This window comes from Brachycentrus maculatus, unplaced genomic scaffold (assembly GCF_059751285.1).
Source record: "Brachycentrus maculatus isolate JH-2025_06_01 unplaced genomic scaffold, ASM5975128v1 h1tg000811l, whole genome shotgun sequence".
In the NCBI taxonomy this organism is placed as follows: domain Eukaryota; kingdom Metazoa; phylum Arthropoda; class Insecta; order Trichoptera; family Brachycentridae; genus Brachycentrus; species Brachycentrus maculatus.
This window is the reverse complement of record NW_028281539.1, coordinates 65145-127381: the sequence shown is the minus strand read 5'-3', so window position 1 is coordinate 127381 and position 62237 is coordinate 65145. Positions and strand designations below refer to the sequence as shown.

The following is a 62237-nucleotide window of genomic DNA, read 5'->3' as shown; positions in this document are numbered from 1 at the left end:
GTGGCACATTTTAAATTTTTTTATAAATTAAACAACTTTGTTTTAATCACTTTTTATTGGTACACCTGATCTAACCGGTTTTGACAAGAACCTTGTCATTATCATCAGGGTTTATGTACTAATTCTAAAACATTGAAATACTCAAGAAGTGAACGTTTTTCGGATTGTAAGGGAAGGGTAACTAACTATAGTTAGGTAACTATGAGTATTTAAATGTTTTAGAATTAGTACATAAACCCTGAGGATGACAAGGTTCTTGTCGAAACCAGTTGGAAAAAAGTACCAAAAAAAGTGGTTAAAACATAGTTGTTTTATTTTATATACATACCCGGTTATATAGACTCCTAACCTGACCGCTTTCAAGTATTTGACATACCTGATGGTGCTAAGTTACTCTCGGTTTTCTTCTGATTCTTTTACCAACTTTATTCGCCTCATAAATTTGTTATGCCGTTCTTTCCTCATTCATTCGTTCCACATTCCCAAACCATCTCAACACACCTTTCTTAATTTTATCTATAATGCTTATCTAAGCTCATATCAACAGTACAGTATAATATGAAATAATATTAATGAAAGTGGTATTTTCTGGCGTTTCTCATGTGTGTGATTGTAATCCAGGATTCGGACCTCACATACTAATAAAGGAGTTTCTGCTTAATAAAAAGCTTCTTTACATCTCGCGAATAGATGTCTGTAGTGAAGTTCTAGTGATTCAAGAACAAGGTTTCTAAATTAGTTCATATATACAGAACTCCCAAGAATTTGAGTAGTGTGGTTGTCAATAACGGGTAGAATTGGTGAATGTTACACGTGTGTAAAGTGATCACACAAACCAGCCTAATCACTTAAGTCAGCCCCGTAAATGCCCAGACTTCCATATTCTTCTTCATCTTTGATGAGATGTGAAAAAATAATGGTACAGTATGAATTCAATTGAAATAAAAACAAAAAATCCTTATAAAATATTTATTTTTTTAATTTACATTTTACTGCCTTATACCATTCTATAAAAAATACTTAAATATATACAATAAAATTAAAGTATAATACAGGAATTAAATCCATCGTTTAAAATCAACATACATTTTGAGCAAATTTATTTAATATTATCGTAAATTGCATCTGACCATTATATGGAAAAAAATTATAACTAGAACAAAATATATTAATCACTTATTAAAATAATAATCAAAATTTACAGGCAAGAACGTCAGATAGTTCAAATCACAGGTTCCCAAAATTTTTATGTCCAGCCCCTTGTGTCAATTTTATCTTGGTCATTTTACAAACCAAATTAGATTTATATATAAACAGGGCTTATTTCTCTATTTTAATTTATGTATTAATTTTAAATCAAACACAGATTTTTTGAGTCTACTTAGTTGTATTTTATTAACAAAAACACATAAAAAATTATATTGTGACAATTGTTTCGCCTTGTTAGGGCATTATCAAACGAATGTGAAGATCAAATGGGCTTATTTTTTTATGTAAACGCGGTGGAACGGCGATTTTTTTCATTATTAATATCAATTAGACTAAACAATCTAAAAAAACGAGGACTGCATCCACCCTGATGTGGCTCTACTAACAAATGAGTTATAAATCAAATTTATAAATGACTTTCGTGATATCAGAGCTGTGTAACAAAATCTGTGCATAAATCATAAATCAGTTTTTTTTTATTTTCGGCATTCACTTTGTAGAATTGACATGATAGAATTGTAAAAGGAAAACACTTGTTTTTTACCACTTGAGTTATATTTATTTAATTATAACAAGTAGTTTGGGCAGCTATGCTTCCATCTTCAGGTGTAAATACAAATTCAGTTTATAGTTAGACCTGAAAATGGAAGTATAGTTTCTGAAACTGGTCATTATAATAAAAAAAAATACTTCTTCTTCTTCTTCTTCTTCTTCTTCTTTTTCTATATCCTAAGGATTTGTGTGTGCCTCCGCTTGTAGCTCTTGGGATGTCGACTCCCAGCTGTCTTTCCACCCTTATGGAGGTCTGATTGGGGTCTGCGTCCTTCTGGGATTCCTTGAAGGGCGATACGTGGAAGTCTGTCATCTGACATTCTGTTTACATGATCGTTCCAGTATCGCCTTCGTTGTCGTCCCCACCTCACGATATCCTCCATCTTACATATGCTCCGGATGTCGGTATTCCTTACTCGGTCTCGCAATGTGTTTCCGGTTATGGATCGGAGAGTCTTCATCTCGGAGGTTCGAAATCGAGATTTTGTTCTGGAAGTATCTGCTCTTGCCTCAATCCCATAAGTGGCTATTGGTCCAACACATGTTTTGTTTATTTTCATTTTACTTTGTATGCTCATGTGTTTATTCCTTTACTCCGAGTTTCACCTTCGTTGTCGTCCCCACCTCACATTATTTGTAACTCAAGTGGTAAAAAACATGTGTTTTTCTTTTACAATTTTCTAACGTTCATATCTCTTGACTGTGGACGTTGACGGAGCCTATATCTATTGTGTTCAAAGCATTATATTATATTTCAATCACTGGAAGGGCACTGTGTGTTGGCGCAAATGACGTCGTGGTCTGCCCTTTGAAGATGTAGTCGTACAGCATCCACATCCAATCGCTCATCAGCCAAATTATGAGTAGGAAGAAAGCCAACTTCGTCAGCTTGTCTACGTAGTACATCCTGAAAAGATAAAAAATGTAAGGAAAAATGCAAATTTTACATTATTGAATGAGTCCAGTCGTCCTTCGTAGAGGAAGGTAAGGAGATGGCAAGACTCGACTATTGAACAAGTGGAGTATTTTATTCATTCAACACGGTTATCGTCGTATACCTGGATGCCTCAGAAACTTGGTGTGGAGGAACAAACACATGAGAATAGAAAGTAAAATGAAAATATACAAAACATGTGTTCGACCAATAGCCACTTATGGGATCGAGGCAAGACCAGATACTTCCAGAACAAAATCTCGACTTCGAACCTCCGAGATGAAGACTCTACGATCCATAACACATTGCCAGACCGAGTAAGAAATACCGACATCCGGAGCATGTGTAAGACGGAGGATATCGTGAGGTGGGGACGACAACGAAGGCGATACTAGAATGAACATATAAACAGAATGTCAGAAGACAGACTTCCACGTATCGCCCTTCAAGGTAAACCTGAAGGACCTAGACCCCCAGGCAGACCTCCGAAAAGACGGAAAGACAGATGGCAGTCAACATCTCAAGAGCGACATGCGGAGGCACAAACAGATCCCTAGGATCTACAAAAAAAAGAAGAAGAAGGTTATCATAGCAGCAAGTTGCTTGGAAGCCCTCTGATTTAAACGGGTTGGAACGGTGATGTTGTCGACGAAGGTGAGAATGTGAGGTGATGTTTGAGGACACACAGGTGACACAGTGAGAACCAAATCATTGAGGACATTGAGGTGCATAACCGGAAACACGTTAAGAAACCGAATAAGAAACACGGAAATTGGAAAATTTATTTAAAATATTTTATACTGATGATATTAATATGATCGTCAAATATTTTTTTTTTCCAAACACCATTTATTTTTTATTATTTTACAAACATATTTTTAAAAGTACAATATTTGTGGATAGTTTAAGAAGATCAATCGAAAGTATAAAAGGTATTATCTGAGTATGGAGAAAGGTGAAAACATATCCGATGCATTGAGTCATGTAAGAGGCTAGCAGTATATGGATCAATTCCAATCTTCGTTCAGCATCCCCAAAGGTGTAAAATAGGGATGTGTAATGTCACCGAGGCTGTTTAATGTACGGATATTCTACAAGTAAATATCAAATTGTAAGAATGGAAAACTGCAAAAATTTTAAATACGTAAATTGGAAACAGCCCTTGAGGTATGATAGATGTTCGAATGGTGATACGAGAAAAGAATACAAGGCTAAGATAAGCATTATCCGAGAGTGGTGTGAAGAAATTGATTGATTTTACACGTTAATAGACTGAATAAGGAACTGTGAAGTACGAGGGGTATAGTCGGATGGGGAAGACAGCGAAGACGATTCTGGAATGCCCATGTCGATAGAATGCAACAAAATAGACTGGCCCGAATTGCTCTTCAAGGGAACTTAGACGGAAGAAGGCCACCTGGAAGACCTCCAAAGCCATGACGTGACAGCTGCCAGTCCACGTCACAAGAGACAGATAACGGAACAGGAAGGTCCGAGGATCTATAAGAAGGAAAAATATTATGAAGAAGAATAAATAAATACACTTACATTCGCATGTGCCTTCTCGCAGATGGCAGAGTGCTTTCAGGTTCCTTTAGGATGTACAGACGCGCAGACAAGATACAGCTCTCAAAATACTTGTTGATATCCAAACCTGGAAGAAAGTTAGACTGGTCTGATGATGTCTGTAACGACGAAACCCGGTCGCTGGTCAAATAAAAATAAAGTGGAAAAGCTAAGAATATTGGTTTCAATCTAATAATATATTAAAAATGCAATTTCATCACGAAGTGTCAGTGGATAATATAAATCTACTGGAAGAAAGTATTTGGTTAAAAAATCAATTTTATAAAATTGAACAAATTTTGACTTTATGATGCGATATTAAAAAGTTTTCAACGTTCTACAAACTGTTGGGTAATATATCCAAAATAAAACAAGGTTTGTTGGATTGAATTCTACATTTATTTATGTATAATATGTTAGTACGTGACGCGTTTCGTCTTCTTAGGACATTATCAAACACATTGCTTACCCCTTTCAAGAACGTCATAAATCAAAAAACTTGATTTTTCAGGAGAACGTTTTTAAAGTTTAAAAATATGATACAACTTTTTTACTGTGCAACAGATCTTTTAAGGTAAAACCTGAAGGTTTTTACTATATTTAAAAATATTTATTTTATTTAAAAAAAATTAATTAAATAATACCTTTTCTTCAAAATGCAAAAACAACACTTTCTGCCCTGTAGCGGGTAAATATTAAGTTAAAAATATGCCTCTTTTGCTGGGATATAGTACATTTTTTGGGCATTCCGAAAACATGCCTAACTGAAAATTGTCGATTTTTGATTTAAGACGTTCTTGAAAGGAGTGAGCGACATGTGTTTGATAATGTCCTAAGAAGACGAAACGCGTCACGTATTAACATATACATAAATGTAGAATTCAATCCAACAAACCTTGTTGTATTTAGGATATATTACCTAACAATTCAATATGGAATTCTACCAACTGTCTGCAGTTACAATAATTAAGTTCCACAAACTGCCAAAATATACTAAGTAGTTTGAAACGTCATATTTATGTGGTTTTAAAAGTAAATTCAACTTTATGTTAAATAACAGGTATTTTATTCAGGCTAAAAGCTAAAGCTATAACAGGAATAATTCAAAGAGCGATTTTAGAGCTAATGTTTTTTGCCAGTAAACACGATATATACACTTTATATAATTAAACAACTTTGTTTTAACCACTTTTTTATTATTAGTACACTTTAACCTACCGGTTACGACAAGAACCTTGTCATCATCAGGGTTTATTTAATTCCAAAACATTAAAATACTCATAATTGATTGAATTCCCTTTTCAAAAACTTCCACACACTCCGTAAAAAATCCTAAATGTATTCATTTTTACGGAGTGTGGAAGTTTTTGATAAGGGAATGTAATTAATTATAAGTATTTTAATTTTTTTAATTTTTAATTTTATTTATTTATTGACTTGGCGTTTTTATTTATTGTTTCGGAATTAACTTTGTGGTAAGACATGTTACAATGATTAAAGAAAACACTTCGTTTTTTACCACTTGAGTTTTATTATAGACTACATGTTTCAGAAGTTAAACTTCCATCATTCAGGTCTGTATAATAAATACATATATATAGTACTACATGTTAAGTTATTATACAGACCTGAATGATGGAAGTTTAACTTCTGAAACATGTAGTATATAATAAAACTCAAGTGGTAAAAAACGAAGTGTTTTCTTTAATCATTGTGACTTGGCGTTTAATTTGTAGAACTCCATTTTAATTTATGTATTAATTTTAAATCAAACACAGACTTTTTGAGTCTACTAAGTTGTATTTTATTAACAAAAACACATAAAATATTACATTGTGACAGTTGTTTCGCCTTGTTAGGGCATCATCAAACGAATGTGAAGATCAAATGGACTACGGTCCTTATGTAGCCATACAATTCTAAGTGACAGTTTTAACACGTATTTTAATGTTTTCAATATTTTATAATTAAATAAACCCTGATGATGACAAGGTTCTTGTCGCAACCGGTAGGTTAAAGTGTACTTATAATAAAAAAAAGTGGTTAAAACAAAGTTGTTTAATTTTATAAAGTTTATAAAATGTGCCACAAAGCATTTGCGAAAAATATTGAAGAAAAAATCAATTATTTTCACAATAATTCAAGTGTGACCAAATGTAGTTTGTATTTTGTACATTAAAAGCATTGTTAACTTTGTGGTATGGTTATATAATACTCTCCTTATCATTCATCATTCACTTTGTGTAATACTTGTGTAAGTTGTATTACACAACGATGAATGATAAGGAGAGAGTTAAATCTAGTCTAGCCTTTGATCGGTCGTGAGCCCTGTAAAATCCATACTTCCATATTCGTCTTTTTCTATGTTGAGATGTTAAAATATTAACATGGATATTCTTTACATTTAAGTATGTTTTTTTTAACATCTAGAGCTGTCTTCTTTACAAATTTAAAATATGATTGACGTACAGCGCCATTTGAAAAAAATATAACATCTTCCAAAAGGGTGATTATTTTAGCGCCGCCCTGTATAAAAATGTGTGTATTTTAAACAAATAAATAAAAGCGAGTGTTTTTGCCTACAATTTACACTCATAAATTATATGAAATTATAGTACCTTTAAACATAAAGAGTAAATCCACTCACGAGTAGGCATAGGCTATGAAACTTAAAAAGTTGAAGACTGAGTAGGGTCATGATAAGCGGTGTTTCATAAGCCGTAGCTAGATTTCAGAGTCACTTGGACGTTAATAATTTAAAAAAAAATTATGATATTCTAAATAACAAAACATAAACAAAAGTTAAATAATAATAATAATGAAACCCTTATCCGCACCTCAATGGTGCATAGGATACTGCGTCAAATAAACGCAGTGTTATCTTGATCGTTTACACATGAAGGAAAGGTGATCAGCCCTCCGCTTCAGGTACCAGTCCAGGGTAATATTGAATAAAAATGACAGTGAAAAAATCACTAATATTAATTTTACCCCCCCTGGGAATCGAACCCGGGACCTCCAGAACGGTAGCCGAGCATGCTGACCATTACACTACGGAGGCGGACAAAAGTTTAAAATATAAAATTCAGGATATTTACCAAGTCCGTCGATTTTGTATCTTATTGCCTCTTTTGCGTTTAAGACAGGTCTTAAGCCTTGGATGTTGTCAGAATTGAAGTCCCACTGGTTGTTAGCGTAGTATTCAAATACCTCGAATCCCTTGGTGATACGACGCTGCACTCGCATCAAGCTGAAACACGAAAATGGAGAAGAGGATGAGATCCATTTACCACGTTTTTAGTCCGGCAGAGACTGCAGAAGCCCTGAAAGGGTCTGAACCACCATATGGACTGCGAGAATTGATGAAACTTCAGTCATCTACAACGTTCCAGTCATGCAGAGACTGCAGAAGCCCTGGAGGGGTCCAATTCATCATACCACCAGGATTCGGAGCTCACATACTAATAAAAGAGTTTCTGCTCAATAAAAAGCTTCTTTTCATCTCACCAATAAATGTATCTAGTGAACTTCTAGTGATTCAAGAAAAATGTTTGAAAATTGGTTAATAAATATATAGAACTTCCAAGCATTTGAGTAGTGTGGTTGTCAATAATGAGTAGAATTGTAAAATGTTACACGTATGTAAAGTGATCACTTAAACCAGTCTATGACGGTCGTTGTCCCTGTAAATGCCCAGGACTTTCATATTCTTCTTCATCTTTGATGATATGTCAAAAAATAATATCAAATGAAGTAATTTTCTGCTTTCAAAAATGTTTATTGTCATAAGACGTCACGATCGTTGGCAGCGCCTCCTCTCTGAGGTGCCTTTCCTCCTTCTCTCTAGACTTCTTGGCTATTAGGTTAGTAAAAAATGGGTACTTACAATGGCTTGTGTCCGGTCAGGTAACAAAGAGAATCAACGAACATCGCTGGTAGAAGATGGAAGAAAAATACGCAGATGTTGTGGACCGTTCTGGAGTTCTTCATAGATCCTCCAGGGTACCTGTTGATCAAATTTATATAAATAAATAGTGCTGTTTTTAAAGATTAAAGAAGTTCAAATTTCCCACGATAAATTGATGTCGGCGCCCGCCATGTGGCATGTTGAGCCATCTTGTTGAAACCACAGCTCTGTCACATCAATGCCATTCAACTCAGGTACCAAAAAGTCAGTAATCATGGTTCTGTGGGGCTCTGCATTGACCGTAACATTCTGGTCGTTATCGACTTGCCAAAAATATGGGCCAATGATTCCACCTGCCCATAAAGCACACCAAACAGTGACTTTTAATGGGTGTAAGAGCGTCTCGACAACGGTTTCTGGGTTTTCTTCACTCCAAATTCGACAAATCTGCATATTGACATAACCATTTACGCCCCATCGTTGACAATATTTTGAGTTGAAAAAGAGGTGTTTTATTATTTTGAGAAATAAAAAGACTTTATATTTTTATTCGCCTCTGTAGTGTAATGGTCAGCACGCTCGGCTACCGTTCTGGAGGTCCCGGGTTCGATTCCCAAGGGGGGTAAAATAAATATAAGTGATTTTTTCACTGTAATATTTATTCAATATTACCATGGACTGGTCTTGAAGCGGGGGGCTGATCACATTGTAATCATGTGTAAACGATCAAGATAACACTGCGTTTATATAAAGCAGTGCCCTATGCACCATTGGGGTGCGGATAAGGGTTTTATATATTACATATATATTTTATGACTAATAAATTAAATCCTGAATTAAACCCTAAAGAGGGCAACAGGTTGTTGCCGAAACTAGTTGGTTGTTTGTAAAAATGTGAGTGGATCAAAAAACAAAGTCTTTTTATTTCTCAAAATAATACATCAACATGATCCACAAAGTTAATGCTTTCAATATTCAAAACACAAGAGGTTTTTTACTTACCAAGCCACTCCATTTAACGGTATCCTGTTGGTGACAATATTTCTTCCGATGTCAATCAGTTCTTGCCAGGAGACTTTGACTTCAGCTGAGCTCGTGATGTTGTAGATAGACTTCTCTATTTGCCTGTAAAAAAATTAAACTAGTCATTCAGTATCTACATAAAAAATAAAATAAAGAGCAATTTCATAAGTTGAAATATCTTTTGTATGTATTTGTGTGTATTTGGGTAGTATGTTTTCTAGGGATGGAAAGATTGATAAAGACATTGAAAGGAGAGTGAATGCTGGGAACAAAGTGAATGGTGCACTGAAATCAGTTATAGCAAATAAAAACCTATCAGCGGAAGCTAAACTGGCAGTGCACAACGGATTCCTGGTTCCAACTCTAATGTATGGAATTGAAACATGGAGTTGGCAAAAGAAGGATGAAAGTGGACTGAATGCAGTCGAAATGCGATCTCTCAGAAGAATGTGCGACAAAACGATGTATGATAGATGTGCGAATAGTGAAATAAGGAAGGAATGCAAAGCTGAGATAAGCATTATCGATAAAATTAAGAAAGGTGTGTTGAGACGGTTTGGACATGTAGAACGAATGAGTGAGGAAAGAACGGTAAAACAAATTTATGAGGCGAATGTTTGTGGGAAAAGAAGCAGAGGAAGACCGGGAAAAACATGGCAAGAGTAGGTATGCCAAATACTTGAAAGTGGTCAGGTAAGGAGTCGTAACAATCGGCGGGTATGTATGAGGAGATGCATGAACGTGGAAGAGGCGAAGAATGTTTGCAAGGACAGAGTGGTGTGGCGCTCTATTCTCTCTGCCTACCCCTGCGGGAAGCGGCGTGATGGTTAGTTGGTTAGTTTTTTTACATACTTATTGCTGATGTAGTTCCACGTGCAAACAAGCATTGTGTTGACCACAATGTCAACAGGTAGATAGTCAGCATATCCGTTGGAATGGCAGTACATAGTCCTGATGACTCCCTTTCCAGCTCCTGAAATTCAAACAGACAATCGTATGGTTAAAAAAAACATACCCATTGACGATTTTACTGTCTGCAGCGGCTCTAAGTAGGGACTCAGTGTTATAGAGAAGCCAGTATCTCAAGCTGCCAAGCCAGGATATACGCCTTCTTCCTATGCTGCGTTAACCTTCCACGCCGCCTTGTAATATAATACCTATTACTCGCTATTTCTCTCCCCTCATACAACGGCCCGAGTACTCCACGCTGAAGGTTGGCAATCATCGTGTCAGTCTGCAGCCGCTCTGAGCAGCGCCCCAGTGCTGCAGCGGAGCCAGGATATACGCCTTCTTCCTACGCTGCGTTTACCTTCCACGCCGCCTTGTAATATAATACCTATTACTCGCTATTTCTCTCCCCTCATACAACGGCCCGAGTACTCCACGCTGAAGGTTGGCAATCATCGTGTCAGTCTGCAGCCGCTCTGAGCAGCGCCCCAGTGCTGCAGCGGAGCCAGGATATACGCCTTCTTCCTACGCTGCGTTTACCTTCCACGCCGCCTTGTAATATAATACCTATCACTCGCTATTTCTCTCCCCTCATACAACGGCCCGAGTACTCCACGCTGAAGGTTGGCAATCATCGTGTCAGTCTGCAGCCGCTCTGAGCAGCGCCCCAGTGCTGCAGCGGAGCCAGGATATACGCCTTCTTCCTACGCTGCGTTTACCTTCCACGCCGCCTTGTAATATAATACCTATTACTCGCTATTTCTCTCCCCTCATACAACGGCCCGAGTACTCCACGCTGAAGGTTGGCAATCATCGTGTCAGTCTGCAGCCGCTCTGAGCAGCGCCCCAGTGCTGCAGCGGAGCCAGGATATACGCCTTCTTCCTACGCTGCGTTTACCTTCCACGCCGCCTTGTAATATAATACCTATTACTCGCTATTTCTCTCCCCTCATACAACGGCCCGAGTACTCCACGCTGAAGGTTGGCAATCATCGTGTCAGTCTGCAGCCGCTCTGAGCGGCGCTTTAGCTTCACATACCGCTCACTCCTTTCAAGAACGTCATAAATCAAAAATCGACAATTTTCAGCTGTGCATGTTTTCGGAATGCTCAGAAAATGTACTATATCCCAACAAAAGAGGCATATTTTTAACCTAATATTTACCCGCTACAGGGCAGAAAGTTTTGTTTTTGCATTTTGAAGAAAAGGTATTGTTTAATTATTTTTTTAAATATACTTACTAAATATTTTTGAAATGGAGAAAAAACCGCTAGGTTTTTGAAAAATTGACTTTATATTTATTTTTAAAACATTGTATTATATTTTTAAACTTTAAAAACGTATTCCTGAAAAATCAAGTTTTTCGATTTATGACGTTCTTGAAAGGTGTGAGTGATACGGTTTTTAAAAATTCTTCGTAGTAGCTTGGGTGAGAATCCATAAATGGGTTTAGACGATACATTTAATATAATTTATATTTGAAGCAATAACTTTCTGATTTTCCATCAAATCACTATAAAAAATTATAGTGATTTAAAAACAAGGTTTTATTTTAATTATTATATATTAAATCCTTACCAATGAGAAGTCCTACAGGACCATTCACGTTGTCAGTCCATCCTGGAAGGGGTTCTTGCCAGATAGGGATAACTAGAAAAAGGAAAACAATTTGTGACATGCATATAACAATCAGTGGCAGTACTTCCATAGAAGCCCATAAGCCTGGCTTGCCTAACAACTCCGAATAAAAATTACCAAATGAGCATCAAATGATTAAAAATAAATAATTTTGTACGGTTGTTTTTAAATTATCGCGCGCTAGCTCGTTGTATTGGAATAATCTAGCCGAGAAAAGCCGAGATTACAATACATTGTTTATCTTTATAATGTTTTTTTGGGGGCTTACTGTACTGGAAATGGTAAGAAGTGAAGAAATTATAAGTATGTCATGTATTCACGAAAGTGAAAAAAAAATAGGGATTTCCTTACTAGTAAACCCTAGGCACGCCACTGATAACAATGTACTTTTTTATTAATTGATGTTTACATTAATACATTTCCTTACCAATTGATGGACGAAGAATCATGCAAGGAATATCCTTCATCGCTTCGACCACCAGACCTTCAGAAAGAGCTTTTGTGAAAGCATACGTATTTGGGAGGGTGTCCAAAATCCTAAAAAAAGCAAATATCAAAATAGAAATTCAATCTAAACAATACTGTAGTACAATTAGTGACTTGATGTGTAAAACCACTAATGGAACACTAAAATTCTCAATAGAAGATTTTTTTGAAGATGGGAGTTGTATTTATTATTTACTTTGCTTATTATGTACAAGGTTAATATATAATTAAGTTAATTATCGTTTCTTCTAAACTTAAAAAAAAAAACAAGAGGGATAATCTAGTGTGGGCCAATAATCTCAACATTTGCTCATTGCTGGGAGGAAACCACGTTGCATGCCTCAAGAGAAGCCGGACTGCTGACTCTCCTCAACAGGCCTTCCGTTCCACTAGAAGAGGGTTCGGCATTTTGTGTCCTAGCTTGGTTTATGGCACCAATGTTCTTCGCTAGTTTTATCATGTATGATACCATCTCTCGTGAAAGTCCCTTATGAAGATGAATGAATGGAATCAGATGTCATTCAAGGTTCGACCACCAATTTTGATCCCAACCTTATACATAGCACAACACTCTCCTTATCGTTCATCGTTAACAATGTGTAATACTACTTAAAACATTTTACACTTCTTCATGATAACAGGTTTCGGAAAAACTATTCCATCATCAGGTAAAAAATAGACTAAAATGAAATTTCTAAGGTGTCCTATTTATTGTAAATGAAACTAAATTTACTATTACATGATTATATTATTTCTTTAAAAGAGAATTATTAATATTATTAGAGAAAAAAATGTTCATATTGTGATCCAGGCAATCGCCAAAGATCTTTCTCGAAAGACATCTAGAGGAAGACCAAAGAGTTTATGGATGCTGCAGAAAGATAACATGATTCAAAGGCATGGCCTAGGTGACGTTGTCCATGATAGAATGACCTACAACCTGAGGACGAGGAGAGCTGACTCCAACAGTCTACAAAGACGATAAGTTGGGATGGAGCCAGGAAGAAGAAGATTTTAATGACTCGATTAAACAGTTCTGTAAAATTCACAAAAAAATGACAAAGTATTGAATGACAATGAATATTTTTAAATCTTTTTTTACTCACTTGTCTGTCATAGCGTTAACAACAGCATCGTCCAGCCATTCCACGCACTTGATGATCTGATGAGGATCAGATGGCGGAGGGTATGGCTTTTCCAGCAGCAGCTTCTCGTGCAGATGGCAGTAAGACGTTGACACGTGGCAGAAAAGCTGAAACATCAAATACTGCTTTAGAAAAAGAGGAAAACACAGTCAAAATGCGGTGTCGAAATAAGTGAAGCATGGAGTTCGCAGAAGAAAGATGAAAGTAAATTGAATGCAATCTCCCAGTGCGGCAAAACATATATGGTAGATGTTCCAATGGTGATATAAGGAAAGGGTGCAAGGCTGAGATGAGCACTATCCAGCAAACTAAGGAAGGCGGGTTAGGATGGTTTGGGAAGGATAAGAGTAGACTCGATGCAGTCGGGATGCCATCTCTCAGTGCGGCAACACCATGTATAGCAGATGTTCCAATGGTGATATAAGGAAAGGGTGCGAGGCTGAGATGATCACTATTCAGCAAACTAAGGAAGGCGGGTTGGGATGGTTTGGGAAGGATGAGAGTAGACTGGATGCACTCGGGATGCCATCTCTCAGTGCGGCAAGACCATGTATGATAGATGTTCCAATGGTGATATAAGGAAAGGGTGCAAGGCTAAGATAAGCATTATCGATCAAATAAAAAAATGCAATTAGAGATGGTTTGGACATGTGAACCGAATTAGTGAGGAAAGAACGGTAAAACAAATTAATGAATCGAATGTAGTTGGAAATAGGAATGAATGCAGATAATGTAAACAGAATGTCAGAAGACAAACTTCCACGTATCGCTCTTCAAGGAAACCCTGAAGGACGTAGAACCCCAGGCAGACAAATCCTGAGGATCTATAATAAGAAGAGAAAGAAGAATATCCTACCTCCAGATGTTTGCATTCCCTAGCCAACTCAAGCATCAGTTTTGTTCCTCTGGTGTTAAGAAGAACTGCTTTCTTCAGCTCCTCGTCGAACCTGTAATCATAAATAAATACTTTTTCTTGATTGTTTTTCGCAGATACTTTGTGGCACATTTTATAAACTTTATAAAATAAAACAACTTTGCTTTAGCCGCTTTTTATTTGTACACTTTGTACAGCATTCAGCCTCTGTTCCCAGCATTCACTCTCATTTCTATATATTCATCAATCACCTTTGTGACATTAAATTGCTAATATTAGTATTATAGTATTCCTGGTACCTTATGGTGGCAGCAGCATGATAGATGATGTTGACGTTTTCTTTGATCAGTTCTCTGTCCTGTTCGGAGATCGCAAGTCCTGGGCTAGATACATCTCCAGCAATGATCCTCATTTTACTGGTCAATCCCTGCATGCCTCCTTTCATCGTCTTCACCTTATCAAAAATCTGCAACAACAAAAAAATGCTATTATTGTGTAGTTCTGGTAGTGCACAATGGAGTCCTGGTTACAACCGTGTATAATTAAACTCTCCTGCTCCTGTTTTCTTATACGGCTGTGAAACATGGCACCTTTCAAAGACCCAGAGCAGCCGTGTACTGAGCTTCGAGAATGGGTGTCTGCGGAGAATTTTAGGCGTGCGATGGTTTGACTTTGTGAGGAATGAAGAGATAAGGCGTAGCAAATCTTGGTCACAACTGTCGTCAAGAAAAGGCGATTCAGTTGGCTTGGCCATGTACTCCGCATGCCTCCCGAGAGCCGCCATCAAGATTGCCTCTTTCATCAAGGACGACAACTGCTGACATTTCGTCGGCAGTTCTCGTCAGAACTTCGGGAGGCGGATTTGACTTGGGAGAATGCAAGGGAGCTGGCAGCCGACAGAAAAGCCTGGAGATAGTTTGTGGACTCCATATGCTCCACCTAGGGAGCGGATATGGTTTTTAAAAAATAATTAAACTACTGAAGGATATTGGTACCCAACATAAACCAAGCTAGGACACAAAATGCTGAACCCTCTTCTAGTGAAACGGAAGGTCTGTTGACGACAGTCAACAGAAATGTACATATGAACATGAGAAATGCTAGAATATATATTTTTCATTTTTTATTTTACTTTATAAATGTTTGGCTTATAAGTTTGTATATTTTACCCGTGGTTGTAAACCATAGGTAAAATTGGTTAATTTATGCTCCATAGTTTACTTCATCTTTGTTGTGATTTCAAAATATATGTTTATATTGCTCACTCCTTTCAAGATTGTCATAAATCAAAAATCGTCAATTTTCAATTGTGCATGTTTTTGGAATGCCCAGAAATGTACTAAGTATATCCCAATAAAAGAGGCATATTTTTAAGTTAATATTTACCCGCTATAGGGCAGAAAGTATTGTTTTTGCATTTTGAAGAAAAAGTATTGTATAATTATTTTTTAAAAATAAACTAAATATTTTTCTAATGGAGAAAAAACCTTCAGGTTTTACCTAAAAAGACCTGTTACACAGTAAAAAGTTCAAAGGGTGGCTTGATATTTATTTTTAATACATTGTATATTTTTAAACTTTAGTAACGTTCTCGTGAAAAGTCAAGTTTTTTGATTTATGACATTTTTGAAAGGAGTGAACGATATGTAAAAATAACTCCTAATTATAGATCATCCAGATTTGTGGACACGCTCAAAATGTTGTCTTATTTTTTTACTCTTAAAAAACGACCAACGCTAATCAGCTGGCAGACAAGACGCAGAAAAAAACCTATCACGACCTTGAAAGAGGTTTTAAACCTTCGCGTCAAGTTTTCGGTCAACGGATGATAGAATACTAGCGTATAATACTAGTGTATGGCCCCCAGCGCGCCTAAACTGTGTAAAAACCAGTTTTTGAACCGTCTGACAATGAACCATGGATATTTGAAAGTGAGACTGACGCAACGAGCGCTTATGGTTAACTTGACCTTAATGGGTGTTTTTAAACTCTCGGTTTTGAGCTAGTCCACGGCAGCGGTCGTCACACTTTTCTGGTCAAGGGCCACATGGGACAATGTGAGGTATCACTGCGGGCCGCACACTTATGAATTGGGTATTATGTACGATAGCCGACTGTTAGATGCTAGGTTCCAGCTCGAAGCTCCAATACATACTCCTAGCCAACCCCTACCCCTATCTAGGCATTTACAGGGCTTATGATCTGTCATTGGCTGGTTTACATGGCCACTTGATGTTATTTCCTGAAATAAATTGAAAATATTCTTTGTCTCTATCGAGATTTTAATTACTCAAAATATTGTAAAAATAAAGTTAGTCGCAGCGCTAAAACAGTCAAAGATAATCTCTGTCTTAACTCGAAACAAATATTAATATCGGGTCGTGTCAATTGAAAATGTAATTCAGAGTAACATCCGCAACTATCCGAATAATTTTTTATATCGAATTCGGATACGGATTTTTTTTTATTTCGGATATCCGAAAGATTTGGATATGGATAAAGATATCTGTATCATCCCTGATAAAAAAGAAAGAAAAAACAGTTAGTTATTCAAGATTTTTATTAGAACTACAAACATATTTTTTAAGTAATTTTTATACGTAGTTTATAATATTATATTTAATCTACTAAAATTGTTTGCTATATGGCCGCACAAATATCTGCCGCGGGCCGCAGTTTGACGACCAAGGGTCCACGGTGTGTAGTTGGCGTACCAACAGTGTTAGCCTTCACCAGGGCATTGTCGCTCAGAAATAATAAGTCTTGACGTACTCTACATACGTCTAAATGGATTCATGATTTCCTTGGTGAACTTAAAAACAAAAAAAAACCTACTGTAGAACGGGGCTACTTGAACTTTGATGTGCTACTTGAGCCCAGTACAAAAACGAGATTTAAATCTGCATTTGGTCTACAATAATGAACGTATGGTGACAATAAGTGTCACCTGTCAGGAAAACAATGAATCATGTCCATACGTTCATTATTGTAGACCAAATACAGATCTAAATATTTTTTTTTGTACTGGGCTCAAGTAACACATCAAAGTTCTACGGTATTTAATATTTTTTTATATAAACATACATAGGTGAGGATGTATAATCCATTTCCACTTATTTTTGCTAAGAAATTGATCTCTAACCCTTATCCGCACCCAATGGTGCATAGGGCACTGCATCATATAAACGCAGCGTTATATTGATCATAAACACACGAAGGAAAGGTGAACAGCCCTCCGCTTCAGGCACCAGTCCAGGGTAATATTGAATAAATATTAGAATGAAAAAATCACTTATGTTTATCTGACCCCCCCTTTGGAATCGAGCCCGGGACCTCCAGAACGGTAGCCGAGCATGCTGATCATTACACTACGGAAGCGGACATTATTGTGAACTATACACATCCATTTCCTCTAACTAAACTCATATTTAACAGATTCAATGAGTCCTTTGGTTTGGGAAGGAAACTTTGTTTTCTAAGAATATTTTTTTACCGATATCCCATAGTCATTTTGAAAAATCCCATGCTATGAATAATTTGATAAGATGGGCCTCAAAAACATTACGATGAAGACCTTGAATGAACAAAAGAGGCGTCGGAAGACCGCAAAAGAGATGGTCCGACGACGTAGTCGCTGTGGGGGGTAGAAACTGGCAGCTAGAAGTAGGTCAGAGGGCTCATTATAAAAAAGAAGAAGAAGAATTGATACACCTATATAAATAAATAAATAATAAAATAAATCAAATAAAGACTATTTGCTAGATGTTAGTTCCCTAAGTTTGTGTAAATTTTAAAATTTGCTTGGATTATTTACTGAAGAGACAGATTTCAGCTCCTTTTTTTGTAGTACATGCTTGCTAACTTTTTACTTTTTCAACTTTTTTTATGTTTTTAAGTTTTCAAATTTACTAAAAAAAAATTAAAAAAATTGTTTTCTGATAGTCAAGTATTTTTTGTATTTTATATTTAAAAAAAACTAACTAACCATCCCGCCGCTTCCCCGCAGGGGTAGGCAGAGAAAATAGAGTGCCACACCACTCTGTCCTTGCAAACATTCTTCGCCTCTTCCACGTTCATGGATCTCCTCATCCATACCCGCCGATCGTTACGACTCCTAACCTGACCACTTTCGAGTATTTGGCATACCTGATCGTGCCATGTTTTTCTCGGTCTTCCCCTGCTTCTTTTGCCACTAACATTCACGTCATAAATTTGTTTTATTTTATTTTAATACTATTATTCTAGTTCTACTTATAATACCTATACCCTTATACCCTTTGCTATGACTAAATTATAATCTATACCCACACACAGGGCATGCCTTTGTGGGACTTTTTTTTGTATTCATATTAATATTTTATTCATATTTTTTTGTATTTGAATGTATGTCATGTAATGCAAAAGAATTTAAAATAAAGAAAAAAATGAAATCTAAATTTAAACATGCTGTATATTAGAAATATTAGTATACAAACAGAACCACAACAGGTTATCAACGAAAAATAATTATTCACCTTTTGAAACGCCCTTGATAGTGCTTGGCCTACATTACATGCGAAACGTTTGATATAAATTTTTACTTGTAACTGACCTTTCAAATACTTCAAGTTTGCCAACATTTGCAGTGATATAGAGTATTTTTGTAATTTTATTAACGGTGGAAGTCTTGCTAATCGTCCAACGCATTAAGCCATATTAAATTAATACTACTTCGACCTTGAAGTAATATAAATTTACAACATTTTGAGTGTGCGAATGCCCAGACTTCCATATTCTTCTTCATCTTTGATGAGATGTCAATAAATAATATGAAAATAACTCTGTAATAGGAGATAATCCAGATTTTGTGAACAAGTATTTAGATTCACCCTGAATGTTGTATCTAGTGAAATTATAAGCTTAAATGATAAAAAATTAAATAATATTTTGTGGCGTTTCTCATGTGTGTGATTATAATCCAGCATTCGGAGTTAACATACTATTAAAATAGTTTCTGCTCAATAAAAAGCTTCTTTTCATCTCACCAAAAGATGTCTCTAGTGAAGTTCTTGTGATTCAAAAATAATGTTTCAAAATTGGTTCGTATGTATAGAACTTCAAAGAATTTTAGTATTGTGGTTGTCAATAATGGGTAGAATTGGTGAATGTTATACGTGTGTAAAATGATCACTTAAACCAGCAAATGACGGTCGTCGGCCCCGTAAATGCCCAGACTTCCATATTATTCTTCATCTTTGATGAAATGTCAAAAAATAATATGAATATAAATTTAATTTCAACCTAAGAAGGACCACTGCAATTCAAAAACCCCAAAATTTTTCTATACCGTACCGCGAACGGTGATTATTTGTTTGATTGACGTCCAAGTAACTATTATTCTAACATTTTTATATCATGATTCATTACTTGTAACTGACCTTTACAGAATTGTGGGTGCCTCGAATTTGCTAACATAACTAACTAACTAACCATCACGCTGCTTCCCCGCAGAGGTAGGCAGAGAGAATACAACGCAAAACCACTCTGTCTTTGCAAACATTCCTCGCCTGTTCCACGTTCATGCATCTTCTCATACATACCCGCCGATTACTACGACTCCTAAAACCTGACCACTTTCAAGTATTTGGCATACCTGATAGTGCCATGTTTTTCTCGGTCTTCCTCGGGTCCTTTTTCCAATCACATTAGCCTGATAAATTTGTTTTACCGTTCTTTCCTCACTCATTCGTTCCACGTGTCCAAACCATTTAAACACACCATTCTTAATTTTATCGACAATGCTTATCTCAGCTTCACATTTCTTCCTAATTTCGCTATTCGAACATCTATCATACATCGTTTTGTTGCACATTCTTCTGAGAGATCGCATTTCGACTGTATTCAGTCTACTTTCATCCTTATTTTGCCAACTCCATGTTTCACTTCCATACATTAAAGTTGGAACCAGGACTCCGTTGTACACTGCCAGTTTAGCTTCCGCTGATAGGTTTTTATTTGCTATTACTGATTTCAGTGCACCATTTACTTAATTTGCTACCATTCGCACTGATGGTACTATTTTATAATTTTATTAAGTTCGACGAATAAAGCGACATTAAAAGTATACTTTTTCGGCCTTCGCACCTTATCCCGACCTAAAAAAGACCACTGGATTTCAAAGACCCGAAAATTTTCTATTCCGTACCGCTTACGGTGATTGTTTCTTTGTTTAGTGATCACTCAATGTTCAAGTAACTATTATTCTAACATTTTGATACCTAATTTCTGAGGTCTAATTGACCTTCACAATGTTACTGCTGCTTCAAGTAAACCAACATACCTTTAAATAGTATTTTTATAATTTTATTGCGACACAAAGGTGGAGTTGTCATAAATTGTCTGACGAATAAAATTATATTTAATTATATATGCTATTTCGGGCTTCACATATTACCAACCTGAAAAGGACCACTCGAACTCAAAGGAGTTAGAGTGGTCCTTTTTAGGTTTGTAATATGTACCTTTGCTCCAAATATTATTCATTATTATTCAAATTAAGTTTTTGGCAACCTTTTCACATTAGATTATTCGTTCTTCCACATGCCCAAACCATCTCAACACACCTTCCTTAGTTTGATAGATAATGCTCATCTCAGCCTTGCATTCTTTCCTTATATCACCATTGGAACATCTCCCTGTGAGGGCTTCATCTCAACACACCTTCCTTTGTTGAATAATGCTTATCTCAGCCTTGCATTATTTCCTTATAATCACCATTGGAACATCTTCCTATGAGGGCTTCATCTCAAAACACTTTCCTTAGTTTGGTGGATAATGCTCATCTCAGTCTTGCATTCTTTCCTTATATCACCATTGGAACATCTCCCTGTGAGGGCTTCATCTCAACACACCTTTCTTAGTTTGCTGGATAATGCTTATCTCAGCCTTGCATTCTTTCCTTATATCACCATTGGAACATCTCCCTGTGAGGGCTTCATCTCAACACACCTTCCTTTGTTGAATAATGCTTATCTCAGCCTTGCATTATTTCCTTATAATCACCATTGGGACATCTTCCTATGAGGGCTTCATCTCAAAACACTTTCCTTAGTTTGGTGGATAATGCTCATCTCAGTCTTGCATTCTTTCCTTATATCACCATTGGAACATCTCCCTGTGAGGGCTTCATCTCAACACACCTTTCTTAGTTTGCTGGATAATGCTTATCTCAGCCTTGCATTCTTCCTTTTATAATCCATTACAACATCTTCCTATGAGGGCTTCATCTCAACACATCTTCCATAGTTTGCTGGACAATGCTTATCTCAGCCTTGCATTCTTTCCTTATATCACCCATTGCAACATCTTCCTATGAGGGCTTCATCTCAACACACCTTCCTTAGTTTGATGGATAATGCTTATCTCAGCCTTGTATTATCTTCTTTTATCACCCATTGCAACATCTTTCTATGAGGGCTTCATCTCAACACACCTTCCTTAGTTTGTTGGATAATGCTTATCTCAGCCTTGCATTCTTTCCTTATATCAGTCACCATTGGAAAATTTTCCTATGAGGACTTCATCTCAACACACCTTCCTTAGTTTGTTGGATAATGCTCATCTCAGCCTTGCATTCTTTCCTCATATCACCCATTGGAACATCTTCCTATGAGGGCTCCATCTCATCACACCTTCCTTAGTTTGCTGGATAACGCTCATTTCAGCTTTGCATTATTTCCTTATATCACCCATTTCAACATCTTCCTACAGGTTCTTCATGAGAGAGGGTTGGATCACAGCTGAATTTCAAATTGCAAGGTTTTGGCAACCATTTCCACACTGCGTTCATCTCGTTTCGTTTCCCAATACGTCTGCCGTCATACGTGTACCTAGCAGCCGGTAGGTATGTGCAAATATTGTAATAATATTATCGTAAACCTGCTCATATCTGTGTCAAGGTCTGCCGCTACATAACCGTTCTTCCTGGGCCATTAATTATAACTACACTCATACTATCGTGCATGCCCACACGCTAAACCAGGGGCGTACGTTCGGTGCAGCCGCGAAAATATTGCCTACCTTAATATATTAAGAAATTTCTAATATATTAATTTATAATTTCTTCTTAACACTATACGCACCCGATGGTGCATAGGGCACTGCATCGTGTTGACGCAGTGTTATCTTGATCGATACTTTATTGAAGGTAAGGTGAATAATCCTTAGTTTCAGAGACCAGCCCAGGGTAATATTAAATAAATACGAGAGATTAAAATCACTATCGTTTATTTTTAAACAAATTTATACGGCGAATGTAATTGGGAAAAGAAGCAGAGGAAGACTGAGAAAAATATGGCATAATCAGGTATGCCAAATACTTGAAAGTGGTCAGGTTAGGAGTCGTAATAATCGGCGGGTATGTATGGGGAGATGCATGAACGTGGAACAGGCGAAGAATGTTTGCAAATACAGAGTGGTGTGGCGTTCTATTCTCTCTTATAGATGTTCGTATACATATACGTATACACACACATATATATATATATATATATATATATATATATATATATATATATATATATATATATAAATATATATATATTCACTGCTCGCCACTGTTATGCTCCATACATCATTATCTGACCATATCAATTAATTGCGTATACAGACCTAATCTCGAGTTAAGACACGTCAAAATAACGAAACAAGTACCGGATATCCGGAACTCCATACATCATTCCTCTACACGCTTCTATTAGGAAAAACCGTATTACATTCAATGCTCCGAATATCTCGGGAATGAGCTCTCTCAGACGTATGTGCGGTAAAACGGTGTATGACAGATGTTCGAATGGTGAAATTAGGAATTATTGATAACATTAGATGTAACACTCTCCTTTCTTTCATCGTTCACTTTGTGTAATACTATTTTAAAAACACTAATTCGTGACTGCCGGTTTTTCCCGGTATGTAAAAATAATCCAGGGATTGGATCATACATAAAAATAAATGGGTCTCTGCTAAAATAGGGGCTTTGCTCAATCCAACATAGACGACTGTTGTGAACTCATGTATACTTTGTCATAAGATTGATCAATATATCTAAGAGTTTGAGTAGTGTATAAAGTGATCAATTATCTAGCCAATGACAGGTCATGAGCCCTGTAAGTAAATATCTTGCAAACAAAATAATATCTGCTAAAATAAAACCAACCACAGATGGCTCCAGTGAAATCACGTGTGCAGTGTCACGAGATTGATGACATATGTAGGAGTTCCAAAAATTGTGAAGTGTTGTCGTCATGGTGAATGTTACACACGTATATGTAACCAGCCTATGACAGTTCATATGCCCTATAAGCATCCAGACATTCATATTCTTCTCATTTTTGTTGAGATGTTAAAAATGTTATGTGTCGCCTATTTTCAAAATCCGCCAGATCCATGTAAGTCGATTTTACAAAAAATGCGAAATTCTCCGGGTAACATTTATGTACAAAAGATTTGTTCATCTTTAGATAAAATATTATGAAATACAGAATTTCCCATTTTTTATATTTTTTTCAGTATTTAAATAAAACACGAGACGCAAACCGATGATGACGTCATCTTAATTTTTGACCTATCCCCGCTCTCTGATTGACCGATATGGGTCAGAAGTCAAGTTTCATGAATATAACGGAATTCGAAAAAAAACGCTGTTTTTAAGTATTTTTTAGCAGGATTTTCAAGTATATAAATATTTTAAACCCACAATTGGCATTCCGATAGTGTTTATTTTAAAATCTTATAAAATAAGATCTGGCGGATTTTGAAAGTAGGCGACACATCGCTTACTCCTTTCAAGAACGTCATAAATCAAAATACTTGGTTTTTCAGGAGAAAGTTTTTAAAGTTTAAAAATACAATACAATTTATTAAAAATAAATATCAAGCCACTCATTGAATTTTTTACTGTGCAAGAGATCTTTTTAGGTAAAACATGAAGGTTTTTTCTCCATTTGAAAAATATTAAGTATATTTAAAAAAATGATTAAACAATACATTTTCTTCAAAATGTAAAAAAAACACTTGCTGCCCTGTAGCGGGTAAATATTAAGTTAAAAATATGCCTCTTTTGCTGGGATATAGTACATTTTTTGGGCATTAAGAAAACATGCTCAACTGAAAATTGACGATTTTTTATTTATGACGTTCTTGAAAGGAGTGAGCGACATATGACATTTTAAGTGGATTTGAAGAAAGAATTTGGCTACAAAAAAACACCAAATGTAGAATTTTTATTAGTTATTGTACGTATTTATTGGGTAACAGATTATGTTATTCGCACCCATTTATAATTTATATTATATATTTTATGTAGGAGTTTTATGTATAATTTTATGTCCTGAATTTTATTGGATAATTTAATTTTCTCAATGAAAAATATAAATAAATGTCCTCAGCCTATATTTTATTTAAAGACGAACATTATTTTTCATACATACATTCTCACCTAATGGTGCAAAGGGCACTGCAGCAAATCGATTCAATATCAAGTACAATTTTTTTTTTGTGTTTTTTTTACTTCTGTTATATTTTTTGCGTATACATTTTATATTATTTTTTGACATCTCATCAAAGATGAAGAAGAATATTGAAGTCTGGGCATTTACGGGGCTGACGACCGTCATAGGCTGGTTCAAGTGATCACTTTACACACGTGTAACATTCACCAATTCTACCCATTATTGACAACCACACTACTCAAATTCTTGGAAGTTCTATATACATGAACCAATTTAGAAACCTTGTTCTTGAATCACTAGAACTTCTCTAGAGACATCTATTGGTGAGATGTAAAGAATGTAATATGTTCATTTTATACATTTTTTATACCATATGAACTTTATAGGCTTCCATATTTCGATTAATGTTTTGAAATGAATAATTAAAAATTAGTTGGTTTTATTAGAATTTTTAAATATTATCTGTGTGACGATATCGCCAATGCTAGACGATGTATAGCACCTATTCTAGGCAACTAGAAACTGCTGAAATGCGAATATATATATCGCCCACTCCTTTCAACAACGTCATTTATCGAAAAATCGCCAATTTTCAGTTGTGCATGTTTTCAGAATGCCCAGAAAATGTACTATATCCCAGAAAAAGCGGCATATTTTTAACTTAATATTTACCCGCTACAGGGCAGAAAATGTTGTTTTTGAATTTTGAAGAAAAAGCATTGATTAATTATTTTTTTTAAGTATACTAAATATTTTTCAAATGGAGAAAAAACCCTCAGGTTTTACCTAAAAAGATCTGATGCACGGTAAAAAGTTCAGTTAGTGGCTTGATATTTATTTTTAATACATTGTGTTATATTTTTAAACTTTAAAAACGTTCTCCTGAAAAATCACGTCTTTTGATATATTATGACGTCGTTGAAAGGAGTGAGCGATGTATAAATACGGTGTTTGCCCACATTTCCATCCGCGTTTTCTTCGATGCCTAGAATGTTCATTCTGTTCTAAATGAGGTCGGACCAAGTCTTGAAGGTATGAATAGGTATACTTGGGCAATGCACTCCGGGTCTTAGTGGGGTATTTCGTAATACCTGCCTGAGTTCACTTTCCTCGGTGTAATGCAACTCTTCATAGAACTAACTGCTTATTGGTCCGAATCGTAACAAACCCGTTCCAGAAGCTCGTTTGTCAATTGTGGCTGGGCCAGTGGTAACCAAACTCATCAGACAAAGAGCTAAATACATATCGCTAACTCCCTTCAACAACGTCATATATAAAAAAAACATGATTTTTCAGGAGATCGTTTTTAAAATTAAAAATATAATCAAATGTATTTTAAATTAATATCAAGCTACTTATTGAACATTTTACTGTGTAACAGATTTTTTAAGGTAAAACCAGAATGTTTTTTCTCCATTTGAAAAATATTTGGTATATTTAAAAATATAATAAAACAATATTTTTTCTTCAAAATGCAAAAACAACACTTTCTGCCCTGTAGCGGGTAAATATTAAGTTCAAAATGTGCTCTTTTGCTGGGATATAGTACAATTTCTGGGCATTTCGAAAACATACACAACTGTAAATTGACGATTTTTGATTTATGACGTTCTTGAAAGGAGTGAGCAATATGTTTATTAAATCATCGATTACAAAGAATGCTGTGAATAGAGTGAAAATATATATATATATATATATATATTTATAAATATATATATATATATATATATATATAATATATATATATATATATAATATATATATATATATATATATATATATATATATATATATATATATATATATATATATATATATATATATATATATATATATATATATATACATATATACATTTGTCAAATTTAGACTCGGTTTTAAAAACCGGACGATATTTGCAAATTCAACACACTTCATTGTTGGATTTTCCTCGCTTGGTATTTGTCGCTTGAAGTAAGTACATAGGAACTAGAAACGCAACCAGCAGTAGATAGTCTATTGAACAAAGAGATTAAAAGAAACAGAAACAGATTTTATCACGAAATTGGAATTAACCCACTTAGAGCTTTATTTCGGTACAGTGACGATAATTTTATTTTATTTATTTATTTGGGATTTTTACAGCCACTACAAAACAATAAACAATATATTGTATTGTCTGTATATCGTAGTCATACAGGAGAAAGTGACCAAGTGCATTGTTTTACAAAAACGTGATCGTTGACTATTTGATATCTTACTAGCTTAATATTGCCCTGAAAAAATCCCAAAGGATTTTAAACTTGGAAGTATAATATATTGACTTGGTAAAAATGACTAACTGCATTGATGTTTATTTTGTTGCCAAGCAAAAGTGACTTGAATGGCCCTCCTGAACATTTTACGTTTTGGTAGTTGGTCACTTTCTCCTGTACGACTACGATATGTTTTTAGTGTTTGTTAAGTTTATTTTTTAAAAGTATGTGTGTGTTTTTTATAAGTATATTATTATATTTTTAATTTCTAAAGGGAAGCTGTTGACTTTTTTATTCCCGTATACGCTATTTTTTTGGTACTTTTTTTTTTTTTTTTTTTTTTGGAATCTGAGCCCACCATCCACCCGCAGCAGTTATAGAGTCCTGAGGGACTCTCTGTCAGCTGCACATAGAGGAAAATCTTCAAAATATTTCTGAAGAAATAAATATTGCTCTATTCAATTAATGAGGGGGGAGGAGGATGTACGGACAGAGGCCGACACTTCGTCCCCACCCCTCGGGATCCCCTCATTACCTCTTTTAATTTTAATAATTTTTTTGGTACTGTTTTATGTTGCATTTGGGTATTTTAAAATTATTTATATATATATCTTTTTGTTGTTTTATATTGTTTTGTAGTGGGATTTTTACAGCCACTATAAAACAACTTACAACAGCAATCAATAAATCTACAGCCAATTAAAAAAATCCACTGATAATACTATTCTTATGAAAGTAATGTTGGTTGGGGTGAGTGTGTGTGTGTGTGAGTGTGTGTGTGTGTGTGTGTGTGTGTGTGTGTGTGTGTGTGTCAGTGGCGTGCCTAGGGTTTACCAGTAAGGCAAGCCTTTTATTTTTCACATTCGTGAATACATGATGCACCTATAATTTCTTCACCTCATATCATTCCCGTATAGTAAGCACCCTGAAAGTATTATAAATATAAACAATGTATGCTAATCATTGTAAAAATGTGCATACATTTAACTTTAGTAAGGTATAGTCATCACCTTTAAACAAAGAAAATGTTGACCATAATAAAATATCATCCTCAGATATCAACCATCACCAATAAGTACCATCACCATATAGTGGCATGCATAGTGTTTAATAATCATATTATCACGATAATTTAAAAACAGTCACACATAAATTATGTATTTTTAATCATTTGGTCTAGATTTAGTCATTTTTATTTGGAGTTTTAAGGCAGGCCGGGCTTTTAGGCTTCTAGGGAAGTATCGCCACTGGTGTGTGTGTGTGTGTATGTATAGTACCTATTCCATGTCAACATGAATCATCCAACAAACGGGGACTATAAACAGTTGGCTTGTTGAACAAACGCCAACGATCAATCATTCACCTAATTTCATACTTAGTTCTTTTTTTTATGGAATTAGTGTTTTTCCCAAATATATCTGCGTCATTAAACATTTTATTGTGAGTTTATTAAAGTAACATTAAAACAAATCCAAAATCATGGTTTTTGAAAGAGATGAATGTAGATCTGAGTGTGAAATATTGGTAAATGGGGAGATTTTGGAACAGGTAGATGATTTCATATATTTGGGTAGCATGTTTTCTAGGGATGGAAAGATTGATAAAGACAAAGAAAGGAGAATGAATGCTGGGAACAGAGTGAATGCTGCACTAAAATCAGTTTTAGCAAATAAAAATCTATCAGCGGAAGCTAAACTGGCAGTACACAATGGAGTTCTGGTTCCAACCCTTATGTATGGAAGCGAAGCATGGAGTTGGCAAAATAAGGATGAAAGCAGACTGAATGCAGTCGAAATGCGATCCCTCAGACGAATGTGTGGTAAAACGATGTTTGATAGATGTTCGAATGATGAAATAAGGAATGAATGTAAGGCTGAGACAAGCATTATCGATAAAATTAAGAAAGGTGTGTTGAGATGGTTTGGACATGTGGAGCGTATGAGTGAAGAAAGAACGGTTGTAGTAGGAGGCGAATGTAGTTGGAAAAAGAAGCAGAGGACGACCGAGGAAAACTTGGCACAATCAGGTATGTCAAATACTTGAAAGCGACCGGGTCAGGAGTCGTAATAATCGTCGGGTATGTATGAGGAGATGCATGAATGTAGAAGAGGCAAAGAATGTTTGCAAAGACAGAGTAGTGTGGCGTTCGATTCTCTCTGCCTACCCCTGCGGGGAAGCGGCGTGATGGTTAGTTAGTTAGTTAGTTGGTTACATTAAAACAAAAATCAATATTTTCAACACAAACCCCTTGAAAAATTCCCAGTACAAAGAATGTATACAGAGGTCCTTACCAAAACGGTACATTTCCAATATATATGATTTTAAGCTATCAGGAATACTAGCTTGTAAAATTCTCACATTTTTGTGCGATTAAATGGTTTCATGTTGACAACATATTGAGTGTGTCCAAATACTTGTTCACAAATCTGGATTATCTCCAATTAAACGAGTTATTTTTCATATTATTTTTTGTCCGCCTCCGTAGTGTAATGGTCAGCACGCTCGGCTACCGTTCTGGAGGTCCCGGCTTCGATTGCCAAGGGGGGTAAAATAAATGTAAGTGATTTTTTCACTGTAATATTTATTCAATATTACCATGGACTGGTATCTGAAGCGGAGGGCTGATCACCTTTCCTTCATGTGTAAACGATCAAGATAACACTGCGTTTATATGACACAGTGCCCTATGCATCATTGGGGTGCGGATAAGGGTTTTATTATTTAGTATATTTAAAAAAAATAATCAAACAATACCTTTTCTTCAAAATGCAAAAGAACATTTTCTGCCCTGTAGCGGGTAAATATTAAGTTAAAAATATGTCTCTTTTGCTGGGATATAGTACATTTTCTGGGCATTCCGAAAACATGCACAACTGAAAATTGACGATTTTTGATTTAGGACGTTCTTGAAAGGAGTGAGCGAATTCTCTCTGTGCATTAGCTTATCCACAAAGTTGATGCCAAACAATAAAATAATAAAACCCAATCGACAGGTTGAATATTTTAATATTTCACAACCAGTATCCGACATATTCGACTCGAATTGTTGCCAAACGTCGACTGTCATAAAGGATGTCTGTGTCGCGATGTCGACACTGCATGGATCAATATTTCTTGAATTTTAGAGAGTCGGGGTGATTAAGGACGGCTTATATTTAGAGTGACGAAAGAAATATTCGAACAAAAGGGAAAACTGGTGAATTCTCGGCTCAAGGTTTTCGTTTATATGACATTTTTACACATGAGAATTGAGAAATTTGTGAAAAAAAGTGTGCTGCAATTATAGATGCAAAATGATGAAGTTTGTATCGTGTTTACAAGATTTAGAATGTGTCCAAATACTTGTTCACAAATCTGGATTATCTCCAATGGACCTCACATACTACTATAAGAGTTTTTTTACAACATTTTGAGTGTGTCCAAATACTTGTTCAGAAAATCTGGATTATCTTCAATTATATGAGTTATTTACGTATTATTTTTGAAATCTCATCAAAGATGAAGAGTATAGTAATAGTAAGAGTGTGTTAAGTGATCACTTAAACTAGCCTATGACGATCGTCAGCTCCGTAAATGCCCAGACTTCAATATTCTTCTTCATCTTTGATGGGATGTCAAAAAATAATGTATATCGTGTGTTTACTGCCAAAAAACATTAATATTATTATTATGTTTACACACACACACACACACACACATATATATATATATATATTTATATATATATATATATATATATATATATATATATATATATATATATATATATATATATATATATATATATATATATATATATATATATATATATATATATATATATATATATATATATATATATATATATATATATATATATATATATATATATATATATATATATACATATATATAAATATATATATATATATATATATATATATATATATATATATATATATATATATATATATATATATATATATATATATATATATATATATATATATATATATATATATATATATATATATATATATATATATATATATATATATATATATATATATATGTATATAGTTCCAAATCCTGGATTATAATCACACATATCGCTCACTCCTTTCAAAAACGTCATAAATAAAAAAACTTGATTTTTCGGGAGAACGTTTTTAAAGTTTAATGCATTGTATTAAAAAAATATAATACAATGTATTAAAAATAAATATGAAGCCATTTACTGAACTTTTTACTATGCAACAGATATTTTTAGGTAAAACCTAAAGGTTTTTTCTCCATTTGAAAAATATTTATTATATTTAAAAAAAAAAATTAAACATTACCTTTTCATCAAAATGCAAAAACAACATTATCTGCCCTGTAGCGGGTAAATATTAAGTTTTAAATATGCCTCTTTTGCTGGGATATAATACATTTTCTGGGCATTCCGAAAACATGCCCAACTGAAAATTGACAATTTTTGATTTATGACGTTCTTGAAAGGAGTAAGCGATATGAGAAACGCGGGAAAATGTCATTTTCATTTTTATCATTCTAAGCTTATAATTTGACCGGATAATTTATTTCAGCCCCGTAAATGCCCAGACCTCCATATTCTTCTTCATCTTTGATGAGATGTCAAAAAATAACATGAAAATAACTCCTGTAATCGGATGTAATCCATATTTTGTGAACAAGTATTTGGACACACCAAAATGTTGTAAAAAATAAAATCCCTAAATCCCTCTTCTTCCTCGTCATTACTATTGATGCCTGTTACAAACAGGAGCAGACTACACGCACAGGTTACAGACTTCCGCAAATGCGTGAAGTCTTTATTTCATCTCCAAGGGACATTCCAGCAGTCATCTAAGCACTCGCATTTCCTGTACCATTCCTCTACCTTACTACTCTTTAGCGTATATAACAGAAGAGGGCAGCAAATTAAAGGTATCTGAGTGATCTCATCAACTGGGTATACGTCGGGGACAATATTCATTCTGCTTTCGAAATATAATTTTAAAAAAATAATAAAATATTGACTTACGGGAAAACTAAAGACTTCTTCCAGCCTTTGTTTTGGCTCCTTTCCTTTCTTCGGTCTAACCAGCAAGTATATCGTTCCAAAGTCATAACACGACCTGAAAAAAAAAATGAAAAGTTTATAAAATGTTAAACAGGGATGTGTAATGTCACTGTTGCTGTTTTAACCTAACCTAACCTAACCTAACCTAACCAGCAAGTATATCGTTCAGGAGTCATAACACGATCTGAAAATAAAATAAATAAGTTGATAAAATGTTAAACAGGGATGCGTTATGTCACTGTTGCTGTTTTATATACTACCTATTTCTTTCCCCTCTTACTAATCTAAAGTAACTAGATTTTCCTTTCTTCAGAGTGTCCATTACTATTCTGTGTGCGTTTTGAAGCATCTTCATTTATAACTCTCTGAAACCATGATAATTGAGCATTCTTCCATACCACTACATTCAAAATGCTTTAATCTTCTTTGAGGTAGTTTGGGTGAGTCCATAGTTGGCTTTGGACGCAATAAAGAAGCACTGAAGAGATGTTTTCTTTTTCTTCAATCCTTTATCGGCACACTATGGTGCATAGGGCACTTGCATCATATAAACACAGTGTTATATTGATAGTTGACTTGCCTTGTAGTATAATATTTATAATAAATTATAAGCTTAAATAATAAAAATGAAAATGGTATTTTCTGGCGTTTCTCATGTGTGTGATTATAATCCAGGATTCGGACCTCACATACTAATATAAGAGTTTCTAATTAGCAAAAAGCTTCTTTACATCTCACCAATAGATGTCTCTAATGAAGTTCTAGTGATTCAAGAACAAGGTTTCTAAATTGGTTCATATATACAGAACATCCAAGAATTTGAGTAGTGTGATTGTCAATAATTGGTAGAATTGGTGAATGTTACACGTGTGTAAAATGATCACTTAAACCAGCCTATGACGGTCGTCAGCTCCGTAAATGTCCAGACTTCCATATTCAACTTCATCTTTGATGAGATGTCAAAAAATAATATAATATTTATAACTTCGTATTTCTGTCCCATCTTACTAAGTACCTAGATTTTCTTTTCTTCAGTGTCTATAATTTCTCTGTGAATATCATGAAGCAGCTTTGTTTATAACTCTAGCTTTCTTTTCTTATGATTTTCAATAGACTCCTTTTGATTTTTCTATACGACGCACTCAAAATACCCAAACATGAATGGGAAATGCCTTTACTATGACTTACTGAACAATCCTTGGAGTAGACCTTGGTATTAAAATAAAGGTTGTTTTGGTCAATTACGTCTTCAATGAGATATGTAATTACATTTTTAAGCGGACAAAAACGATAATGATTGACAGATATAATAAACCAATATTGGTTTATTTACATATAATAAAAAAGAAGCATGGAGTTGGTAAAAAAAGGACGGAAGTAGACTGAATGCAGTCGGAATACGATCTCTAAATGCGGCAATACCATGTATGGTAGATGTTCCAATGGTGGTAAAAGGAAAGGGTGCAAGGCTGAGATGAGCACTATCCAGCAAACTAAGTAAGGCGGGTTGGGATGGTTTGGGAAGGATGAGAGTAGACTTGGATGCAGTCGGGATGCCATCTCTCAGTGCGGCAAGACCATGTATGGTAGATGTTCCAATGGTGATATAAGGAAAGGGTGCAAGGCTGAGATGAGCACTATCCAGCAAACTAAGGAAGATGTGTTAAGATGGTTCATGACGCCGCTTCCCCGCAGGGGTAGGCAGAGAGAATAGAACGCCACACCACTCTATCTTTGCAAACATTCTTCGCCTCTTCCACGTTCATGCATCTCCTCATATAACCCGCCGATTGTTACGACTCCTTACCTGACCGCCTTCAAGTAATTGGCATACATGATCGTGCCAAGTTTGTCTCGGTCTTCCTCTGCTCCTTTTTCCAATTACATTCGTCTCATAAATTTGTTTTACCGTTCTTTCCTCACTCATTCGTACTACATGTCCAAACCATCTCAACACACCTTCCTTAATTTTATCGATGATGCTTGTCTCAGCTTTGCATTCCTTCCTTATTTCACTATTCGAACATCTATCATACATCGTTTTGTCGCACATTCTTCTGAGAGATTGCATTTCGACGTAGTCTACATTCAGTAGTCTACTTTCATCCTTTCATCCTTGATTTTATATTGATTTTTTAAAATCTGTTCCTCTGCTCCTTTTTTTCAAATTACATTCGCCTCATAAATTTGTTTTAATCATTTTCTTTATTTAAAATAATTAATATAATTTTTAAGACTTTGAAACGACAACTAATTGTGATACATGAAAAATTTCATGTACACAATAATTACCAGTATGTCTTTTTGAGAGTCGTTACGTTTTGTTTGTTAAAATAACCCATGAGCAGTTCAAGGAAAAATATTCCTACCTCAAGAGGTCGTTGAGGTTCAAATTTGCCTGTAACGATGTGCGTCACTGCACGGAAATACCAACGCGAATTATAATTACATTTTTATGGGTAAAAATTCACAGAAGTGATTAGCGATTTTGTTTAAAAACATCGTAAAATTGTCATTAAACGCTTCCTGTTATGTCACTCATCTGTCAATATGCTGTCAGTCTCTTATTACCATCAGAAATGAGGTTTTTAATGTCGACAAACGTACTGCCGAGCTACGCCTCTTTGTATGCCGCGCGCGCGGCTTTAACCAAGATCAAGTTACAACTGTCTTGGAGCAATATTGGAGTATGTTCTCCATACAACGATAACATACTTGATTTCATGTATTTAATGATCAAAGTAAATTGCATCAATAATATGCAATGCCCTTTGCACCATCGAGTGCAGATCTGTGTGTAATTTACACAGATTTGTGAACAAGTATAATTTAATCCAGATTTGAGAACATGTATTTGGAGACACTCAAAATGTTATAAAAAAAACCTAAAACATATCTCTTCTGATCTAAAAAAACTTTGATCGTTATGCAAAAAAGTTGTAGAACCTGATCCTGACCTATTCACAAAGTCATTATAATTTTTTTTAATTAGTCTAATTTTTTTAATTATCCGCCTCCGTTGTGTAATGGTCAGCACGCTCGGCTGCCGTTCTGGAGGTCCCGGGTTCGATTCCCAAGGGGGGTAAAATAAATATAAGTGATTGTTTCACTGTCATATTTATTCAATATATGTAACCCTGGACTGGTACCTGAAGCGGAGGGCTGATCACCTTTCCTTCGTGTGTAAACGATCAAGATAACACTGCGTTTATATGACGCAGTGCCCTATGCACCATTGGGGTGCGGGTAAGGGTTCAAATGTATATATATATGTATGTATATATATATATATATATATATATATATATATATATATATATATATATATATATATATATATATATATATATATATATATATATATATATATATATGTATATATGTATTTATATATATATATATATATATATATATATATATATATATATATATATATATATATATATATATATATATATATATATATATATATATAAATATATATATATAAATATATATATATATATATATATATATATATATATATATATATATATATATATATATATATATATATATATATATATATATATATATATATATATATATATATATATATATATATATATATATATTTATATATGTGTGTGTATACCACATAATATGCTATTTAAAATTTCCAATAAGTGGAAATACCTATGTAACTTGGACCCGGAAATAGTACGTACATATGTACATAAATATATGTTAGTATACACATATGTATAATATATAAGTGCAATTAAAAAATGTTTTTCCACCTTGACCCTGACGATGAGTGCAAAAAATCATTTGAACATCAATTCACTCATACTCATGAGTTTTTTTTTACATAACATATCCAGTGATGAATCCTACACATTTCAAACTAGGGTCACTTCACCAATTACTGGCCGAAGACCATTATGGTCAGGTTGATACATACTGGCAGTGCCAAATCAAATAGAAAAATACTATGAATTCGATTCCAGACATTCAAAAATGAATTTTTGTGATTAATTTTGCGAAATAAAATGAAAAATACCAAAATTGTCAATTTATTTCATAATTTATATTTGTATAAGCGCCCTTGAGGTAGTATTTTACGAAATTGGCGCTATATAAATTATATAAAGAACACTCTCCTTATCAACTTTATAAAATAAAACAACTTTGTTTTAACCACTTTTTATTGGTTCACTTTTTCCAACCGGTTTCAACAAGAACCTTGTCGTCATCAGGGTATATGTACTCATTCTTGAACATTGAAACACTCATATAGCTCACTCCTTTCAAGAACGTCATAAATCAAAAGTCGTCAATTTTCAGTTGTGCATGTTTTCGGAATGCCCAGAATATGTACTATATCCCAGCAAAAGAGGCATATTTTTTACTTAATATTTATCCGCTACAGGGCAAAAAGTGTTGTTTTTGCATTTCGAAGAAAACGTATTGTTTAATTATTTTTTTAAATGTACTAAATATTTTTCAAATGGAGAAAAAACCTTCAGGTTTTACCTAAAAAGATCTGGTGCACAGTAAAAAGTTCAGTAAGTGGGTTGATATTTATTTTTAATACATTGTATTATATTTTTAAACTTAAAACGTTCTCCTGAAAAATGAAGTTTTTTGATTTATGACGTTCTTGAAAGGAGTGAGCGATATGTATTAGGGTTTTAGATAATTACCCTTCCCTTACGATACCAAATACTTCCACGCACTCCGTATACCATATTAAAATGTAATTTTGATTTAAAAAAAAACACATTTAAATTAAAGGAAGGGTAATTATATAACCTAACTGTGAGTATTTAATGTTTTAGAATTAGTACACATACCCTGATGATGACACGGTTCTTGTTGAATCCGGTTGGAAAAAGTGTACAAATAAAAAGTGGTTAAAACAAAGTTGTTTTATTTTATAAATTTTATAAAATGTGCCACAAAGCATATGCGAAAAACAATCAAGAGACTCTCCTTATCATTCATCGTTCACTTTGTGTAATACCACTTTTATAAAGAGTGAACGTGAATGATAAGGAGAGTGTTATATTACCATACCACAATGTTAACAATGTGGTATGGTAATATAACACTCTCCTAGTGTAAAGCAGCCAACTGAAAATGTAAAGCAACCTACAGCAAGTGTAGAGCTACCTACAGCAAGTGTAGAGTAACCTACGGCAAGTGTAGAGCAACCTACTGCAAGTGTAGAGCAACCTACAGCACGTGTAGAGCAACCTACGGAAAGTGTAAAGCAACCTATGGAAAGCGTGTAATAATCTACTGAAAGTGTAAAAAAAACTACGAAAATAGTAAACCTACATACGGAAAGTGTAAAGCAACCTACGGAAAGTGTGAAACAACCTACGAAAAGTGTAAAGAAAACTACGAAAAACATAAATCTAACTACTGATAGTACGAAGCAACTAACGGAAAGTGTATATCTACCTATGGAAAGTGTAAAACAACCTACGGAAAGAGTAAATCTACCTACGGATAGTGCAAAGCAACTAACGGAAAGTGAATATCTACCTACGGATAGTGCGAAGCAACTAACGGAGAGTATATATCTACCTATGGAAAGTGTTAAACAACCTACGGAAAGAGTAAATCAACCTACAGAAAGAGTAGAGCTATCTGTAGAAATGTGGAACAACCATCTAAAAGTGTGTAACAACTAACGGAAAGTTACAACCAATCCACCGAACCATGCTTGAACATACCTTAGAAGCTTCTCGACCAAGACCTTCCCGAGGAAGCCAGTTCCTCCGGTGATGAGGATATTCTTGTTTTCAAACGTCGCAGCGATCCGATCCGGTAATTCTTCCATCCCTGACATCTTGTGGCAGCAACTGAAAATATAATTTAAAAAATATATATTTAAATAACCGAACAACAAAAAAACTGTACACGATGTTAATTAAAAGAAGGGAGAGAAGAGACACTATCAATGTTCGAAAGAACATAGAAAGATATTTGAAAGCATGATAATATATTTTTCATGTTCTCCGTCTTTTACGTCTTGTCCGGCTTCTCCGAATTCCTCATCTTCTTCTTCCTCAACGTATTATCCATATTTAACGTCGTCTGCGTCTTCTATATCTTCAACGTCTTATATGTCTTTTACTTCTTCATCTTACACGTCTTATGTGTCCTCCACATCTTCCACTTTTTCTAGGTCTTCTACGTATTGTAATTATTAAATGTCTGCTACGTCTTTAACTTCTTCAACGTCTTCTACCTCATCTCTGTCTTCACCATATTCTACGTCTCCTACATTTTCTGCGTTTTCTACGTCATCTACAAATCCTCCATCTTTTTACGTTGAACAAATATTACACCAATTTATTTTACATATTTTTTTCCACTTTAAAACTATTTCGATATTGTATTAGGAAAATGCGAGTGTAACAGCATTATACAAGGTGATGTGTAACGGCCTGATATAATTATGGTTACATCTTGCATAACTTAGCACTGACCTTGTAGCGCAATACATTTGGTATACTTCGACGGTGGTTATATACCAGAAACAAACTTTCCCTGTCTCGCGCGAACACATAACGCTCACTCCTTTCAAGAACGTCATAAATAAAAAAAACTTGATTTTTCAGGAGAACGTTTTTAAAGTTTAAAAATATAATACAATGTATTAAAAATAAATATCAAGCCACTTATTGAACTTTTTACTGTGCAACAGATCTTTTCAGGTAAAACCTGAAGGTATTTTCTTCATTTGAAAAATATTTAGTATATTTAAAAAAAATGATTAAACAATACCTTTTCTTCAAAATGCAAAAATTACACTTTCTGGCCTGTAGCGGGTAAATATTAAGTTAAAAATATGCCTCTTTTGCTGGGATATAGTACATTTTTTGGGCATTCCGAAAACATGCACAACTGAAAATTGTCGATTTTTGATTTATGACGTTCTTGAAAGGAGTGAGCGATATATTCATGGGTATCAAAACTGTTTGAATTGTTATTTGTGTTACCATTATTTTATTACGACAATGATAATTTTGAAATAGTTTTCAGAGGTCACTAATTAATTTTTTATTTTTTATTTAAACTTCGTGTACTGAAATGAAATAAGTACATTGGCGGGCTTTTTGTTAAAAAGCAATATCTTCCAACCGACCAAAAACAGACTAGTGATATTGGTACAAACGTTTGATACCATATATAGCTGTTTGCAATCAGAGGGTAGATAGTACTTGAACATTAAAAAAACATAAATTACAAATTGATGATAATAAGGAAGGCAAAGGAAAAGGGAGTATAGGGAAGGAGGAGGTAGAGGGAAAAATAAGGGAGGAGGTTTAATAGACTTGTAGGATTCTAATGATATATGGTATGTCTCAGACGTTTCTTAAAAAATATTGGATAAGGTGCGTTATTATCAAAGGAAGGCAAAGAAAAAAAATACACAAATATATATATATATATATATATATATATATATATATATATATATATATATATATATATATATATATATATATATATATATATATATATATATATATATATATATATATATATATATATATATATATATATATATATATATATATATATATATATATATATATATATATATATATATATATATATATATATATATATATATATATATATATATATATATATATATATATATATATATATATATATATATATATATATATATATATATATATATATATATATATGTATATAAAACGTGTGTAAGGCCCCTTTCCGGATAGGAATTGCATTTACATATTATTTACCATAGGAGTTTTTTATATTATTTTTTGACATCTCATCGAAGATGAAGAAGAATATGGAAGTCTGGACATTTACGGGGCTGACGACCGTCATAGGTCGGTTTAAGTGGTCACTTTACACACGTGTAACATTCACCAATTCTACCCATTTTGGACAACCACACTACTCAATTCTTGGATGTTCTTTATATATACATATATATATGAACCAATTTTGAAACATTGTGCTTAAATCACTAGAAATTCTCCAGAGGCATCTATTGGTGAGATGAAAAGATGCTTTTTATTGAGCAGAAACACTTTATTAGTATGTTAGGTCCGAATCCTCGATTACAATCACACACATGAGAAACGCCAGAAATTATCATTTTCATTTTTATCATTCTTACCTTATAATTTGACAAGATAATTTATGTCAGCCCCGTAAATGCCCAGACCTCCATATTCTTCTTCATCTTTGATGAGATGTCAAAAAATAATATGAAAAAACTCCTATAGTTGGAGATAATCCAGATTTGTGAACAAGTATTTGGACACACTTAAGACCTATAATGATGGTAACATTTTGTGCGTTATACTTATGATCGCGTGAATCCCTTTATCGTGATACAAAGTTGATTGACAAGGTATTATCGCACAATGAATAAGAACATCAGTTTTGCTTTCAACACAACTTTCGTTTCCGTAATTTTCTTTACAACACAAATCCCCAATCTTTCTGTGTCTAGTGCCCTGTCAAAATTCCTCTAGAAAATTCACTTCTTTTAACAACGCTTATATCAAAATACTTGATTTTTCAGGAGATCGTTTTTAAAGTTTAAAAATATGATAAAATGTATTAAAAATAAATATCAAGCCACTTATTGAACTTTTTACTGTGCAACGGATCTTTTTAGGTAAAACCTGAAGGTTTTTTCTCCATTTGAAAAATATTTAGGATACTTAAAAAAATAATAAAACAATACTTTTTCTTCAAAATGCAAAAACAACACTTTCTCCCCTGTAGCGGGTAAATATTAAGATAAAAATATGTCGCTTTTACTGGGATATAGTACATTTCCTTCGAATAACGATGAAGATAACACTGCGTTTATATGATGCAGTGCCTTATGCACCATTGGGGTGCAGGTAAGGGTTTAAATTTTTAAAAAATTAAGTATTCATCTATATATGGCGTTTTCTCCATACAATCGCTTCGACTACCACATCAAACGCATGTATACGACACACTAGTCAAATTATCAACAATTTCACATTTAAATGGTGCGTTGCATTACGCGTCTTGGGCAACAAGGCTTAATGGATTTACAGCACTTGCATTTCACCGAATTTCAATGCAATTAACGAATTATCGAAAGAGTTACTGAAACATATCGAAATCGGTTTTGGCACTCGTGTATATCATATAATTTTATACTGTGCGGTTTGCCTTGGATGTATGGGTATTTTGCAAGAGCGTCCATATACCTACCACAAATGACACACACGGTGAGTGTTAAAATAAAATGTGTCCAATCTCATTTTTCAAAGAGACATATCGCTCACTCCTTTCAAGAACGTCATAAATCAAAAAACGTGATTTTCAGGAGAACGTTTTTAAAGTTTTAAAATATAATACAATGTTTTGATTTATGAGGCGAATTTTATAAGACAAAATTTATGAGGCGAACGTTAGCGGGAAAGAAGCAGAGGAAGACCGAGAAAAACATGGCACGATCAGGTATGCCAAATACTTGAAAGTGGTCAGGTTAGGAGTCGTAACAATCGGCGGGTATGTATGAGGATATGCATGAACGTGGAAGAGGCGAAGAATGTTTGCAAGGACAGAGTGGTGTGGCGCTCTATTCTCTCTGCCTACCCCTGCGGGGAAGCGGCGTGATGGTTAGTTAGTTTTTTTTTTAAATACTCTCACCAAAAACTTCCACACACTCCATAAAAATCTTAAATGTTATTTTTACTAATCATTGCATAGCAACCCCATATAACAACTAATGGAATCACCCAAAAATCATTTTGAAGCTGCGCACGCATTCGTAAAGTGTAGAACACACAAAAAACACAAAAACGTACTGTGCAGAAATTTTAGGAACAGAAATTGGAAAAATATCAAACCGTTACTTAAATTCAATTGATTATAAATATAACATTTAAATTTAGTTTTATGGCGGAAATTTAATTAAATGTTAATTTTTAAATTGACGGAGCTTGGATGGGAAGTTTTGATGCATACACCGTATAGCCGGATCTTTCAGCATCTGATTACAATTTTTTCGGTCTCTGCTAAATTATTTCGATGGTGAAAAATCGGCCGACCGAAGCGCCGTTGAAAATCACTTGGCAATTACAAAATCTTGATTTTTTTTTATTTTTTTTTTAAATATAGTTTTAACGCTTCAAAAATTAATATTTTGTCAGCATTTCGTGATTGTTTGCGATATATTGAACGCGGTGAACGTGTTAACTACCAACATGTGAAAGGAATCCAAGACCACAAGAGCGCACTCACATGATGGAACACAACTCCCTTTCTGTTGGCCAATTCTGGTCAATCTTTCTAGATTACTCCGTTTAAACGGTTGAGTTGTGTACAGTACAGAACCTAATTGATGGTTTCGACAGGTTACAACAACTTCATCTTCTTTTTCTTTCTGTTTGATCTGTTTGTGCCTCCGCATGTCGCTCTTGGGATGTTGACTCCCAGCTGTCTTTCCACCTTTTCGGAGGTCTGCCTGGGGGTCTGCGTCCTTCAGGGTTACCTCGAAGGGCGACACGTGGAAGTCTGTCATCTGATATTCTGTTTATATGTTCATTCCAGTATCGCCTTCGTTATCGTCCCCACCTCACGATATCCTCCGTCTTACACATACAACAAGGTTACAAGTACTCATAATGGATATTTTTTTCAATCCAACCAAACATTCCACATAACATATAATTTATATTTGAAGCACTAACTTTGTGATTTTCCATTTTACAATTAAAATGTAACTTTGTTTTAAAATATTTTATTATAACTTAATTTTAATGTCTACCGGTTTCGAAGCTAACCGCTTCTTTATCAAGACTGATTAATACTTCTTACTAAAGTCTTGATATAGAGCGGTTAGCTTGAAAACCGGTAGACATTATAATTAAGTGATGATAAAATATTTATGGTGATTTTAAAACAAAGTTACATTTTAATTATAATTCCACATAGCCTTGTTTTCCATCAATCCAGGCGTTGAAGTCATTCCTGGAAGATCACCAGTCTTTGACCATGATCGCTTGCGTTAGATATTCTCGTATTTCACCCACTTTTTTTAATCACCTGTAATTATTCTCTTCAAAATGGGTCAATTTCGTTGCATTTCAGCATCATTTCACTGATGGTAATTCAGTCAATCAAACTTCTTCTGAGTTAATCCATGTGACACCCAAACATTGAGCTTCTCTTTGTAGCCTGCTTTGAAAAGTCAAATGATTCCAAACTGTCGTCTGGTTGGTGTTTAGTGCCTCCGGTATTTTCTGACAGCTTGCCTGCTGGTCTTGCTCTACGGCTATGTGATCGGAGAGCACGTATGACTAGATGTATGGATGTGTACGACGCTAGGAGTGTTGTAAGGACAAATGCGTGTGGCGTTCTAGCTTTCTGATTAATCCAGCAGTGAAACAGCATGATAGTAGTAATAGTAGTAGTGGTTGTGGTATCTTTGTTTCACAGTATTAAGATCTTAGATTTAGCGGAAGCTAAACTGGCAGTGCACAACGGAGTCCTGGTTCCAACTCTAATGTATGGAAGTGAAACATGGAGTTGGCAAAAGAAGGATGAAAGTAGACTGAATGCAGTCGAAATGCGATCTCTCAGAAGAATGTGCGACAAAACGATGTATGATAGATGTGCGAATAGTGAAATAAGGAAGGAATGCAAAGCTGAGATAAGCATTATCGATAAAATTCAGAAAGGTGTGTTGAGATGGTTAGGACATGTAGAACGAATGAGTGAGGAAAGAACGGTAAAAAAAATTATGAGGCAAAGTTAGTGGGAAAAGAAGCAGAGGAAGACCGAAAAAAAACATTGCACGATCAGGTATGCCAAATACTTGAAAGCGGTCAGGTTAGGAGTCGTAACAATCGGCGGGTATGTATGAGGAGATGCATGAACGTGGAAGAGGAGAAGAATGTTTGCAAAGACAGAGTGGTGTGGCGCTCTATTCTCTCTGCCTACCCCTGCGGGGAAGCGGCGTGATAGTTAGTTAGTTAGATAGTTGAGATCTTGTTTTTGTATCCACCCAATATCCAATCACAGCTGGAGGCGCGTTGCAGGAGCCTAAGTGACCTATCCGGCATCAGATCCGTGATAGTTCATAACCAACTCTCACGAAAGATGGTATCATGCATGATAAAACTAGTGAAGAACATTGGTACCATGAGCCAAGCTAGGTCACAAAATACCCAACCCTCTTCTAGTGGAACAGAAGGTCTGCTGAGGACAGTCAGCAGTCCGCCTTCTCCTGGGGATTGCAACGTGGTTTCCTCCCAGCAATGAGCAAATGCTGATTGTTCTATGCTGATAGTTCCTGATTGGCCCACACTAGATTATCTCTCTTGTTCCAAATACGGATTAAAATAAAACATACATTTTGAGTGTGTCCAAATACTTGTTCACAAGTCTGGATTATCTCCAATTATAGGAGTTATTTTTCATATTATTTTTCGCATGTGTGTTATTATAATCCAGGATTCGGACCTCACATACTAATATAAGAGTTTCTGCTCAATCAAAAGCTTCTTTTCATCTCACCAATAAATGTCTCTAGTGAAGTTCTAGTGATTCAAGAACTATGTTTCAAAATTGGTTCATATATAAAGAGAGCTTCCAAGAATTTGAGTTGTGTGGTTGTCAATAATGGGTAGAATTGGTGAATGTTACACGTCTGTAAAGTCATTTAAACGGCCTATGACGGTCGTCAGCCCCCTAAATGCAAAGACTTCCATATTCTTCTTCATCTTTGATGAGATGTCATTTTTTTAAGTTAAAAGAAACAAAAATCCACTAAATAATCTATAAACCTTGTACATAATAAGCGAGGTAAATAATAAATGCAATTCACATCTAAATAAAATCCACCCAATTTTGTTGATGGAAATACTAGTGTGATTACCATAGATCATGGTATTCTGATTGCGATTCTGCGGTTTTTACAATGATAATTTCAACTCAATTCAGAATGCGTATTGCAGACCACCACCTTGTGTAATTCTAGATTTTTTAAAATTGATCAAACTACTTAAAATAGTACGCGAAATTACGCAAACGTTGTTGTATGTGCGATATATCGCTCACTCCTTACAAGAACGTCATAAATCAAAAAACTTGATGTTCAGGAGATCGTTTTTAAAGTTTAAAAATACAATTCAATGTATTCAAAATAAATATCAAGCCACTTATTGAACTTTTTATTGTGCAACAGATCTTTTTAGGTAAAACCTGAATGTCTTTTCTCCATTTTAAAAATATTTAGTACATTAAAAAAAAATTAAACAATGCATTTTCTTCAAAATGCAAAAACAACACTTTCAGCCCTGTAGCGGGTAAATATTAAATTAAAAGTATATCGCTTTTGCTGGGATATATTACCGAATATGTTAGACAAGGAGGTAGAGGGAAAAACTAAGGGAGAAGGTTTGATGGACAGTTAGGATGCTACTGATAGATAGTAATGTCTCAGACGTTTCTTAATAGTTATTAGAGAAGGTGCATTTGTTTACGCGGAGAGGTAATTCCTCCCATAGTCTGGCCGCTTGGACAGAGAAGGAATTACTGAAGAATGATGTGTTATGGCGAGGAATGGAAAGTGTCCTTTCTTGGGAAGAACCAAGTGATAGACCATGATCTGTTCCGTGTCTGTCTGCTGTGCTGGTCGGGGTTGTAGGAGTCTGTGTACCGGCCAGCGTCGGGTCGGAGTCGGATCTAGCTGACTAATTGAACTAAACACTAATCCCTTTCACTGCCTACACTGGGGAACTTCTAGAAAATTTGGTGATGGACTTACAATCTTGTATTTATTTAGATTGGCAGTGACAGGTATATTGAAAGCTTTTAAATGTAAATTCATAGCAAAATCGGGATACAATTATATATTGTTTCAAATTTTCAATAAATTTCGTAACTTAGTTCAAACAAAAAAATTGCCTTGCAAGAGCAGATCTGTCAGGAAGCCTAGATGCTTCTGTATCAGATCTGGGCATGTAATGGTACAGCTTAAAAAAGACCATGATATGTAAAAATATGTAAAAATTTTCAGCAAGATATTTAATAATAAAAACCCTTATCCGCATACCAATGGTGCATAGGGCACTGCTTCATATAAACGCAGTGTTATCTAGATCGTTTACACAAGAAGGAGAGGTGATCAGCCCTCCGCTTCAGGTACCAGTCCAAGGTAATATTGAATAAATATTATATTGCAAAAATCACTTTTATTTATTTAACCCCCCCTGGGAATCGCACCCGGACCTCCAGAACGGTAGGCGAGCGTGCTGACCATTACACTACGGAGGTGGACAAAGATATTTAGGTGATTTTTTTCCTTAACTTTTAAAGATATTTTGCCTCTTGTATACTGTGCTGAACGCGCAATTTTTTTGTGTTGACTTTTCACTAGAAGGTCAACAAAGACCTGACGTATTTTCCATGAAGTGGTCATATTGCTACACACATTGTAATACAAGTTAAAATATTACTAGTAGGTATGGTTCAAACGTCATTGAATCTCGTGTCAAGGTCCATATAACAGGTTTCTTGTCTCTCGCGTATGTCTGCTTTGGCGTACTATGTTGAATTTCATTTTTCGACATGGATCTCAACATAGATGAAGAAGAATATTTAAAAAAATAACGATTAATAAATCATATTTTGTAAATAAAAAGCATTGATAACATTGTGGTATGGTAAAATTACATTAATTTTATCCGCCTCCTGTATTACAGGAGCGGTTAGGTTAACCATTAGGTTAGCGTGTTGAGTTACCGTGCTGGAGGTCCCGGGTTCGATTCCCAGGGGGGATGAAAATAAATATTAGTGATTTTACATTCAAATATTTATTAAATATTACCCTGGACTGGTCCCTGAAGCGCAGGAGTGACCTTGCCTTCATGTAAGTAATGATCAAGATCAGTGCCCTATGCACCATTGGGTGCGGATAAGGGTTAAAAGAATACAACACTCCTTAACATCCATTGTTCATTTTGTGTAATACCACTTTTATAAACACTTATTCGTGACTACCGGTTTCGGAAAATCATTCCATCGTCAGGTCATTTAAATAAAACTATAACGATTTGACATATCACTCACTCCTTTCAACAACGTCATATATCAAAAAACTTGATTTTCAGGAGACCGTTTTTAATGTTTAAGAATAAAATGAAATTTATTAAAAATAAATATCAAGCCACTTATTGAACTTTTTACTGTGCAACAGTTTAGGTACAACCTGAAGGTTTTTTCTCCATTTGAATAATATTTAGGATATTAAAAAAAAATAATTAAACACTACCTTTTCTTCAAAATGCAAAAACAACACTTTCTGCCCTGTAGCGGGTAAATATTATGTTCAAAATATGCCGCTTTTGCTGGGATATAGTACATTTTCTGGGCATTCCGAAAACGTGCACAACTGAAAATTGACGATTTTTGATATGCGACGTTGTTGAAAGGAGTGAGCCGCCGATTATTCCGAACACTAAGTATTTAAAATGCTTGATGAAGCCAAGTTTTCCTCTAATTTCCTCATATCTCCACAAACATACTCCTCATAAATTTGTTTTACTAACACTTCCTCACTCATTGGTTCCACATGCCCAAACCATCTCAACACACCTTCCTTAGTTTGCTGGATAGTGCTCATCTCAGCCTTGCACCCTTTCCTTATATCAACATTGGAACATCTACCATGCATGGTCTTGCCGCACTGAGAGATGGCATCCCGACTGCATCCAGTCTACTCTCATCCTTCCCAAACCATCCCAACCCGCCTTCCTTAGTTTGCTGGATAGTGCTCATCTCAGCCTTGCACCCTTTCCTTATATCACCATTGGAACATCTACCATGCATGGTCTTGCCGCACTGAGAGATGGCATCCCGACTGCATCCAGTCTACTCTCATCCTTCCCAAACCATCCCAACCCGCCTTCCTTAGTTTGCTGGATAGTGCTCATCTCAGCCTTGCACCCTTTCCTTATATCACCATTGGAACATCTACCATACATGGTCTTGCCGCACTGAGAGATGGCATCCCGACTGCATCCAGTCTACTCTCATCCTTCCCAAACCATCCCAACCCGCCTTCCTTAGTTTGCTGGATAGTGCTCATCTCAGCCTTGCACCCTTTCCTTATATCACCATTGGAACATCTACCATACATGGTCTTGCCGCACTGAGAGATGGCATCCCGACTGCATCCAGTCTACTCTCATCCTTCCCAAACCATCCCAACCCGCCTTCCTTAGTTTGCTGGATAGTGCTCATCTCAGCCTTGCACCCTTTCCTTATATCACCATTGGAACATCTACCATACATGGTCTTGCCGCACTGAGAGATGGCATCCCGACTGCATCCAGTCTACTCTCATCCTTCCCAAACCATCCCAACCCGCCTTCCTTAGTTTGCTGGATAGTGCTCATCTCAGCCTTGCACCCTTTCCTTATATCACCATTGGAACATCTACCATGCATGGTCTTGCCGCACTGAGAGATGGCATCCCGACTGCATCCAGTCTACTCTCATCCTTCCCAAACCATCCCAACCCGCCTTCCTTAGTTTGCTGGATAGTGCTCATCTCAGCCTTGCACCCTTTCCTTATATCACCATTGGAACATCTACCATACATGGTCTTGCCGCACTGAGAGATGGCATCCCGACTGCATCCAGTCTACTCTCATCCTTCCCAAACCATCCCAACCCGCCTTCCTTAGTTTGCTGGATAGTGCTCATCTCAGCCTTGCACCCTTTCCTTATATCACCATTGGAACATCTACCATACATGGTCTTGCCGCACTGAGAGATGGCATCCCGACTGCATCCAGTCTACTCTCATCCTTCCCAAACCATCCCAACCCGCCTTCCTTAGTTTGCTGGATAGTGCTCATCTCAGCCTTGCACCCTTTCCTTATATCACCATTGGAACATCTACCATACATGGTCTTGCCGCACTGAGAGATGGCATCCCGACTGCATCCAGTCTACTCTCATCCTTCCCAAACCATCCCAACCCGCCTTCCTTAGTTTGCTGGATAGTGCTCATCTCAGCCTTGCACCCTTTCCTTATATCACCATTGGAACATCTACCATACATGGTCTTGCCGCACTGAGAGATGGTATCCCGACTGCATCCAGTCTACTCTCATCCTTCCCAAACCATCCCAACCCACCTTCCTTAGTTTGCTGGATAGTGCTCATCTCAGCCTTGCACCCTTTCCTTATATCACCATTGGAACATCTACCATACATGGTCTTGCCGCACTGAGAGATGGCATCCCGACTGCATCCAGTCTACTCTCATCCTTCCCAAACCATCCCAACCCGCCTTCCTTAGTTTGCTGGATAGTGCTCATCTCAGCCTTGCACCCTTTCCTTATATCACCATTGGAACATCTACCATACATGGTCTTGCCGCACTGAGAGATGGCATCCCGACTGCATCCAGTCTACTCTCATCCTTCCCAAACCATCCCAACCCGCCTTCCTTAGTTTGCTGGATAGTGCTCATCTCAGCCTTGCACCCTTTCCTTATATCACCATTGGAACATCTACCATACATGGTCTTGCCGCACTGAGAGATGGCATCCCGACTGCATCCAGTCTACTCTCATCCTTCCCAAACCATCCCAACCCGCCTTCCTTAGTTTGCTGGATAGTGCTCATCTCAGCCTTGCACCCTTTCCTTATATCACCATTGGAACATCTACCATACATGGTCTTGCCGCACTGAGAGATGGCATCCCGACTGCATCCAGTCTACTCTCATCCTTCCCAAACCATCCCAACCCACCTTCCTTAGTTTGCTGGATAGTGCTCATCTCAGCCTTGCACCCTTTCCTTATATCACCATTGGAACATCTACCATACATGGTCTTGCCGCACTGAGAGATGGCATCCCGACTGCATCCAGTCTACTCTCATCCTTCCCAAACCATCCCAAGCCGCCTTCCTTAGTTTGCTGGATAGTGCTCATCTCAGCCTTGCACCCTTTCCTTATATCACCATTGGAACATCTACCATACATGGTCTTGCCGCACTGAGAGATGGCATCCCGACTGCATCCAGTCTACTCTCATCCTTCCCAAACCATCCCAAGCCGCCTTCCTTAGTTTGCTGGATAGTGCTCATCTCAGCCTTGCACCCTTTCCTTATATCACCATTGGAACATCTACCATACATGGTCTTGCCGCACTGAGAGATGGCATCCCGACTGCATCCAGTCTACTCTCATCCTTCCCAAACCATCCCAAGCCGCCTTCCTTAGTTTGCTGGATAGTGCTCATCTCAGCCTTGCACCCTTTCCTTATATCACCATTGGAACATCTACCATACATGGTCTTGCCGCACTGAGAGATGGCATCCCGACTGCATCCAGTCTACTCTCATCCTTCCCAAACCATCCCAACCCGCCTTCCTTAGTTTGCTGGATAGTGCTCATCTCAGCCTTGCACCCTTTCCTTATATCACCATTGGAACATCTACCATACATGGTCTTGCCGCACTGAGAGATGGCATCCCGACTGCATCCAGTCTACTCTCATCCTTCCCAAACCATCCCAAGCCGCCTTCCTTAGTTTGCTGGATAGTGCTCATCTCAGCCTTGCGCCCTTTCCTAATATCACCATTGGAACATCTACCATACATGGTTTTGCCGCACTGAGACATCGTAACCCGACTACATTCCTACTTTCATCCTTCTTTTGCCAACTCCATGCTTCGCCTCAATATATTATGGATTAAACCAGAACTCAGTAAATTACTTGAATTTACTGGATAAAATTTAAATTAAAATGTAAATATATAACCACAAAATTACTGCCAAATCAATTTATGAAAAAATATAGTACTGTTCTTGTCAATTATCGTTCACTTAGTGTTATACCACATAAAAATACTTTATCCTGACTACCGGTTTTAGAATAACCGTTCCATCGTCAAGTCAAATATAGAATAAGAGAATGTTATATGATATGACCATACCACAAAGTTAACAATGCTTTAAATATACGAAAAAAAAATTAAAATATGTAAGTATATAAATTCATATAAAATAATCTTGTTTTTTCTGTTCAAATACCATACCACAAACAGGGGTTTGCATTTCATATGAAAAAAAAAATCAGTGCCTATATTTACTTACCCGCGTGACATGATATAAAAACGCAACCAGCACATACCCTACCTTACTAAACAGTACCAGCTTACCTCACTACCCACCTCTACTACCTACCTTAATAAATTATCTGTACACGCCACTGACCACAAAGTTAACAATAATTTTAATATACAAAACAAATAAATAAAAATATGCATAAATTCACGTTATTTTTTGGTATCTCAAAATTATTTATTTTTTTAATTTTTAATTTTTATTTGTATATATTTATTTATATCACAATTTTTACAAATTTAGAAAAAAAAATACAGAGACCCACCAAGCCACCTTGTGTGTCTTGTCGGTGGAGTTCTTTTTTAATACATTTAAAAAAAAAATTTAAACGATTTTAACCTAATATACACACAAAAAAGATGAAGAAGAATATGGAAGTCTGAGAATTTACGGGGCTAACGACCGTCATAGGCTGGTTTAAGTGATCACTTAACACAGTGTCGTAAGCACCGTAAATGTCCAGACTTCCATATTCTTCTTCATCTATGTTGAGATGTAAAAAAAAAAAAAATAGCTCTTTTAATTGGAGATAATCGACCGTCATAGGCTGGATTAAGTGATCACTTGACACAGTATCGTAAGTCCCGTAAATGTCCAGACTTCCATATTCTTATTCATCTATGTTGAGATGTCAAATAATAATATAAAAAATAGCTCTTTTAATTAGAGATAATCGACCGTCATAGGCTGGATTAAGTGATCACTTGACACAGTGTCGTAAGCACCGTAAATGCCCAGACTTCCATATTCTTCTTCATCTATGTTGAGATGTCAAATAATAATATAAAAAATAGCTCTTTTAATTGGAGATAATCGACCGTCATAGGCTGGATTAAGTGATCACTTAACACAGTATCGTAAGCACCGTAAATGCACAGACTTCCATATTCTTCTTTATCTATGTTGACATGTCAAATAATAATATAAAACATAACGCCTATAATTGGAGATTATCCAGATTTGCAATCATTTAATTTTTTTATGAGGTGAAAGGATCTTGCATCCCTTATGTCACTGCGACCATATTAGGTCTATTGAGACCTAAATTATTATTTGGATATAGGTACTCAAAATGTAAATGCTTTTGATAAAGAAAATTAATGTTTAAATATTGCATGTTTTACCTCGGCTCGTAACGCATGTCTGCGGTGAAACCTTTAGTGCATGTTGGTCTTCGGGTCGACCAAAAATCGCGTGTGTTAAACATTTTATGTAGTTTTGAGTGTGTAAATGGTGCTATGGTGGTGAAGGGTGGTATTGTTTGCATGCTGTGTTAGTGATTGTCCTGACGAAGAGACGGGTACGTCTCGAAACCGGTAGACATAAAATCTCGGTGAGTGGTTATATACTAATATTATTAACATTTTTGTTGAAAAATAAAAAAGTAAAAATGACTAACCACAAAGTAAATGCTTTAAATATAAATAAAACATTTTGAGTGTGTCCAAATACTTGTTCACAAAATCTGGATTATCTCCAATTACAGGAGTTATTTTCATATTATTTTTTAACATCTCATCAAAGATGAAGAAGAATATGGAAGTCTGGGCATTTACGGGGCTGACGACTAGCCTATGACGGTCGTCAGCCCCGTAAATGCCCAGACTTCCATATTCTTCTTCATCTTTGATGAGATTTCAAAAAATAATGTTAAATACTAATAATATTGTAAATATTAAAATATGTATATATTCTTATAAAATTACCTTATTTTTTTCTGCTTGAATATCTGAAGCACTCCACGATTTTGAAAAAAGGGGGGAAAAAAACTAATCAAAGGTGATCACCCACAGCGCGAGTTGGTGCTATATGCGACAGGTCTTGGCGGAGCGATGTCTGACGGTCGACTGAGTCAGTCATGGAATGCCTTCGAACCACGAAGCCCGGCCGTAACCGGTTTCGCAATACAGCAAGCACACGACAAGAAAAACGTTGAGAAATTTATTGGTTTTCTGGAAAATTTTGCAAGTGTGTGGGTGACTCATTGGCGTTGGAAAATGGCAGGTAATGTAATTGTGTGTAAGTGTGTGTGAGCGTTTATATATATATATATATATATATATATATATATCTATATATATATATATATATATATATATATATATATATATATATATATATATATACATATATATATATATATATATATATATATATATATATATATATATATATATATATATATATAAATATATAAGTTCACACTTATAAAGTTCAAACACTCATGAAGTTCATACAAATAAAAGTTCAAACGTATATATATAAATAAATATATATATATATATATATATATATATATATATATATATATATATATATATATATATATATATATATATATATATATAAATATATATATATATAAATATACATACAAATAAAAGTTCAAACGTATATATATAAATAAATATATTTATATAATATATATATATATATATATATATATATATATATATATATATATATATATATATATATATATATATATATATATATATATATATATATGTATGTATATGTATATATATATATATATATATATATATATATATATATATATATATATATATATATATATATATATATATATAATATATATATATATATATATATATATATATATATATATATATATATATATATATATATATATATATATATATATATATATATATATATATATATATATATATATACATAAACTAACTTACTAACTAACCATCGAGCCGCTTCTCCGCAGGGGTAGACAGAGAGAATAGAGCGCCACACCACTCTGTCCTTGCAAACATTCTTCGCTTCTTCCACGTTCATGCGTCTCCTCATACATACCCGCCGATTGTTACGACTCCTAACCTGACCACTTTCAAGTATTTGGCATACCTGATCGTGCCATGTTTTTCTCGGTCTTCCTCTGCTTCTTTTCCCACTAACATTCGCCTCATAAATTTGTTTTAACGTTCTTTCCTCACTCATTCGTTCTACATGTCCAAACCATCTTTCTTAATTTTATCGATAATGCTTATCTCAGCTTTGCATTCCTTCCTTATTTCACTATTAGCACATCTATCATACATCGTTTTGTCGCACATTCTTCTGAGAGATCGCATTTCGACTGCATTCAGTCTACTTTCATCCTTCTTTTGCCAACTCCATGTTTCACTTCCATACATTAGAGTTGGAACCAGGACTCCTTTGTGCACTGCCAGTTTAGCTTCCGCTGATAGATTTATATATATATATATATATATATATATATATATATATATATATATATATATATATATATATATATATATATATATATATATATATATATATATATATATATATATATATATATATATATATATATATAAAGGTATATATACATATATATAGGTATATATACATGTTGCAATGGTGATATAGGGAAAGGGTGAAAGGCTGAGCAATTAAAAGCCTATCAGAGAATCCTAAACTAAAAGGAATGCGATCTCTTAGTGGAATTTGCGCCAAAACGACATGTGGTATATGTTCAAATAGTAATAATTATAGATATTTTTTTAATATATAATAGCGTTGCATATAAAATATATTGCTTTTGCCAATGTCAAGTAAATTTAATAATATTGCTTAATTATAAAATATGATAGACTTATAAATTAATTCCGTTTAATTTTTAAAAAATAACTAAAAGCTTGAAGATAATTGAGTTCCTGTTCATTATTAATTGTATATAAAAACGCACGGAATCGAGTTCAATTGTGCGTAAAAATTTCATAGCATCCGAGAGTAAATTGAGGATATTTAAGATTTCGAACAAAGTATCGTTTACATTTTAATAATTCACATTATAAATTACCAGTTTTTAATAGATTCGTTCGTTTTATTTTATCTTCGTAGCTGAGATGATGAAAAAAAAACAAAACGGGTTTTATGACTCTCGACTCTTTTGCGACGATTTTCAAAGTGGCTTCTGCAAGGGTCATTAAGATTTAGTCGTTCAACATCGACCCACGATTTCACAGGTTGATCAAAAAATGCATTCACAATTCATACATTTTGAGCCAGTCCAAATCTTAGTCTTCCTGGTAGACTTTTGTGGTCAGCTCTCCTCGTCCTCAGGTTGTAGGTCCTTCCATCATGGACAACGTCACCTAGGCCATGACTTCGTATCATGTTATCTTTCTGCAGCATCCATGAATTCTTTGATCTTCCTCTAGACGTCTTTCGAGGAAGATCCACGGCGATTGCCTGGTTCACAATATGATCAGGTTCTCTGCGTCCTATGTGCCCATACCATCCCAATTGCCTTTCCTCTACCTTACTATTGATGGCTGTTACAGCCAGGCTCCAACGAATGCGTGAACTCTTTATTTTGTCTCTAAGGGACACTCCAGCTGACCACGTAAGTATTCGCATTTCAGCAGTTTCTAGTTGCTTAGAGTAGGTGTTCCAACATCTCTTTATGCGCCTTTATGGATCTTTATTCATTACTTAAAAAGAATTCGCAAATATGAATCGGAAATGCCTTCTTGGTACAGGAAAATCCTTGACATTAAAATTGTTATTAAAATGAATGTCGTATTGGACAATTACTTCTTCAATGAGATATTTAATGAGAATTTAAAATGGATAAAAACATTATAAATATACATATATATATATATATATATATATATATATATATATATATATATATATATATATATATATATATATATATATATATATATATATATATATATATATATATATACACATATATATATATATATATATACATATATATATATATATATATATATATATATATATATATATATATATATATATATATATATATATATATATATATTTATATATATATATAAATATATTTATATATATATATATATATATATATATATATATATATATATATATATATATATATATATATATATATATATATATATATATATATATATATATATATATATATATATATATATATATATATATATATATATATATATATATATATATATATATATATATATATATATATATATATATATATATATATATATATATATATATATATATATATATATATATATATATATATATGTTTATATATGTGTAATGGTCAGCACGCTCGGCTACCGTTCTGGAGGTCCCGGGTTCGATTCCCAGGGGGGGTCAAATAAATATAAGTGATTTTTTCACTGTAATATTTATTCAATATTACCCTGGACTGGAACCTGAAGCGGAGGGCTGATCACCTTTCCTTCATGTGTAAATGATCGAGATAACACTGCGTTTATATGAAGCAGTGCCCTATGCACCATTGGGGTGCGGTAAGGGTTTATTATTATATATATACATATGTAGAAGTCTTGGAATTCACAGGGATTTTGACCGTCATAGACTGGTGATCACTTTAGACACGTGTAACATTCACAAATTCTACTATGATTGACAACCACACTATTCAAATTATTGGATATATTGAATAGACTCGAAACACAGTTCTCGAATTCACAGCTTATAATTTATTAAGCAAGTGTGTACACGTGGACCAGTACCCTATGTACCGTTGGGTGCTGATAAGGGTAAGAATGAAAGAAACTTTCCATAACTCTGCGATGTATTGTTCTTCCAATGTTTCTAATGGAAAGCTTAAATGATTTTTTAGTCACCCTTTACAGATTAAATGTCGCTCACTCCTTTCAAGAACGTCACAAATCAAAAATTGTCAATTTTCAGTTGTGCATGTTTTCGGAATGCCCAGAAAATGTACTATATCCCACCAAAAGCAGCATATTTTTAACTTAATATTTACCCGCTACAGGGCAGAAAGTGTTGTTTTTGCATTTTGAAGAAAAGGTATTGTTTAATTATTTTTTTAAATATACTAAATATATTTCAAATGGATAAAAAACGTTCAGGTTTTACCTAAAAAGATCTGCTGCACAGTGAAAAGGTCAATAAGTGGCTTGATATTTAATTTTAAAACATTGTATTGTATATTTAAACTTTAAACGTTCTCCTGAAAAATCAAGTTTTTTGATTTATGACGTTCTTGAAAGGAGTGAGCGATGTGTAATCTTCTCTGCTATTTGATCATTAGGAGTGGATAATATTTGGTATTCGCAACTTGTATCCGACCAAACTACCTTTGATTGACCTTCGAATTTTTGTAAACAACAAAAAATCTTTATATACGTAATAATCGTAAATTTGCCATTATTATTTCATTCTCTATGAACAAAATGAAATGCTCAGATGGGACTGGAGTTGTATAATGTACCAATAATGATGCGGACTGTCGGCATGAAGCCTTTGGAGGAAGGTAAAACGAAAGATCGTGGAAGATTTCGTGTTGTGGCGAATGATTTGCGTGCAATTTTTCACATAGTTGAAATTGTCACTTTTTGGCAATATCTCTCATTTTTAATTTGCAATTTATATGGAGAATACCACTATTTCTTGAAGATAGTGGTATTTACTACTACTACTTTTAAAACTACTACTACTATCACGCCGTTTCCCTACAGGGGTAGGCAGAGAGGATAGAACGCCACACTCTTCAGTCCTGACATACACTCCTTGCCTCTTTTACATCCGTACATCTAGTAATACATGCCCTCCGACTATTCTCATATTTTAGCATTTGAATAATATTCAATTATCTAAATAATAATAAATAAATCTTCATCTATCTTGAAATAATCTTCATATATCTTGAAATAACGACAAATAATTTTTTTTCATCTGTGATCGAGAAAGAATTTATGAGAAACAAACTTTTAATGAAATTTAAAAATTAACATGTTCAATTCCAGAAAAAAAGAATTCAGAAGGTGTGTTGAGATGGTTTGGACATGTAGAACTAATAAGTGAGGAAAGAACGGTAAAACAAATTTATTAGGCGAATGTTAGTGGGAAAAGAAGCAGAGGAGACCGAGAAAAACATGGCACTTACTTGAAAGTACATTGGCACAAAATACTTGAAAGTGGTCAGGTTAGGAGTCGTAACAATCGGCGGGTATTTATGAGGAGATGCATGAACGTGGAAGAGGCGAAGAATGTTTGCAAGGACAGAGTGGTGTGGCGCTCTATTCTCTCTGCCTACCCCTGCGGGGAAGCAGCGTGATGATTAGTTAGTTAGTTAGTTTAATTCCAGACATAGGACGCAGAGAACCTGATCATGTTGTGAACCAGACAATCGCCATGGATCTTCCTCGAAAGACATCTAGAGGAAGACCAAATAATCGATGGATGCTGCAGAAAGATAACATGATTCTAAGGCACGATCTGGGTGACGTTGTCCATGATAGAAAGACTTACAACCTGAGGGCGAGGAGAGCTGATCCCAACAGTCAACAAAGACGATAAGTTGGTATGGAGTCAGGAAGAAGAACATCCCAATTTTCATGGAAATACAATAGAAATTGCATGGGCACATGGGATGCAGATAACCTGATCAAATTGTGAAGGCAATCGCCATTAATCTAGAAGAAGACCAAAGAATTCGTGGATGCTGCAGAAAGAAAATATGATACGAAGACTTGACCTAAGTGACGTTGTCCATGACAGAAGGTCCTACACCCTGAGGACGAAGAGACCTGACCCCAGCAGTCTACAAAGATGATATGTTGGGATGGAGCCTGGGAGAAGAAATAGAAGATTCAATTCAAGACAGGACGTCATGCTATCCGTTCGGCATTTTCTTGGAATTCAAGATGGATTTTTTTTATAACATGACGTAGAGAGTTTTGATGTTGTGATGAGCAATGCAATTATGTAACCTGGAGTCGTATTCATATATGATTTTAAGGGTAAACGATGGACGAACATGATAGAAGACAGTAGAAAGCAGATAAGTGAAGATGATAGGATGTCTTCTACTACTACCAGGTAGGCAGAGAGGATGAAACGCCACATTCTTCTGTCCTGACATACGCTCCTCTTTTATCTTTTGAGATGCTCTCTCTTTCTCTCTGTGTCTGTCTGTCTGTCTCTCGCACTAATTTTTTTCTTCCTCTGCATGGTGTAGGCAGGCCTTGTGGCCTGTTTTTAAGAGGGATTAGCTTCCTGCGATGTCGATACCCAGCTGTCAATCCACCTCTTTGGTGATGTGCCCGGGAGTCGTCTACCTTGAGGTTTATGTCCGGATGGTACCATTCTCCTCATATGCGCATACCATTGTCTCCTTAGTTGCCTTCCCCACCTAACAACATCTTCCATCTCGCATATTTCCCCTATCCTGGTGTTCCTTATTCTATCTCGTAGACTCTTGCCAGATATGCTGCTTAGAGTCTTCATTTCTGACACTCTTAGCGCGTTTTTATTGCCTCTAAATCTCTCTTATTCGTAATTTTTTAAGTAGTTTCACTTCTATCACATGCACATCAGTATTTCTATCAGCATCTGTTTTTAAAACTACAACCGCATTCCGTTGATATATGCTCGCAACGATTACATTGTTATGTTATAATTTTTAAAAATATATGGAGTCACATTTTGCAATGCCTTACTCTAGATCTAATTATCCTATAATAATAATGAAGTTGCAATTTCCTGTATAATTTTAAAATTGTGTATCATGCCAACACTTTTTTGTGTTTGGTTGATAATTACAAACAGTCCATCTCTCTCGAGATAATGCCTTTTGTTCAAAAGCATCCGAGCATGCTTAGCGCCAGCTCGGATGACAAGAATGTCGATTGTCTTGTACTTAAAGGTGAAATTATAATTTATTAAGTCGAAGTTTTATATTATCTTTTGATATGTCAACGTAGATTTTTTTTTATTTTTTTTTTTTAATTTATAATTTTTTTAATCAAAGGTACATTGTATGGCAAAATAATCAACATAGTTACATATTTATATATTTTTTTTTACGTGCTACCTCACTAAGAGAGCAGATTGCTCGTGTTTAGAGAGGGAGTTCGCTTACAGGGTTTGTACATATAAATAAGAAGTAAAAATAAACTTACAGGGTTTGTACATATAAATAAGAAGTAAAAATAAACTTACAGGGTTTGTACATATAAATAAGAAGTAAAAATAAACTTACAGGGTTTGTACATATAAATAAGAAGTAAAAATAAACTTACAGGGTTTGTACATATAAATAAGAAGTAAAAATAAACTTACAGGGTTTGTACATATAAATAAGAAGTAAAAATAAGAAGTAATAAATGGTAATCAAACGAGAGTTTGCCTTATATGTTTTTGTAAATCATTTTTGAAAATTGAATATATTTTTTATTCTTGCAGGTAGTTTATTAAAATGTTTTTTATTCCTATAAAAGATTAGTGGTTTTGAGCTGCACTAGTATTATATTTTGGGGTCTTTAAGTTATTTTGTGATCTTGTATTTCTAAAATTATGTGTCAATAATGTTTCCCTTTCTTTAAATATTTGTAAAATTGATGCTCTTTTAAAAATCGATTCTACAGTAGGTGCGCTAAATTCTTGGAAAATCGAGTTTGATGGATAGATCCTAGGCTTTTTTAAGATAATTTTTACAATACATTTTTGTGTTATTAATAACATGAAGATGAAGATAAATAATAAGAAGAAGAAGAATATGGAAGACTGGGCATTTACCGGGCTTACGACCGTCATAAGCCAGTTTGAGTTATCAGTTACACACGTGTAACATTCACCAATTCTTAAATTTAAAAAAAAGATTTTTTGAGTCTAGTAAGTTGTATTTCATTAACATTATGAAACACAGTTTTTTTGAGTCTACTAAGTTATATTTTGTCCGCCTCTGGATACAATTCTGGAGGTCCCGCGTTTGATTCCCAGGGGGGGTCAAATAAATAAAAATGATTTTTTCACTGTAATATTTATTCAATATTACCCTGGACTGATACCTGAAGCGGAGGGCTGATCACCTTTCCTTCATGTGTTAACGATCAAGATAACACTGCGTTTATATGGAGCAGTGCCCTATGCACCATTGGGGTGCGTATAAGGGTTTTTATTATTATTACTATTATTAAGTTGTATTTTATGAACAAAAACACGTGAAAAATTAATATTGTTACAATTGTTTCACCTATTCATGGCATTTTCAAACAAATGACATTCTTTTTCATTCTAACCACGGCCCACAACCCGACAACTTAACATTGCATTGATTCGCTGCAGCGCCCAGTGCACAATTCGCTCACTCCTTTCAAGAACCTCATACATCAAAATACTTGATTTTTCAGGAGAACGATTTTAAAGTTTTAAATATAACACAATGTATTAAAAATAAATAACAAACCACTTATTGAACTTTTAACTGTATAACAGATCTTTTTAGGTAAAACCTGAAGGTTTTTTCTACATTTGAAAAATATTTAATTTATTTATAAAAATAATTTAACGATACATTTTCTTCAAAATGCAAAAACAACATTTCTGCCCTGTAGCGGGTAAATATTAAGTAAAAAATATGCCTCTTTTGCTGGGATATAGTACATTTTCTGGGACATTCCGAAAACATGCACAAATGAAAATTGACGATTTTTGATTTATGACGTTCTTGAAAGGAGTGAGCGAATTGTGTGCGAACGAGCGTAGGAAGAAGTATGTTCGTCTAAAAATAAGATGTAGGTAAAGGAAATTTATTTTTATTTTTTATTGAGGAAAACAGTTTAAAAATGAAGTCATCGAATCGAAATTCAGGACATAAAATTGAACATTAAACTCCTGCATAAATTAAACATGTGGGAATATGTGATAATCCGTTACTAAATATATTTGTAAGAGAACTGATGAAACTTAACTTAATCTTTAATTAGGGGTAGTTTTTTTTTGCATTTTGAAGATAAGGTATTATTTTAGTATTTTTTATAAATACTTATACTAAATATTTTTCAAATGGAGAAAAAACCTTCAGGTTTTACCTAAAAAGATCTGCTGCAAAGTAAAAAGTTCAATAAGTGGCTTGATATGTATTTTTAAAACATCGTATTATGTTTTTTTAACTTTAAAAACGATTTCCTGAAAAATCAA

At 34.8% G+C, this 62237-nt stretch overlaps 1 protein-coding gene across 1 annotated transcript; it reads right to left on the bottom strand.

Moving 5' to 3' along the window:
- Positions 1-1926: 1926 nt before the first annotated feature.
- On the bottom strand, positions 1927-53100 carry LOC148300155 (putative fatty acyl-CoA reductase CG5065). Its single transcript, XM_088275173.1, has 14 exons — positions 52958-53100; positions 37789-37917; positions 32027-32120; positions 14582-14748; positions 14265-14355; positions 13370-13515; positions 12205-12314; positions 11718-11789; positions 10044-10164; positions 9171-9293; positions 8148-8267; positions 7360-7511; positions 4244-4349; positions 1927-2668 (listed from the first exon to the last, which is right to left on the bottom strand). The coding sequence occupies exons 2-14, from the start codon at positions 37902-37904 to the stop codon at positions 2509-2511; spliced, it is 1578 nt and encodes a 525-aa protein (XP_088131299.1). The 5' UTR covers positions 37905-37917; positions 52958-53100; the 3' UTR covers positions 1927-2508.
- Between the last annotated feature and the right edge of the window lie 9137 nt (positions 53101-62237).

Excerpts from the sequence above, each read along its gene's own strand:
- LOC148300155 (XM_088275173.1), bottom strand. The coding sequence starts at position 37,904 with ATGTCAGGGATGGAAGAATTACCGGATCGGATCGCTGCGACGTTTGAA. Across the intron at positions 8,268-9,170 it reads CCGTTAAATGGAGTGGCTTG|GTACCCTGGAGGATCTATGA; the intron begins GTAAGTAAAAAA and ends TTTGATCAACAG. Across the intron at positions 2,669-4,243 it reads GCGAGAAGGCACATGCGAAT|GATGTACTACGTAGACAAGC; the intron begins GTAAGTGTATTT and ends TTATCTTTTCAG.